The sequence below is a fragment of the Oryx dammah genome, unplaced genomic scaffold, assembly GCF_014754425.2.
Source record: "Oryx dammah isolate SB20612 unplaced genomic scaffold, SCBI_Odam_1.1 HiC_scaffold_20, whole genome shotgun sequence".
NCBI lineage: Eukaryota > Metazoa > Chordata > Mammalia > Artiodactyla > Bovidae > Oryx > Oryx dammah.
In genome coordinates this window covers 12584684-12656772 of record NW_024070204.1, presented here as the reverse complement: position 1 = coordinate 12656772, position 72089 = coordinate 12584684, and positions in this window count along the sequence as shown.

Here is a 72089-nt window from a genome sequence, read left to right as displayed (position 1 = left end):
TGGAGAAGGTTTTCACTGGGAGCACAGGACTTAAACTCTTGTCCATGGTAAGTCGCTACCTCCAGCCAGGCTCCAGCTTGGACTCTGCAGCCTGGGAACTGTTTCCTTTCTCTCTTTCAAGAGTGTGGCTGAACTCCTGGCACCATCTTGCAGTCCTGCTATCAGAGTAGAAGTGTGAAACCTCCAGTGTGTTTTTCTGAAATCCATTTTTTTCTTTCTGCTCCCTTTGCAAAAAGAAAAAGTCCCCAGAGAGATGTTTCTGATTTGAGTTTGCCTCTCTGACTCCTTTCTAGGCTTCATGACAGGAAAAGGACTCATTAGCTCTGGTGGTATCCACAATTTTGGCAATTTGAGCAAAATGATCTGGTTTTGGAGATTTTGTTTGATGCTTGGAAAGATTGAAGATGGCAGGAGAATGGGATGACAGAGGATGAAATAGCTGGATGCCATCACTGATTCAGTGAACATGAGTTTGAGCAAACTCTGGCAGATGATAAAGGACAGGGAAGCCTTGCATGCTGGGTCGGTAAGGGTCGGACACAACTTTGCGACTGAACTGTACCGAAAATATTGAGAAGATCTCCAAAACAGACTGTATTCCTTTGGCTCAAACCTTTCAATGTCCTGATGTGAAGAGACTGTTAAGTCAGGAAAATGATTCCTTCTCCTTCCCTTCTGTCTGGCTGTAAGATTCTACCTCTGACAATTTCCTCAAACATCTTTGCTCCTGTCCCTTCCTGCCAAGACAGCCCGGCTGCAGATTATCACCATCTACAATCTGGGTGGTTTCTATAGTGTCTCAGCGGATCTTCTAGTCTCCCGCATACTGCTTTTTTCTCCTGTCTGCTTATGTTACTCCCATCTCTGTCTCCCTCCCCATGCTTTGTGTCTTGCCACTGCCTGAAAAGTGAAACCTCAGCTGCTGAACTGGGAGATCACAGAAGACACTGTGGATGCTCATCAAATAACCACGTGCCTCCCCACATTTCCCAGCTTCCCTTGCGGTTAAGCGAGAGGCCATGCAGCCAGGAATTGATCAGTGGGAGACGGACGAAAGGGCTAGAAGCCACTTCCAGACCTGGCCCTTAAACACATCCCATTGGATCCTCCAGCGTTCTCCTGTCCTACTGGGATGACTTCATGGCTGTGTGTGTGTTGTGGGTTGTATGGAACTTCCCTGGTGGCTCTAGTGATAAAGAACCCACCTGCCAATGCAGGGAAGAGACACGGGTTCGATCCCTGGGTTGGGAAGCTTCCCTGGAGGAGGAGAATGGCAACCCACTTCAATATTCCTGCCTGAAAAATTCCATGCACAAGAAGAGGCTGGCGGACTTCAGCCCTCGGAGTCGCAAAGAGTTGGACGCAGCTGAGCAACTGAGCAATGTGAGTTGCACTGTTTCCTCTTAAGGGCTGTGTTGAAATTCTAAACCTGAGCACCTTTGACAATGGTCTTATCTGGACTAGAGTCTCTGCAGTTGGAATCAAGTTACAATGAGGTCACTGGAACAAGCCCTAATCCAGTATGACTGGTGTCCTTATAGGAAGAGGGACATTTAGACAGTCACACCCAGAGGAAAGAAGGCCATGTGGAAGGGAAGGTGGGGGGACTTCCCTGGCTGCCCAGTGGGTAAGACTCTGTGCTTCCACTGCAGGGAACTAAGATCTCAGATGCTGTGTATCGTGGCTAAAAAAAAAAAAAAAAAAATAGTTGGAGGCAGGGGATGAGATTATGCTGTCAAAAACCAAGGAACATCTGAGGGTACCAGAATCTGAAAGGGGCAAGGAAGGATTCTTCCCTACAGGCTGAGAAGTGAGTATGGTCCTGCCACACCTCACATCTCCATGTGCATATGTCAACACATCTCTGTGAATTTTCGTGACACGTTTTATTTGATCTCACTGCACAACATGTGGGATCTTAGTTCCCTGACCAGAGATTGAACCTGTGCCGCTGCAGCAGAAGTACAGAGTCTTAACCACTGGACCTCCAGGGAAGCCCCTTGTGATACTTCTTCACCACAATCCTAGCAAGCTAAATGTAGTGTGCTACACAGAGTAGTTGCTGGACGGAGGAGGCTGCCTGGCCTGCTTCAGACTTTGTGTGAATGAGGAATGAACCTTGACTGAGATAATCCATGGAGGTTTAAGACTTTAGTTGCTATCGCAGCATTTCTTGGCTTATCCAGACATTTAAGCACATGAGCAGACCCTGGTTGACCTTTTCAATATCATCTCTTTGTCACCTGATTTTTCAGTGATATATTTTATGCCTTTGGGATTTAAACACATTTTGTCCAAAACGTTCCTCATTTTTTTGGTTTTAATCAGGAGAAATCATATCCTCTTAATGCCCAGCTTTAAAGCCCATCACTTTCTCTGGAGACATGTTAGTTGTATCATTTACCTATTGCCAACATAGTGCTACATAACAAATGACCCTAGAATGCAGTGACATTTACTAACTTACTTCCATGGGTATGTTTGGTATTGGCTGACCTAGTCTAGGCTTGTGTGTGCTTGCCTTTCAGCTGTGACTTAAGTCCAGGCCTGTGTCACATGGTTTTCATCCTCCTTGGACCAGCATCACTTACCCGAGACATGTTTTTCTTATAATGATGGCAGAAGCATGAAACGATAAGCCCATCTGTGTAACCACATTTTAACTTTCTACACATGCCTTATCCACTAACATCCTTTTTTCCAAATTAAGTCCCATGGCCCAAGCCCAACAAATATGGGATGTGGAAAGTATACTTTGCTTGTGGAAGTAGGTGTGCCTGTGTGACTGACGGAGTGGTCCTCCGATCTAACCTATCATTTAATGCTTCTAAATATCTATTTTTCTCACTGGTAAAGTGGGGACAATAGTAATTACCTCACTGTGTTGTGGTCAAAAATTAAATGAGACATTGCAATGTACTGTGCACAGGGCAAGAGGATTTCCTGAGATGGTAGTTATTGTCATCATCAAAGGGAACACTGCAGACTCTCGGCAGGAAGGGATGTTAAGACATCATTTTAACACTTTCAAGTGTAGAGAAGAGTTGCAGAAAGAGTACAAAGAACTTTTATATGTACTTCACTGAAATTCACCAGCCCTTAACATTCTGCCACATTTGCTTTTCCAACATTTCAGACTTAGTTTGCAGATAGCATGCCTCCACATTTTTGTGAAGTTTCTCTTGGCCTGGATTAGGGTGCCACTGATGAAACTCCAGTACTTTGGCTACCTCATGCAAAGAGTTGACTCATTGGAAAAGACCCTGATGCTGGGAGGGATTGGGGGCAGGAGGAGAAGGGGACAACAGAGGATGAGATGGCTGGATGGCATCACAGACACAATGGATGTGAGTTTGAGTGAACTCCAGGAGTTGGTGATGGACAGGGAAGCCTGGCATGCTGTGATTCATAGGGTCGCAAAGAGTTGGACACAACTGAGTGATTGAAATGAACTGAAATGAACTGAACTGAACTGATGGGTCTGTTTTTTTAATTTTTACTTTTTGGCTGTACCACTTGGCATGCAGGATTTTAGCTCCCCAACCAGAGATCAAACTTGCACCTACTGCATTGGAAGCACAGAGTCTTAACCACCAGGGAAGTCCCTATAGCTGGGTCTTTATAGAAGGAACCTACAGTGGGAAGTGACAGTTTCCATTCATCAGCTCAGGAACTGAAATGGGAGAGGCTTCTGTGTGGTGCCTTGGAACACTGCCATCCCCTTGTTTTTTAGACAAAAGCTCAGACATTGACTTAGATCACTTGATGAAAAAAAAAAATCCACTCTCACATAAATATAAATCCAGCAGGCAAAACTAGCCGGCGAGTGTGTCTTTGGTCAGTGGGCTCTGGGCCTCTTGATTTGTTCAAAAGGATCCATGCGGTCACATGTGGATGGGACTTTCCCTAGCAACTTGTTCTAACCCACAGCCCTGATCATGTTGCTCATCTGATGAAATGCTTCAAAGACTTCAAACTCACAGAAATAGACGGAAGAAATGTGGTTGGCAGGAGCTGGGCATGCGGGGAATTGGGGAGAAGTTGGTCAAAGGTTGAAAACTTCCAGTTATAAGAAAAGTCCTGGAGACCCAAAGTACAGCACGGTGACTCTGGTTAATAATACTCCAGGGTCTTCTTGCAATTGGCTAAGAAAGTAGATCTTAAGTGTTCTCACCACACACACACATACTCACACACACACACACTCACCACACACATACACACACCATACATATACCCACCACACACGCTCACACACACCACACAGACACATGCTCACACACACACACACCCAAAGGTAGCTATGTGAGGTGATGGGTGCTTGATTGTGGCAATCATTTCACAATGTATATCATGTTGCATACCTGAAATATATACACTTTCTATTTGTCAATGATACTTCAATAATGCTGATAAAAAAAGCCTTCCCAATAAGGTAGGTATAGATGAACCTATTTGCAAGACAGAAATAGAGACAACAATGTCAGAGCAAAAGTATGGACATGAAGGCGAGAAAGGGAAAAGGGGGTGGGAGGAACTGAGAGACCGGGACTGACACATGTACGTTCTTGATGAGTGAGTGCTCGCTCACTCAGTGGAGTCTGACTCTTTGCGACCCCGTGGACTGTAGCCCACAAAGTTCATCTGTCCATGGGATTCTCTAGGCAAGAATACTGGAGTGGGTTGCCATTTCCTCCTCCAGGGGCTCTTCCCCATCCAGGGATCGAACGTGAGACTCCTGTGTCCTCTGCATTGCAGGCAGATTCTTTACCGCTGAGCCACCTGACTGGGTAAAGCCCATACACTGTTGATACTGTATATAAAGTAGATAACTAATGAGAACCTACTGTATAGCACAGGGAACCTAAATGGAGAGGAAATCCAAAAAAGAAGGGATATACCTATATGTATAGCTGATTCACTTTGTTGTACAGCAGAAACTAATGCGACATTTTAAAGCAGCTGTATGTGTGTGTGTTAGTTGCTTAGTTGTGTCTGACTCTTCGTGACCCCATGGACTACAGCCCACCAGGCTCCTCTTTCCGTGAGATTCTCCAGGCAAGAAAACTGGAGTGGGTTGCCAATTCCTCCTCCAGGGTATCTTCCTGACCCAGGGACCAAACTCACATCTCCTGCATTGCAGGCGGGTTCTTTACCATCTGAGTCATCAGGGAGGCCCTGGAAGCCCCCAGTAAATCAGCTATACTGCAATAATAATAAATTAAAAAGTCTTCCCACTCAGCAAAGGATGGAGGGAAAGTCCCGAAGTGGAGTGCCGCTAGGGGGCTTTCCATGTCGCAGTCCTGTACACCCTGTTCTTCACATATCTTTGTGCTTTGCACAGGCTGGCCTTTGTACGTGGAGTTTCTTTTTCTTCATTTTCCATCTGGGACGCTTGTCCCTTCCCTTCTAGAGTCCACCAAACCATTACTTCCTTTGTGAGACCTTCACCAGCTCCAGGCAGGATCACAGTGACATCTCTATGACCAAGGACTCCCAGTTGATGGGGAACTTGGCTGCCTGCACCGCCTCCCTCTCCAGGGCATAACACTGGCCAAAGACGCCTTCTCATCTTCCCGTCTTCCAAGCTGTACCTGACACAGAGTAGACAGGCCATGCGTTGCAGAAACACTACACGGACAGATGCTGCAAGGTAGACTCTCAAAAATAAAAATCCATGAGTTTTTATGTAGGGAGGGTTTATATTGCTTCCTCAGCTATCAGCTAAGTGATACGGGTGTCAGGAACAGTGATCCGCTGTGGCCATTGCTTCTGGATGGCTAATGAAGAAGTGGGGTTTTCATGTAGGAATTCCTTTCCAGCACTTCTTGGAAAATTTCTAAGTTTTCCCCAAATCCTGAACCCTGAGGATATAATCAGACAAGAAATTGAGAAAAAGGGAAAAAATAATTCTCCTATGAGAATGAAGGGCTTCCCAGGTGGCTCAGTGGTAAAGAATCTGCCTGCCAATGCAGGAGACTTGAGTTCGATTTCTAGGCCAGGAAAATCCCCTGGAGTAGGAAACAGCAACCTGCTCCAGTATTCTTGCCTGGAAAATTCCATGGACAGAGGAACCTGGCGGGCTGCAGTCCATGGGATCCAAAGAGTTGGACAGGACTGAGCAACTGAGCACGCACACATAAGAATGAAAGCTTAATCATCAACCTGGAGACGTGACTGGTTAGGAGTCCACTGATGTCAGGTCAAAAGCAAGAGTAGGAAGCAATGACAAACCTCAGGGTCAGGACATTTCAGGAAACAATGACAAGAGTGCTCAGGACGGAAGCGGTCCCAGGGTACTCAGTCAGTCTTGTTTGTAGCTGTTGTGTGTATGCTTTCTTGGTCCTGTCTCCTGCTAATGGTGAATTGTTCTTGCTAATAAAAGAAATACTAATAAATCCATAAGCATAGTGTATTTTATACAAATGTTGTGAGTGGGGTTATAGGAAATAGCAAGGGACTTCACTGATGGTCCAAACAGTTAAGAATTTGCCTGCCAGTTCAGGGGACATGGATTCAATCCCTTCTCAGGAAGATCCCACGTGCTGAGCAGCAACTAAACCATGTACCACAGCTACTGAAGTCTATGTGCCTTAGAGCTTGTGCTCCCAACTGGAGAGGCCACCGCAGTGAGAAGCCTGAGAACTGGAACAAGAGAAAGCCCTCTTGCAGCAACAAAGACCCAGAGCAGCCAAAAATAATTTTAAAAATTAAGAAAAAAGGAAGAAACTAAGTTTGGAAGTCAAGTAGGCCCTTAGATTGCAACTTTCACATGTAAGAACAGCACTGTTAACTTTTCTGGGAGACTCAAATGTGAAGTTATTTCAGTAATATCTAATAGTATTTGGTGTTTTCCTGAGTTTGATTATCTGCTGTAGGTTACAGTTCTTTGTAAAATGGACAATATTTTCATTGTATAGAGAAAGGAAAGGAGCTTATGTTTCACTGCTTTTTTTTTTTTTTTTTTACTGTAGCCCCTCATTTAAAACCATGTTGTCAAAATATTATAACGTTATATAAATATATATAAACTCAACATTCAAAAAACTAAGATCATGGCATCCGGTCCCTTCACTTCATGGCAAATAGTTGAGGAAACAATGGAAACAGTGACAGATTTTATTTTCTTGGGCTCCAAAATCACTGCAGATAGTGACTGCAGCCATGAAATTAAAAGACACTTGCTCCTTGGAAGAAAAGCTATGACCAATATAGACAGCATATTAAAAAGCAGAGACAGTACTTTGCCAACAAAGGTCTGTCTAGGCAAAGCTATGGTTTTTCCAGTAGTCATGTATGGATGTGAGAGTTGGACTATAAAGTTGAGCACTGAAGAATTGATGCTTTTGAAGTATGGTGTTGGAGAAGACTCTTGAGAGTCCCTTGGACTGCAAGGAGGTCAAATCAATCAGTCTTAAAGGAAATCAGTCCTGAATATTCATTGGAAAGACTGATACTGAAGCTGAAACTCCAATACTTTGGCCACCTGATATGAAGAAAAGACCCTGATGCTGGGGAAGATTGAAGGCAGGAGAAGGGGATGACAGAGGATGAGATGGTTAGATGGCATCACCGACTCAATGGATGTGAGTTTGAGTAAACTCCAGGAGTTGGTGATGGACAGGGAAGCCTGGTGTGCTGCAGTCCATGGGATCACAAATAGTCGGACATGACTGAGCAACTGAACTGAACTGAACAGAACAATTTTAAGAGTTCCTAAGAGTTCTACTTCTCATTCCTGAATCCCAACAATGAATATCTGTTGAGAATTTGGGAACACCAAAGACGATTTGTCAGTTCATGTAGGGACTCTTTGTAGTTGAAAAGCAAACCAAGAAAGAAGCGAATGGTGATTATGTCACAGGAAGTGGGGCCAAAGTCATGGTCAAAGAAGGAGCTGATGGTCTTCACAGGGATCAGGTTGGGAGGTTCTTGAAAGAAAGCTGTTTTGTGCAGGTGACTTATATCTGCCTGAAGGCTCTTTAAGCTTCCCGGGTGGTGCTAGTGGTAAAGAACCCATCTGACAATGCAAGAGACATAAGAGACTAGGGTTGGGTCCCTGGATCAGGGAGTTCCTCCTGAGGAGGCCTTGGCAACCCACTCCAGTATTATTGCCTGGAAAGTCTCATCAACAGGGAAGCCTGGCCAGCTACACTGGTCCCTAGGGTTGCAAAGGGTTGGACTCGACTTAGCATGTATGCACGCAGGTTCTTCAGGAGAAATTTGCCCGCAGCTCTGACAGAGGAGCAGAGGGTCAGATGGAGGAGAGACAGAGCTGGACTGAGTGGAACTGTTTGTGTACCCCCCTATCCACCCCCCACCCCCCACCAGGGAACCCAGGTGCCAGGCCCATGTCTCCTCTCACCAGAGCCAGCAGGAAGCTCCCAGCGTTGTAAGAACTGCCAGGGGAGTGTGTAATTTCCTCAGTTCTGTCTCATCACAACAAAAATTGAAGCGACGGAGGGACCAGCGTTACAGTCCTAGGACAGACCAGTGTTACAGCTCCATTTTAGTTAGAAAGTAACGGAAAATACATCTTCAAGGCGTGAGGGAATGTTGACCTATATGTTTTTTCTCCTCCCTCTGGGCCTGCCCTATGTAAATTGGGCTAGCCAGGAGTGCTGTTTGTTTCACCTGAGGTCCTCACTCCCGTCCTCAGACCTTCCTCTGTTCTATTTTTGGGGGCTTTTCCCTTCCTTGTCTTTTAGCCACCGCCATTTTGGACTCCTTTTTCCTATTCTAACTACCCAACAGACCCATTAAGCGGCTGCGTGACTTTCTTCCTCAGAGGGGAGCGGGCTGTCCTGAAAGGCAGGTTATGATGGGAGGGCTTGAAGGAGAATGCAGTACTGGGGTGCCAGGATGACCCCAGCCCTCCTGGAAATCTAGGCACGGAAGCCTTGTGTTGGCCTTCTGGGGTTTGAGGGGGCAAACAGCCTCTCTATCCTGTTGTAGTGTTAGTTGCTTGGTTGTGTCTGACTCTTTGTGAGCCCATGGAATGTAACCCACCAGTGTCCTCTGTCCATGGGATTTTCCAGGCAAGAATACTAGAGCCAGTAGCCATTCCTTTCTTCAGGGAATCTTCCCAACCCAGGGATCGAACTGGGGTCTCCTGCACTGCGGTGGATTTTCTACCATGTGAGCCACCAGGGACCCAAGTCCCCACCCAGGCTGGAAAACAAATTCAAATGTTTGATGGGGATGGGGCTGCCTTTGGGTTATATTTTTGACTTGGATACTAAGATCTAATTCTTGGTAGAAATAGGGCACAATTTTTAGATGCTTGGAAAATGACTTTAGGGCGACCCCTCCCTCAAACCTCTATGCCCTTCTCAGATTCCCAGAAAAGAGGAAAGACAAAAATACTGTGACCTTAAGGAAGATACAATTCTATTACCCCCTGGGAAAGGAAGAATTTGCTTCAAAGCAAGAACAATGGTGTGTTTGCACAGACCAGGTAGAGTGAGTTTGGCTTTGATGACTAACCCAAAACTCTCATACAGTCTCAACTATTTCCTGTGCACTGGAAACTGTGGTTGCTATCGCAGAGCCCTGGCTCTTTCTCAGGCAGTGTGATGGAGAGCTGAGACCCCGATGTTTGAATCCCAGCTGTGCATTGACTGTCTAACATGGCAGCTCCACCCGTTCTGTCTTCTGTCTGCCTCATGGGTGGAGGGGTGGAATGTCTGAGGTGACAAGCCGATGGCCCTCAAGGCATTTTCTGCTTCCCAGGCCACACTGAATGCCTGTTGGCCTTTACATTTCTGTGAAGAATGGGAGTCAAGGTTTAATCCCTTGCTTTGATTTAATCCAGATCAGTAGGTCACATTTACCCCAGGACCTGCTGACTCTCTCCTCTGCCTCCCTTGTTCTCTATCTCCACCCTCTTCCCCTCTCAGTTTCTCTTCACTTTCCTCATTTGCCTTTTCTTCTCATTTAGGCTGTTTTACTTTCCCCCACCCACCTTTTTTTAACTTCTCCTTATGCATATGTTGACTGAACCTCTGGTCAGCTGTTCATAATCTTGAGAGCATCCGTATTCTCTCTTCTGCAGCCTCTCCTTTTACCAGAAATAGTCAAATGTCGCAGGGATGGGGGGGCTGTTTCCCACGAGATTAATCCTTTATGTAGAGCACAGGAGAAGGCACCCACTAAAGACTGCACACATTTTTCAAATTCCTCTGCATTCCCTGAGGGTCTGAATGAAAGGAAAGGCACAGCCACAGGAAGCAGCTGGTCCTCGGCGAGACAAGGAGGTGTGTTAATGTTTGCCTGTGCCTTTGGCACGCCAGTGACCTTCCAGTGAGGTCCTCTGCCTTCCCTGTGGCCCTGGGTCAGTCCTTGCTGCTCTGTTATCCCTTTCTGGCCCCTGGAGCCCAGGAGTCCCACTTCCTCCTGCTGTTTCCTAATCCCCTCCAGGTGCCTCCTGGCTACCCACTGGCGGGTTTACTGTTCTCCATCCTCTTCCCCAGAGAGCTTGATCATCTAGCTTCTGTCCTGTTTCTTCAAAACTTTGTTCCATGCCCTTCAAGATATCAGTTAGTTTAGTGGTCCCCAATCTTTTTGGCACCGGGGACTGGTTTTGTGGAAGTCACTTTTTTTCCCATGGATTGGGGCTGGCGGTAGGTTTCAGGATGATTCTAGTGCATGACATTTATTGTGCGCTTTGTTTCTGCTTGGACTTCCCTGATAGCTCAGTTGGTAAAGAATCTGCCTGCAATCCAGGAGACCCTGGTTCGATTCCTGGGTCGGGAAGATCTGCTGGAGAAGAGATAGTCTACCCACTCAGTATTCTTGGACTTCCCTGGTGGCTCAGCTGGTAAAGAATCCGCCTGCCGTGTGGGAGACCTGGGTTCAATCCCTGGGTTGGGAAGATCCCCTGGAGAAGGGAAAGGCTACCCACTCCAGTATTCTGGCCTGGAGAATTCCAAGGACTGTATAGTCCATGGGGCCACAGAGTCGGACACAACCGACTTTCACTTTCACTTTCACTTTGTTTCTGTTATTATTACATCAGCTCCACCACAGATGATCAGGCATTAGATCCTGGAGGTTGAGGACCCCAGACTTAGTTAATTTGCTCAACCAGGGTGGGTGTCTTAGAAGCAGAACACCTGCTTTCTGATGTCAATTCGCTTGCCTTCTCTGGGCAGGGCTGCAGCCCTGAGGGGATGAGGGTTATTAGAAAACACCTCCACTTGAAAATGTCTGCCCTCAGCCCATCTGGCTGCCATGTGCCATAAATTGGGAATTTACTTATATTTATAAATTTTCTTTTGAAATGAAATAACTGCCAGGAGGATTGGTCCTAAAACGTTGCTATTGTGTTAGGGTCTATGATTTTTATGATGTGGAGTAGTCTATCAGAACAGATACTCCCAACTACAACATTGCTATTACATGAAAGTTCCATCTCCTTATGGTGTTCTTCATATATGGTTTCTGGAAAAATCTTGTTGGGAAAGGGAAGGCTTATTATTTCTCTAAAATAATCTTCACCTTTCTTTATTCCTATTTTTTTTTTTTTTTTTTTTTTGGTCTTGAGGCATGTGGGGTCTTAGTTCCTCAACCAGGGATCAAACCCCTGCCCCCTGCCTTGGAAGCAAGGAGTCTTAACAACTGGACCAGCAGAGAAGCCCTGATACTCACCTTTCTTAATGACTGGTAATGGCTCCATCATCCCTGAATTTCAAAGTCTTTCCTAGTCCTAGCTATTTTTGTTTAGCCTGCAATCTCACTAGTGTGTGACAAATTTCCTTATCCAGATGCTGGTTTCTGGGCTGGCCATTGTGGCCAGGATAATTTGGTGACCTTCTGGGTCTAATGGCAGCTTTGATAGTGGAGGAGGTACACATGCGGTATTATCTGAGAGGCAACCCAAGCTGCTGCTGCAACTCCATGTGACCTCATAGACGGCAGCCCACCAGTCTCCTCTGTCCCTGGGATTCTCCAGGCAAGAACACTGGAGTGGGTTGCCATTTCCTTCTCCAATGCATGCATGAACGCTAAGTCGCCTCAGTCGTGTCTGACTCTGTGCAACCCTATGGACAGCAGCCCACCAGGTTCCTCCATCCACAGGATTCTCCAGGCAGCCCAAGGGGCCCTCCTAAATTACGCTCTACCACTGACCCTACATGATCCCAGCAATAGCCACAGTGTTCATTCATGGGCTCCGGCCTTTTGGAGAGGACGTGAAAGGGTTTCAGTGGTCATGGAGCTCCACGCCCTTGTTTGTTTTTATAGAGGGGAAATCCGAGGTCCTCCATGGTTGGGGTCTTGGCTACGCTCACCCAGATGCAGTGCTGGGCTAAGCTGCAGTCTCCTAACTGGGGAGTGTTGCGTTTTCCACCCTGCAACGCCTTGGTTTAGTAGATACTATGTGCGGTCAATGGCCAAGTCATCAGACCACTGCCACCTGGGAGGACTGATATCTGAGACTGTTGCTCTCCACCCTTCAGCTGCCTGGAGTTAATGCAAGAAAGGAAAAGGAGAGTCAGAAGTAAGGCCACTCCTTGGAAAGACTTACTGTATCCAGAGCAGCACTGTCCAATAGAAACACACTGTAAGCCGCCTGTGACGTTTGAAATTTTCCAGTAGCCACATTTAAAAAGCAAAATAATTTTTAAAAAAAGTAAAATAAATATCCTTTAATTCTAATTATATATTATTTAATATTAATAAATATATTTTATCTAATCAGTTCAGTTCATTCGCTCAGTCATGTCAGACTCTGCAACCCCATAAACTGCAGCACACCAGGCCTCCCTGTCCATCACCAACACCTGGAGTTCACCCAAACTCATGTCCATTGAGTCGGCGATGCCATCCAGCCATCTCATCCTCTATTGTCCCCTTCTCCTCCTGCCCCCAATCCCTCCCAGCATCAGAGTCTTTTCCAATGAGTCAACTCTTCGCATGAAGTTGTCAAAGTATTGGAGTTTCAGCTTCAGCATCATTCCTTCCAATGAACACCCAGGGCTGATCTCCTTTAGAATGGACTGGTTGGATCTCCTTGCAGTCCAAGGGACTCTCAAGAGTCTTCTCCAACACCACAGTTCAAAAGCATCAATTCTTTGGTGCTCAGCTTTCTTCACAGTCCAACTTTCACATCCATACATGACCACCTGAAAAACCATACCCTGACTAGATGGACCTTTGTTGGCAAAGTAATGTCTCTGCTTTTGAATATGCTATCTAGTTTGGTCATAACTTTCCTTCCAAGGAGTAAGGGTCTTTTAATTTCATGGCTGCAGTCACCATCTGCAGTGATTTTGGAGCCCAAAAAATAAAGTCTGACACTGTTATGAGACACCCAAAATGTTGGGTTGGCCAAAACGTTCATTTGGTTTTAAGTAAAAAGACAAGACTTTTTATTTTCACAAAGAACTCTATTGAACAATGTGTTCACTAACTGAACAAGCTTTTTGGCCAACCCAATACAATATCACTATAAAAATTACTAATGAGCTATATTGCATTTTTTACCCCTGGATGAAGCCTTTGAAATCTGGAGTGTATTTACACATTCAGCACAACCCAACTGGGACTAGCCACCAGTAGCTATTGGTACCATATTGGCCAGTGCAATCCCACTCTACACCAAGTCACTCTATCTGATCTCCTGTGTTTGCTGTACTAGAGGACAAGGCCCTCCAAATGCTGGGAGGTTCAGGGAAATTGCTCTGATTCGTTAAACCCTACAATTTATATGATCTCTAAAGGGGATCATATAGTTAATAAAAGCAAACCAAAATACCATTGAGGGTGAAAGAAGGGGTCTTTCTTAATAGTTGTGCCAGACACCCTGAGGAAACCATAGTTGAAAAAGATACATGTTTCCCGATATTTATGGCAGCACTATTTACAATAGCCAGGACGTGGAAGCAACCTAGATGTCCACTGACAGATGAATGCATAAAGAAGATGTAATACATATATACAATGGAATATTACTCTGCCTTGAAAAGGAACAAAACTGAGCTAGTTCCAGTCAGGTGGACGAATCTAGAGCTTGTTATACAGAACGAAGTAAGTCAGAAAGAGAGAAACAAATATCATATATTAATGCATATATATGGAATCTAGAAAAATGGTACTGATGAACCTATTTGCAGGGCAGAAATAGAGATGCAGACTCAGAGAATGGACTTGTGGACACGGCGGAGGAAGGAGAGGGTGGAATGAATTGGGAGAGGAGCATGGAAACATATATATATTACCATACATAAAATAGCTAGCGGAAAGTTGTTGTGTAACACAGGGAGTTTATCCCAGTACTCTGTGACAACTTAGAGGGCTTGGGTGGGGTGAGGGGTGGGAGGGAGATTCAAGAAGGAGGGGACTTATGTATACTTATGGCTGATTCACGTTGTTGTATGGCAGAAACCAACATAACATTGTAAAGCAATTATCCTCCAATTAAAAATAAATTTAAAATAATAAAATAAATGAATCTTTAAAAAAAAGTTGTGCCAGATACAGGTGTACACTAGCACTGAGCCACAGACCAGGACATGTGGTCTTCTAGTTATTAAGAGACTCCCATGAGAGGAGGCACTGGACGCCAAGATTGCTGTGGGAGTGACTGGGTAGCCCTGGATGGCCAACGGGCAATGTGAGTGACAGAAGACATGTGAATGAAGGCAGTGAAGAAGCATCCACAGACATCTGGGCAAAGCACCTGTGATTTAACTGAGGGTGAAGGAGGAGGTGATCCACTGAGCAAGTACCAAAAAACAGAATTAGTGTTAATGGCACAATGTGAGATTTACGTACAACCCAAGCAGAGTTCCTCAGCACTGAGAAGGCATTTCTGAGACTGGTGATGCTAGTGCCTTCTGGGCACTTTAAAAGCAGCATGCATTTACTCTATTCAAGGCAAAGACCCACCTGCTGCAGAGAAGGAAGATAAACTAATTAGCAGACATCTGAGTCCCTTCAGCTCCAGATCCCAAGATAAGATTAAGCTCCTGGGGCTTCCCTGGTGGCTCAGTGGTGAGGGGTCCACCTGCCAATGCAGGAGACACAGGTTCAGTCCCTGGTCCGGGAAGATCCCACATGCTGCGGGGCAACTAAATCCATGCACCACAACTACTGAGCCTGTGCTCTGTAACAAGAGAAAGCCACCGCAATGAGAAGCCCTTGTACCACAACTAGAGAATAGCCCCTGCTCGCTGCAACTGGAGAAAAGACCCAGCATAGTCAGTAAATAAATAAAATTATAAGAAATATTTAGCTATATGTTATAGGAAATGTCCCAAAGAAGAAAAGAAAGTTTTAGACAAAATTTTGTTGAAAAAATTTGTTAAAGTACAAACCTTGAAGAAAAAAAACAACATATATTTTGATGACAATTGGTGCACTAGAACGAAATGACCCTCAAATTTTATTTATGTAAGGTTTAAGAATTACAGTGAGAAAGAATCTTTTCCAGTAACTTTTACTCACAAATGTTAAAAAAAAAAAAGGAAGCAACACTTTTGTTGGTCTTGATCATCTTTGATTGTCTGAAGTAGATGACATTTCATGTGTTACAATAAACCAAACATTTTCAGCTATAACTTATTAATAATTTCTACTGTAAAATAATACCAAAGCAAGCATTTGTATTATGCATGATCATATTCAACAGATATTATTTTCTTAGCTTTAAGTTGGCTAAGATTTTCTTTTTTTGTTTTGCAACAAAAATGGTATTTTGAGTGGGGTTCAGCTGATATTTATCAAACTGAAGTGGGGTTAAGATAATATCAGCTGATGATTAGCATCAGGTGTGTGAAAGATGAGTGACTGATAGGAGATAGTTCCAATTTTGGTTACACAAACAATGAGCTATAGAGCAAGTCACTTAACCATTGGAGTCCCACATAGTGCTAAGGTATAGTGCTGCAAATGATAGAAACAGGGATCAAGATGGTTTAGGCGAGGGGACTTACATGGAGGTCCAGGGGTTGAGAGTCTGCGTTCAATGCAGGGAAAGGGGGTTCGATCCCTGGTAGGGGAACTAAGATCCTGCAAGCTGCTCAGTGTGGCCAAAAACTGTTTTGTTTTGTTTTGTTTTGTTTTGTTTAAAGATGGCTTAAGCAGTAAGGACAGTTGCCATCTCACATGACAAGGGAAGCTGGAGGCACAATGGCTTTGAGGACAGTTGATTGAAGATCATCCAGGCCAGGTTCTCTCTGCTCTCAGTTCTGCTATTCCGTGTTACTGCCATTCTCGGGCTGATGTGGGGATGAGAAGGCTGTAGCAGTTCTGTTGTCCCATCCACACATGGCAACATCCAGGGGAGGGCAAGAGAGCTTTCCTTCCTGTGGCTTTTCTTAGACCACTCTTCATGTGTCTTTGCTTCTTGTTGGCTAGGTGGAGTCACAGACCCATTTACTGACTGACTTACTGGCCTAAGGAGTGGGATGTTTCTGATGAGCTCAGACAAATCATTTGGGGTGGAATAGATAATGCAGAGTTGACAAGTATCCACTCAATGACAGTCTCTTATGACGGTTGGAAAGCCCAGCAGGGGATGGACGCTTTGTAAATGGTAACACAATCTAACAATTCAAGGAGTAGTTGTTTAAATGTTCTATTTGTAGTTATCAGTTAACTAAGAATCCTATAATGAGAAAATAGAATGCATTAGAATATGTAACATTTGTGCATCAGAAAAATACATCTTTCTAGATTTTCTTTCCTTGAAAAATCTTTCAGTATTTAAAACAGATTTAAGCAGAATTTGCTATCACTCATCACACATAAGAAGGAAATAGAGGGACATCACACCTTATACTCATATTATAAGCTTCAGATTCCCATTAAAAAGTTCTATGCCTTCACAGTCTTCAGATCAGAGATACACAGCTAGTCAGAGCAGCACAGTAACTGCTCAGGTAGACAGATTGGGATTTAAATTCCAGCTTCTCCACTTAATAATCCCAGATCTCCATGCAGACCAATTTATTTAACATTTCTAAGCCTCAGTTTCATCATCTGTAAAATAAAGCTATTAATATTAATTCCACAGGGTTGGGGGGATTTCATGAAATAAATCTAAAAAGCTTTCATTGTAGTGTCTATCAGAAAAACCAATGTGCAATCAATGGTAGTCATATGGAAGATGTTTTCAAATTATTATTTAATATATTCCATATTTGATGTATTACTTAATGATAGGCTATCCAAGAAAAACTCAAGCCTCAACAAATTCAATAAATTCAACTCATTGGATATTTAACAAGCAGCCGCTGTGTGGCAGACACTGTGTACCTTGACAGAACATTATTACTTTATAATAGTGGTTCAAGCCTCCTAATGCCTTTCACATTCTTCTAGCTTCCTCCACGCTGTTCAATCTGGATTCACAGTGTTCCTTAATACATGAAGGCTGGAAGTGGAAATGATGAAAATACCTTTAATTGGCAGGAGTGGAGTAGTGGCAGAGGAAGGAGAGAGGTGAAAATTGAGTCTAAGAGTCAATGAGAGGGGCCAACAACAAAAATATTGAGATGTAGGTCTATGATTCTGTGAACAGGCAGAGACAGGAGTGACTGCGAGTGTGCTTGGGTGTGTATATGTACACATGAGATGTATTTTCAAACCCAAGATATTTTGGCTTTTATCTCGAAGTCAACTTTGTGTGTGTTAACCGCTTAGTCGTGTCCAGCTCTTTGCAACCTCATGGACTATGTAACCCACCAGGCTCCTCCGTCCATGGGATTTTCCAGGCAGGAATACTGGAGTGGGTTGCCATTTCCTTCTCCAGGGATTGAACCTGGGTCTCTTGCATTTCAGGCAGACTCTTTACCATCTGAGCTACCACAAAATACATATAATTTACATACAACAAAATGCACCCATTTTAGACAAATGTATACACAAGTGTTACCACCACCACAGTCACCATTTAGGGAGGTCCCATCATTCCAGAAAGCTCCATAATGCATTTTTCCCCATAGCCTCAGGGTCAGTTCAGTTCAGTCGCTCAGTCGTGTCTGACTGTTTTCGACCTCATGAACTGCAGCATGCCAAGACTCCTTGTCCATCACCAACTCCCAGAGCTTACCCAAACTCATGTCCATTGAGTCAGTGATGCCATCCAGCCATCTCATCCACTGTCGTCCCCTTCTCCTCCTGCCCAGCATCAGGGTCTTTTCAAGTGAGTCAGCTCTTCCCATCAGGTGGCCAAAGTATTGGAGCTTCAGCTTCAACATCAGTCCTTCCAATGAACACCCAGGACTGATGGTTGGATTTCCTTGCAGTCCAGGGGACTCTCAAAAGTCTTCTCCAACTCCACAGTTCAAAAGCATCAATTTTGGGCACTCAGCTTTCTTTATCGTCCAACTCTCACATCCAAACATGACTCTTGGAAAAACCTTAGCCTTTACTAGATGGACATTTATTGACAAAGTAATGTCTCTGCTTTTTAATATGCTGTCTAGGTTGGTCATAACTTTCCTCCCCAGGAGTAAGCATCTTTTAATTTCATGGCTGCAGTCACCATCTACAGTGATTTTGGAGCCCCCAAAATAAAGTCAGCCACTGTTTCCACTGTTTCCCCATCAGGTAACAATTTTTATTTCCCCCACCCAAGTGTATGTCTTTATTTATTTCTGACTTTAATTGGAGTGGGTTTTTTTGAAACGATTTTTCAGAGCCATTTAGGTTTATAGCAAAATTAAGTAGAAGGTGCAGAGATTTCCCATACACATACTGCCTTCACTCATGGCCAATCTCCTGAGCGATCAACGTCCCCACCAAAATAGTGTGTTTCTTACAACTTGTGAGCCTCCACTGGCATATCACTATCACCCAAAGTCCACAGTTTACATTAGAATTCATGCTTGGTGTTATGAAAAAATGTATAATGGCATGTATCCATCATTATAATGTCATATGGGGCATTTTCACTACGCTAGAACTCCTCTGTGCTTCACCTCTCTCCCCTTGCCAACCACCAGTCTTTTTCCTGACTCTGTAGTTTAACCTTTCCCCAAGTGTCATACAATTGGAAACCAATAGTACAGCTGTTAAAGTGCTGCACTCAATACGCCAGCAAATTTGGAAAACTCAGCGGTGGCCACAGGACTGAAAGAGGTCCGTTTTCACGAAAATTGTAAAGGATGGAAATGCCAAAGAATATTCAAAGTACCCCACAATTGCACTCATCTCACATGCCAGCAAAGTAACGCTCAAAATTGTCCAAGTGAGGCTTCAACAGTACCTGAACCGAGAACTTCCAAATGTTCAAGCTGGATTTAGAAAAGGCAGAGGAACCAGAGATCGGATTGTCAACATCCACTGGATCATAAAAAAAGCAAGAGAGTTCCAGAAAAACATCTACTTCTGCTTTATTGACTATCCCAAAGCCTTTGACAGTGGAAGCACGGAAGAACTGATGCTTTTGGACTATGGTGTTGGAGAAGACTCTTGAGAGTCCCTTGGACTGCAAGGATATCAAACCAGTCAATCCTAAAGGACATCAATCCTAAATATTCATTCGAAGGACTGATGCTGAAGCTGAAACTCCAATACTTTGGCCACCTGATTCAAAGAACTGACTCAGTGGAAAAGACCCTGATGCTGGGAAAGATTGAAGGCAGGAGGAGAAGGGGATGACAGAGGATGAGATGGCTGGATGGCATCACCGACTCAATGGACATAAGTTCGAGCAAGCTCCGGAAGATAGTGAAGGACAGGGAAGCCTGGCGTGCTGCAGTCCACGGGGTCACAAAGAGTCAGACATGACTGAGCGACTGAACAGCAACAACAATATGCAGCCTTTTCAGACTGGCTCCTTTTCACTTAGTAATATGCATTTAAGATTCCTCCATGCTTTTTCATTGCTTGATAGCTCATTCCTTTTTAGCATTAACTAATATTCCATTGTCTGGAAGTACTTCAGTGTATTTATCTATTCACGTACTGAAGGATATCTTGGTCGCTTCCAACAGTAACTGTTCTTCCTGCATGGTTCCCAGACGGTGCTGAAGCACCCTGGAACACCACAACAAACTCACCATGGACATTTACAATTTCTGAGAGAAACACAAGACTTCTGTTCAACACTACTATTATGAAGTTGTTTGGCCCTAACCTCTCAATACAGTTAGTTATTTGGTCTTAGCAGGTCTTCCCTGGTGCCTCAGTCAGTAAAAGACCCACTGGAGATGCAGAAGACCCAGGTTTGATCGCTGGGTCAGGAAGATCCCCTGGATAACGGAATGGCAACCCACTCCAGTATTCTTGCCTGGGAAATCCCATGGACAGAGGAGCCTGGTGGGCTACAGTCCATGGGGTCATAAAGAGTCAGACACGACTTAGCGACTAAATCACCACATTTTGGCTTAGGCGCCATGAAAGAATTACTGAGACACTAATAATATTTTCAAGGCTCTTCCATGTTTTCACATGTATCACTGTATCATTCCTTTATACTGCTGTGAAGTATTTTAATGTAACACCATTTATTTAAAGAAAGCTACTGTGAACGTTCATATACAGATCTTTGGAGTACATATGTTTTCATTTTTCTTGGGTAGAAATCTAGAAGCAGAATTTCTGGGTCATATGTTAAGTGTGTGTTTAATTTTTTTAGAAACTGCCAAACTGTTTTCCAAAGCACAATTTTACACCTCCCGTTGCTCTACTTCCTTGCCAACATGGCATAGCCAGTCTTTTAATTTTAGCCATTCTAGTGGGTGTATGGTGTTAACTCATTGTGCTTTTAATTTGCATTTTCCCAGTGACTAATGATGTTGAGAATATTTTCATGTGCTTATTAGCCATTTGTATATACTCTTTAGTGAAAGCATTTGAAATCTTTTGCCCATTAAAAAAATGGATGAGTTTGACTTCTTATGATTAAACTCTAAACATTTTATGTTCTTGAGACGTGTCCAGTGTTTCTCCTGGTCTGCAGTTTGCTTTTGCATTGTCTCAACTATTCCATTCAAAGGACAGAGGCTTTCAATTTTGATGAAGTTCACTTATTAATATGCTGTGCTGTGTGCTTAGTCACTTAGTCGTGTCCGACTCTTTGTGACCCCATGGACTGTAGCCCTCCAGGCTCCTCCATCCGGGAGACTTTCCAGGCCAGAATACTGGAGTAGGTAGACTATCCCTTCTCCAGAAGATCTTCCAGACCCAGAAATTGAACTGGGGTCTCCCGCATTATAGGTGGATTCTTTACCAGCTGAGCTAGCAGGGAAGCCCGTTTATTAATATGTATTTTTAAAATACTTGTGCTTTTCTATGTCCCAAGAGCTTTTTGTCTACCTCAAGACTAAAGAGATTTTCTATTTCTTTCCTAGATATTTTAGTTTTAGCTTTCACTTTTAGGTTTGTGATCCATTTGAGTTTATTTCTGTATATGGTGTGAGGTAAGATTGGAGGTCCATTTTCTCCTCAGTGAATATCTAATTGTTCAAGCAGCATTTCTATAGGGAAGGACTATCTTTTGCCCATTAAAGAACCCTTGACATCTTTGTTAGATATTAATTCACCACACGTATGCTGGTCTATTTCTGGACTCTATTCTTTTCTACTTGTCTTACAACTATCTCTTGAAAATACCATACTGCGGGTTACTATAACTTTATAGTAGCCTTGAAATCTAGGTAATGTATGTCCTTCAACTTTGTTCTTATTTTTCAAAATTGTTTTGGCTGCAGAAAGAAAAACACCAATACAGTATACTAACACATATATATGGAATTTAGAAAGATGGTAATGATAACCCTGTATGCGAGACAGCAAAAGAGACACAGATGTTTGGAACGGATATTTGGACTCTGTGGGAGAGGGAGAGGGTGGGATGATTTGGGAGAATGGCATTGAAACATGTATACTATCATGTAAGAAACGAATTGCTAGTCTATGTTTGATACAGGATACAGGATGCTTGGGGCTGGTGCACGGGGATGATCCAGAGAGATGATATGGGGTGGGAGGTGGGAGGGGGGTTCAGGATTGGGAACTCATGTACACCCGTGGCTGATTCATGTCAATGTATGGCAAAACCAATACAGTATTGTAAAGCAAAATAAAGTAAAAATAAAAATAAAAAAAATTGTTTTGGCTGAATTATAAGTCCTTTGCATTTTTATATAAACTGTAGAACCAATATGACATTTCTACAGAAATCTGCTGGAATTGATAGGCTTTTCCTTGAGGCCGTCAGGCCAATTCATGATGTTGTTAAGCCTCATGAGTATTAAAAAAAGAATTTAAAGTATTAATGATACTGCCCCAACATAGGCAGAGATTAAAAGGACAATAATAAAGTTAGACAGTGTTTGTGAGGTAAAAACCCCACAGCTATGGGAGCCAAAATGTCCTGGATTCACCTTGTCTATTTTTCCCCACTTTCTGATTGTGCAGCATTCGGGCAAGTGATCAGAGATGGATTTTGTAGTTTGCCACAAGGATTAAAGAAGACCTCACCAACTACCTCCTGGATATTGGGGATCCCCACATTCAACACTTCCAAAAAGAAACCCCCTATCTTCCTTCTCAAACCAGCTTTCCTTTGCTGTTTTCTGTCTTAGTGACCTAACCCTTCTGCCTGCTCTCTACTCTAGCACGTAGGCACTCTTCTGGCATCCTAGAATCTATGGAACAGGTTGGTCACATCTTGATTTTCTCCCAACACAGAAGCTGAAGTGAAAGTGTTAGTTGCTCAGTCGTGTCTGACTCTTTGTGACCCCATGGACTGTGGCCCGCCAGGCTCCCCTGTCCATGGAATTCTCCAGGCAAGAATACTGAAGTGGGTAGCCATTCCCTTCTCCAGGGGATTTTCCCAAGTCAGGGATCAAACCCAGGTTTCCTGCAGGTGGATTCTTTACCATCTGAGCCCATCAGTATCTGTAAAACAGCTCAAAAGACATGGATCAGAATATTGTCTATAGCCCTTGAGGAGGTCCTTGACTGCTTAAGGACTATTATTATTTTGTCTTGCTTGACTGTTTTCTTTTCTTTCTGCATTTTCTTGCTTCTCTGATTAACTGTATTCTTTGACTAGAGTTTTTCTACAAACAAAGGGCAGGCAGAGGACGCAGGGGTTGGGAAGGGGCGCGGTGGGGGGTGGGGATTGTTCTGGGAAGGCCCCATGGGGCAGTTGTGGATTTGTGGGATGGTTGCACAACAGCATGAATGCAAACCACACACTGTAAAATGGTAAATTCTATGTTATGTGTATTTTACCACAATGAAAGGAGTCCATAACAAATTTGGACTACAATAGGGAGATAATTTTTCCAGAAATATCAACATCTAGGTCTTCCCAGTGACCTTTTCTTACCCCCCTGCTCACCCTACACTCTTTTTTCTCTTTCATTGGAGAAATACTTAGCTTTCTCCCATGTAATAACTCAGTATACAAACAGCCCACAGGCACCCTTTGCTGACTTGAGAACAAGGGTGTGGCTTATCCCAGTAATGCTTGGCTTTTTCTTGTCTGTCTTGAGTAGATTTGTCGAAGCTTTAGAGAGAAGCAGGCTTTCTGCTGATACCTGAGGCTTTCTTGGAACCACAGGGTTCAGCTTTAAAACGCCCTGTGAGCCTCCTTGCTCACTTTTCCTCAAGGGCAGAATTCTATGAGCTCTTTCTGGAGTCAGCATCAACCTCCACCGCAATCTTTTCTCCAACCTAGAGGGTTTCCTTGGCAACCAAGTGAATAGTCAGTCATTCACTTCTTACTAACGCTTGTTCAGTTTTGAACAGTTTGTCTTACTTGAAAAGAAACTGCAGAAACTGCACTTTTGTTGTTGCTATTAAAAAAAACAACAACAAAAAACCTGGGTTCCTGCCAGGCTTTTAAAGGGTCCATCCAAATTTCGCCTCTGAATGCCTGAACACACACTTAAGAGCCACACCAGTTGTACCAGCCTTTATATTTGTTGCTGTTGTTCAGTGGCTAAGTCCTGTCCAATTCTTTGTGACTCCATGGACTGCAGCATGCTAGGGTCGCCTGTCCTTCACCATCTCCCAGATTTTACATAGAATCGCTCACTTCATCTGTGTGACAATCCAGGACAGAGCTATAATTATTATTCTGATTTTACAGATGAGGAAATGGAAGCACGAGGTCAAGTACTTTGCCAGAGGTCAACAGGCAGTACCATTTTTAGACTACATTGTAGAGTAATTTCTTCAAGCCTGTATGGGATCCTTGTATTTTACCAGAAGAGCCTCAGTGCAGAGGGTGGACTCTTAGTGATGGAGTAGCAGTCACTGTTGGAAAAAATCCCTGATGCTGGGAAAGACAAAAGGGAAAAGGAGAAGAAAGTGGCAGAGGATGAGATGGTTCGATAGCATCATCGACTCAATGGACATGAGCTTGAGCAACCTCCAGGAGACAGTGAGGGAAAGGAGAGCCTGGCGTGCTGCAGTCTATGGGGTCACAGAGTTGGGAGTGATTTAGTGACTTAACAACAACCACAATAGCAGGCAATGTTGCAGGTTCAGTAGTCAGTTCAGTTGCTCAGGCACGTCTGACGCTCTGTGACCACGTGGACTACAGCACGCCAGGCCTCCCTGTCCATCACCAACTTCCAGACCGTGCTCAAACTCATGTCCATTGAGTCAGTGATGCCATCTAACCATCTCATCCTCTGCTGCCCCCTTCTCCTTCTGCCTTTAATCTTTCCCAGCATCAGGGTCTTTTCCAATGAGTCAGTTCTTTGCATCAGGTGGTCAAAGTATTGCAGCTTCAGCTTCAGCATCAGTCCTTTCACAAAATATTCAGGACTGATTTCTTTTAGGATTGACTGGTTTGATCTCCTTGCAGTCCAAGGGACTCTAAAGAGTCTTCTCCAACACCACCGTTCGAAAGCCTCAATTCTTTGGCACTCAACCTTCTTTATGGTCCAACTCTCACATCCATATGTGACTACTGGAAAAACCATAGCTTTGACTAGATGGACCTTTGTTGGCAAAGTAATGTCTCTGCTTTTTAATATGCTGTGTAGGTTGGTCATAGCTTTTCTTTCAAGGAGCAAGCGTCTTTTAATCTCATGGCCGCAGTCACCATCTGCAGTGATTTTGGAGCCCAAGAAAATAAGTTTCTCACTGTTTCTATTGTTTCCCCATCTATTTGCCATGAAGTGATGGGACCAGATGCCATAAACTTTGTCTTTTGAATGTTGAGTTTTAAGCCAGCTTTTTCACTCTCCTCTTTCACTTTCATCAACAGGCTCTTTAGTTCCTCTTTGCTTTCTGCCGTAAGGGTGGTGTCATCAGTTTATCTGAGGTTATTATTTCTCCCGGCAATCTTGATTCCAGCTGTGCTTGTTCTAGTGTTGCAGGTTAGGGGAGAAATTTGGGGGAAGAGACCCCTTCAGCAAAACTCCTCAGAGCCTGCCATCTGGGCACACGGAAAACCACAAGTAGAATGTCCCTGTTTTGACTGGCCTTGGCATATGACAGAGGGGTTTAAAAAGCACAGACTCTAGACTTGCCTGGTGGTCCAGTGGTGAAGACTCCACTCTTCAATGCAGGAAGCATGGGTTCCATCCCTGATAGGGGAACTAAAATCCCATATACTGTGCAGAGTAGCCAGTAAAATTAAAAATTAAAAATAAACAGCAGACTCTGGGGTCAGGGAGAGCTGGGAACAGATCCTGCTTCAATCACTGAGTCACCGGGCGAATGACCACAGAGGTCCTTAGGCTGAGGTTGCCTGGGCCAAGAGGGAGTTTTTCTGAGGACACGCCTGCCTGGACAGAATTTTGGATCTGACGAGGGTTTCTCAACCTTGGCCCTGTTGACAGAACTCTCTGTGGTAAAGGGCTGTCCCGCACGCTGTAGGGTATGGACGAGTACACCTGTCCTGCACTAGAGGCCGATTGTGACAAGCAACAGTTGTCTGTAGCCGAGGCCAGCTGTCCCCTAGGGAGGTGGGCGAGGTCATCTCCCCTCTAGATCAGATGACCTAAAGCTTCTTCCCGTTCAGATAATATTTTGGGATTTTATCTCAGGCTGCTCCCCCAAGGTGGCGCTAGTGGTAAAGAATCCGCCTGCCAATGCAGGAGATGAGAGACAGAGGTTCGATCCCTGGGTCAGGAAGATCCCCTGGAGAAGGAAATGACAACCCTACTCCAGTATTCTTGCCTGGAGAATCCCACGGACTGCAGCCGGTTGCAAAGAGTTGGACATGATGGAATCGACTTAGCATGTACACGCACACACACACAGGTTATCAACACATAGAGCTGTTTTGTAAAACATCACCCCATTCACACAGTGGGATCAGAATTCAGACTTATCAGCCAACCAGATTGCTGGAATTTGTCTTTTGTTCTCCGTGGGAACAACCTGCAGGACAGGCTTGTTCCTTTTCAGGCCACTCAAACTAATTCTGGTTTTTTTTTTTTTTTTTCTGGTTAAAAACAAAAGCTTATTTTGAGTAACTTTCTCAGTTACCCCAAAGTTCACAGTTCCCACCAGGCTTCTCCCTGCCTCCGTGGTTTCTCCCCTCACCCTCCTCCCCTCTGAGAAATCCTCAAGGCAGGGAAAAGCTTCTAGAACACTGGGGCATCTATGGCAGATGGCTGGTCCTCTGAGCTGGCCTGGGGAGATATGTGTCTTGGGGGGGACCTCATGGTATTTTTGTGTGTGTGCTGATGGCTCCCTCTCTGTGGCCTGGGCACCTGGTCACAGGCTCCTCTTGTCTCTTAGCTCTGGGCTGTCACCCCTGGCCTTCTGCATCCCCTTGTTCCAGTCCAGATGACCCCTGGCAGGCGCGATGATGGAATTTTCAGTTACCGCCTGGCCTCTTCAGGGCTATGGGAATGTCTCTGGCTGGCACTGTGCCAGGCGCAGTGTGGATGGCTGCCTCAGGCCATTCTCGCTCCAGCCCTGCCCTCACCGTTCCTTGACCACAGCCCATTCCCTTCCCACCTCCTTCTTCCTACTCTGAGGCTGCCTCTTGCCTGGACTCCAGGAGAGGCGTATGTTATAGTCCACCAGGCCTTTGGGGCCTCAATCTTGCAAGTATTCTTCCAGAGAAAAATGGAAACACAGCCATCTCAGTATTCATCTTGCGCAATGATAATCTGGAAGTATTTCGAGTTGGCTTTATAACTCCCTCTAATGCCCCGCTCCAATCAATCCTGTGAGCCCACAGGGACCGCAATCCCCTAACTTTGCACCACTTACTGATCTCATTCCTTTCGAGCCCTCACTGTCCTCCATATCCAGCTAAACATCCACCCTCATTTTGTTGTAAACACCCCAGCCCCCTCTCCTCTCCCATTTCATTGTACTTGGTTGATGTATGAGTCACGGTTCTCTAGAGAAGCAGAACCAACAGGCTGTGTATTTATATAGAAAGAGGTTTATTTTAAGCAATTCACTCACATGATTGTAGAGACTGGCAGGTCCCAAATCGGCAGGGTGGCCTGGCTGGTATTTCAGTTTAAGTCCACAGGTAGTCTGCGGGCAGAAATTCCTTCTTGCTTGCTTGGAAGAGGCCCATCTTCATGCTATTAAGGCTTTCAGCTGATTAGATGAGGCCCACCTCTTTATGGAGGACAATCTGCTTTACCAAAGTCCACCAAATTAAATGGAAATCTCCGTCCCCCCCCCCCCCCCGCCCAATACTCTCTCAGAGACATTCAGAATGATGTTTGACCAAAAATCTGGGCACTGGAGCCCAGTCACACTGACACATATAACTCCCTGTCACAGCGGACACATATATCTCCCTGTCACAGTTGGCTAAATCACAGTCCTGGTGAAGCCCACTTGCTCTGTATTCTGAGCCTGTGCCCACACAGCTGGAAGCAGCAGGGGCAGGAGATGGTCTCACTGGAAATGGGTGATCAGTAACTCTCAGAGAAGTGTGGGCAGTGGACCGTATTTCCCTGATTCAGTCACTCCCCCTACTCGTAAAGGACTATTCATATCTGTTCCCCATTCTCAGTCTCTGTCTCAGAGAGAGGCCTCGGTGGATCCTCACCACTCCATCTGTCCACCGACAGGCTGCATCTGTGCTCTCACATGCTCCGTCCCCCATCCTCCTGTGGGTGAAATGCCCCGGCTTCTGGCCAAGGCCAACCCCTGCCTCCTGTGATGGATGTCCTCTTTCTCCTCTGCTTGAGGTCATTCTCCAACAGTGTCTTCCTCTCTCTCCCGAGTCATCAGTTTTGTCTTTCTTCATTCATTCTCACTGGTACACATGCTTTTCTTGACCTTGTTTGGAGCCCCACTCTATTTCTCTCCTTTTTTTACAGTACAATTTCCATTTGTGCTGTCTGTAATCTTACTCCCCCATTCTCTTCATTTTTTTTTTTAATTGTGGTAAAACACACACAAATGTACCACTGTAGCCATGTGAAATTGTATGATGCAGTGACATGAAGTGTGTTCACAGTGTGGTGTGACTGTCACTGGTCTAGTTCCAAAATGTTTCATCATTTCAAATGCAAATCTCGTACCCATGAAGCAGTCACTCCCCTTTCCCCTGCTTCCCCCAGCTTCCCCCAGTCTCTGGTAACCACTAATATGCTTTCTGTCTCTATAGATTGTTCATGCTGGATAGTTCATATAACTGGAATCGTACATGTGTTCGCTCGTGACTGGTTTCTTTCAGTCATTGTGATGCTTTGAAGATTCATCTATGTCGGAGCATGTATCAGCCTGTCCTTCCTTTTTATGAGGGAATAGTACTCCACTCTGCAGATGCATCATGCTTTCTTTATCCACTTGTCTGTTGAAGGACTCTTGTGTTGCTTCCTCCCACTCTTTGGAAGCCCTTTCTAACAGGCTCTCACCCCCACCAGTCCACCCAAACTGCTCTCATCGAGATCACCGATGATCCCCGTGCTGCCATCTCTCATGGTTGATCTCAGTTGTCTTTGGACTTGAACTACCAGCAGCACTTGGGCTGCCAATTGCTCTCTCTCCTCAAATCACTTCTTAATTCTGTTGGCAGCACATGCTTTTTCCAGATTTTCCTTCTTCCTCTCTGGAATGTTCTCTCCTGTCTCCTCTACTATCTCTCTCCTCTGTTCTATCCTCTTGATATTGGAATATGGTACCTGGAGCTCTTTTCTGTCAACTCTCACCAGCCCCATGGTTCTCAGTACCATTTGCATATGGATACTATTTGCATACCTCATTTTACTGCACTCTGAGGACACTAGAGTTCTTTACAAATTCAAGGTTTATGGCAACACTGCATTGAGCAAGTCTATTGGCTCCATTTTTCCAACAGCATTTGCTCACTTCATGTCCCTGTGTTACGTATTGGTAATTCTCGAGATATTTCAAAATTTTCATAATTATTGTCTTTGTTATGGTGATTGTGATCAGTTATCTCTGATGTTACTTTTGCAAATATACTATGACTTGATGAACGCTCAGATGATGGTCAGCAGTTTTTAGCAATAAAATCTTTTAAAAAATTTAATTAATTTAATTTATTTTTTTATTTTTGTTTATTGGGCTGCATCAGGTTTAATTGCCCTGCCTTATGGGATCTTAGTTTCCTGACCAGGGATTGAATCCACGTCCCCTCTGTTGGAAGGCAGATTCTTAAATCACTGGACCACCAGGGAAGTCCATAAAGTACTTTTTTCTTTCTTTCTCTTTAATTCCTTTTCGGCTCCTTTTTTCTTCTATATTGTCTGGAAGTTAGGAGTCCTTTTTTTCTGTTCTTTTAGTGATTACCCCAGAGGTTATAACATGTTCTTTACTTATTAAAATTTCATACTACTTGTATGCTCTTTCCCAGTAACACAACTTAAAATACTTAGAATACCATGTATTATTATATTTAAAACACTTCCTGACTTACATTGTTTAGTGTTTAGTATTAAGCAATAAAATATTTTTAATTAAGATACGTACTTTTTTTGATGTAATGTAGCTGCACACTTAATGCACACTTATGTATAGTATAAACATAACTTTTATATGCACTGGAAGCCATAAAAATTCATGACTCACTTTGTCACAATATTGCAGTGGTCTGGAACCAAACTGAAATGTTTCCAAGTATGTCTATATTGATATGTGCCGAATTTTCTACTCTTATTTCTGTGTCCTATTTCCTGCTCATTATCCCTCTTGGGATGCCTAATAAGTATTTCAAACTTTAAAAATTTGTCTTAAGTATCAAAATAACTGAGGTATTGGAACCACCCTTGATGTTACATTTCCTCTCCTGCTCTGTAATTAATCCATCGGCAAGTATCACTGGGTTCATCTTCATTTGCATCCAGAATCCAAGCACTTATACCCACGGCCTACTGCTCCCTCTCCAACCCAAAGCGCAAGCATCTGTTCCTCTGATTACTGTATAGTCTTCCTCCTGGACTGTCTGATTCCACTTGTTTTCTCTAGTCTAGTGCGAGTCACTTTGTTTGTTTTTGTTAACACTTAAGTCATATCTGTCTCTCTTCTACTCCAAATGCTTCAATAGGTCCTAATCTTACTCAAGAGTAAATGCCAACTCTTCATTTCGAGCCCTCTCCAAGTCCAGGCCAAGACAACGAATATCCTTGCCATCTTCGTGGGCCAACAGGCAGATTTTTTTTTTTTCTTGGATCATCCCAGGTACCTCAGATCCAACTCATCACCTGGTCAGACCTAAGGCCTCCTCTCCGGTCTAGGTGTGGCATTAAAACATAAGTTTCTGGACTTCCTCGGTGGTCCAGTGGTTCAGACTTTGCTCTTCCACTGCAGGGGGACAAGGGTTCAATCTCTGGTCAGGGAACTAAGAGCCCACAGTGCAGCCAACAAATGGAGAGAAAAAACCACATAAATTCCTTAGTTACCAAAACTTGTCACCTCTCTCACCTATGTAGAGCAACCTCAGCATTGGTTCATGTTCACTATGCTGATTTTTGTTTCATTTTTGTCTTTTTTTTTTTTCAGCCCCAAGGCTACCTATCCCTTACTTGCTTAGGAATTAGGCTATGAATTTAGAAAGTTATTTGTCATATTTTGTTCAGCACTTTTTGGTGCCTGGTGGTGGGAGGATATTTAGGTGCTGCTGTTTGCCCTGTTGCTGGAAACAGAAGACCAGCATTGGAGGAAGAAATGGCAACCCACTTCAGTATTCTTGCCTGGAGAAACCCATGGATAGAGGAGCCTGGCGGGCTACGGTCCTTGAGGTCACAAAGAGTTGGACACGGCTGAGTGACAGGACACACGCATGCATGTGTTATAGAATTCCATTTTTAAAGGCCAAACAATATCCCATTGTGTATATAGACCACATTCGGTTTATTCACTCACCTGTCAGTGGACTCTTGAATTGCTTCCACCTTTCGGCTCTTCTGAATAAAGCCTCAGTGAATACATGTGTACAAGTAACCCCAGTTCCTGTCTTTAATGTGTGGCTTTGTTGGTTAGGAAGCAAGCTGGGAAAGGATGGTGCAAACCTGACCTAGGACCACAGTCTCGTATTCGAAAACATGAGGTCAGATGTTCAGAATTTTTCTTTTGAGTTTAGAAGGATAATTCAATTTACACATGGTACACTATGTCATACCCACAGTATTATTCTAAACAGATTACAAATGGCCCCACATCACTTTCAGGTTTGGTTTTGTAACCAAATGTATTTGCCACAAATTTATTTCCAATTTCTTTTTTTAGAGCTTTTTAGATTTCAGAATTGTGGATAAAGAATTGTGGACATGTAGCAAAGGTTATCAGTTTGTAGAGATTAAAAAAAAAATAAATGTCTTCACTTCTAACCGGCAGTGTCCCCTGCATGTCATTTTACTTCTGGAAGCATTTTGGGAGAATTAATTGGTCAATTGAAGGAAGAAAAGTGATTGAATTGAAAGAACCACTTAAGTATTTGGTAACTCAGTGGGGCTGGTCAAAGGATTTTTTGGGTCCTCAGTGCTCAAGTCAACGGGAGCTGTGGAGAGGAGGATGTTTTGATGAGACTGATTGGGGCAGGGGGACTTCCCTGGCAGTACAGCACATAGGAATCTGCCTACCAACGCAGGGAACATGGGTTTGATCCCTGGTCTGGGAAGATGCCACATGCTGTGAAACAACTAAGCCCAAGCAGCATAACTACTGAGCTTGTGCTCTGAACCCATGGAGCCAAAACAAGAGAAGCCCCTACTCACACAACTGGAGAAAGTCCCTGAGCAGCAATGACAACAAAGTGCAACCGAGAATAAATTGATAATATTAAAAAAAAAAAAAAACTGGGAGGAATGAAGCACATCATGTTAATTATTTGAAAATTAAGATTCAAAGTTGAGGCCAGAAATGTACTCACAGCTGTTTTTAAAGAAAGTTAAGCAGAATGTCAGACGGTAAAGTGTCTGTCTACAATGCGGGAAACCTGGTTTCCATCCCTGGGTCAGCAAGATCCGCTGGAGAAGGAAATGGCAATCCACTCCAGTACTATTGCCTGGAAAATCCCATGGACAGAAGAGCCTGGTAGGCTACAGTCCATGGGGTCGCAAAGAGTCGGACACGACTGAGCGACTTCACTTTTCCAAGCAGAATGTAATGAATGGTCCTTAGATTAGATGGGTTAGGAGGCTTTCAGAAAATACTGATCCATTCATTTTGGATTTAACTACTGAGCTGGGATGGTTATACCAGTTTTGAGAACTTATCCTATGTGAAGCTTCTATGTACTTTTTTAAAAGATCATTTAAAAATGTATTTATTTAGTTTTGGCTGTGCTGGGTCTTCACTGCTGCTGGGGCTTTTCCCTAGTTGCGGCGAGTGGGGGCCGCTCTCCAGCTGCGGCACTTGGGGCTCCCACTGCAGTGGCTTTTCTTGCTGTGGAGCACTGGCTCTCGGGCACATGGCCTTCAGGAGCTGTGACATGGGCACAGTAGTCACGGCTCCTGGGCTCTAGAGCACAGTCTCAATAGTTGTGACCCATGGGCTTATTTGCTCCGCAGCATGTGGGATCCTCCTGGATCAGGGATCGAACCCATGTCTCCTGCATTGGCAGATAGATTCTTTATCACTGAGCCACCAGGGAAGCTATGTATTTTAAATACATTCCCTTATTTAATTCTTATAAATCTCTACACTGTATATTTTCCTGTCCCCAAGATGGGCTGTGCAATATGTGGGGCCCAGTGAAAAATGAAAATGTGGGACCCTTTGTTCAAAAAGTATTAAGAATTTCAAGATAGCAAGAGCACTGTATTAAAGCAAGCTCAGGTCCTTGTCAGAGTGAAGTCTTATGTACCAGCACTGGCTGGAAGCTGGGTGTTACTGTCCCCATTTTTCATATGGGGACACTGAGACGTGGAGAGGCCATGCCTTGCTCCTGGTAGGACAGCTCTGACCCTAAATGCTAAAAGACAAGGGGACTTACTGGTTATTGTATCCGCATTTCAGCTCAGGGTAGATGCTCAGTGAGTATTATGGGATGGCAATCAAGACAACTCAGCAAATACTAAGGAGCGCCTAGAACTTTTGGAGGTGTTGTTAAGAGCACGAGAGAATGAGCTAAAATCTGATAACATGCACTAATTGTTCACACTGTCTGTGCTTAGTCCCTCAGTTGTGTCCAGCTTTTTGTGACCCTGTGGTCTGTAGCTTGCCATGCTCTTCTGTCCATGGGGATTCTCCAGGCAAGAATACCGGAGTGGGTTGCCATGCCCTCCACCAGGGGATCTTCCCCACCAGGGATCAGAACCCAGGTTTCCCGCACTGCAGGCGGATTCTTTACTGTCTGAGCCACCAGGGAAGCCCAATTGTTCATGCTAGCAAATGCCTATAAATATATAGGAAACACTTGTACTGACTACCCCCACTCCCCCACCAGGCTTTGTGGGGGGTCTGTTTAATTCCTCTGCGAGGGTAATGTGAACCATCTTACTTGTGAAGATTTCTCATTAAACAACTATTTGCCTAATTGGGGTAAATCAGCTAAATGCTAATTAGTATCTTCCAAAGAGTTAAAAATAGATCTCTAATCACTCACATTATCGCTGAGCACAGAGAGCACCAGGGAAGCGTGCTTTCAGAGCCTCTGTCTTATTTAATGTTTTACAGACTCCACGCAAAACCCCACATGCCAGTTGCATGGCAGTGGCTGACGCATAGCTGAGATGCTTGAACGCGGTGGCTTTCCAGAGGCTGTTGTCATGAGAAACTCAGTCATTAGCGGCTATAATTGTGCTTGTGCGACTCTGACAAAGAATTTCCTCCACAATTATGTGGCTAGAATCACGCTAGGGAAACTCAAGTGACAGCTGAAGACAACAAGATTGGAAAGAGAATGGCCAAAGTTATGACAAATAGTTATGCTCATGACAAACTGTGACCCAGGGACGGGCTTTGGCAGACGGCACATTTGGACTCCTGGGCTCTTCTTCTGCAAGATTCCCAAGAGGATGTTTCTGTGACAGCTGACACGTCCAGCTGATCTTCCATCTGAGACTGTGGCTTCTCTGGTCTAAAATTAAAGCCATTCTTTTGCTTGCTACTGACACAGATGTTCTGCAACATCTTAAAGATTACTTAGTGGCCTAAATGATGGAATAGGGAGTCTAAATGATGGACTGGGGGGGTTACATCATCTCCTTCTAACAATAGGTAGGGAAGGAGCTGGTTGGGGTCAGCACCTAAGTGATGTCACCAGGGGTCCCCAACTCTTCTCATATTTCGACTCTGCCATCCTGAGCATGTTGGCTTTCATCCTCACCTTTGTTCTCTCAAAGTACAAGACATCATTTCTTGATGAAACGGTGTCCAGGTACAAGTAAATATATTATTCTGGGTATTCCTCATAGCTTCAGTTGTGTCCACCTCTTTGTAAACCTATGGACCATGGCCTGCCAGGCTCTTCTGTCCTTAGGATTCTCTAGGCAAGAATACTAGAGTGGGTTGCCATGCCCTCCTCCAGGGGATCTTTTCCATCCAGGGATCAAACCTGTGTCTCTTTATTCTGGGTTCTCCCAAAAGCACAGCCTGATACCACTTATCTGGGGGAGGATTGAAAGACTGGGGACACGAGGCAGGGAAGGAGGAGAAACCAATACAAGAGCATGTTGTTGAGCTGCTAATTTCCAGTGAGATCTACTGGGAGGTAGGCAGAGAGTGGCCAGGATTGCTCACCTAGAAGCTGAGGCTCTTGGAGCCTTTATCCAGTGCTCTTGGTTTCCAGTGGCTGGGAGGGCTGTGAAAGGAGGGATGTGTGGTGGCAGGAGAGGCAAAGGAGAAGACTCAAAGGCCAGGAGGTAAAGCCGCTCAGTGTGTGGGCTTGCTGTGGCATGCTGTCAACTCGGGGTGAGTAGGAGTTCCTAAGGATGCTTGCCTAGCACCCTGTGGTGCCTGGGCTGAAATTAAAGCTCAATAGTTGAGAGTCCCTTGGACTGCAAGGAGAGCTAACCAGTCCATCCTAAAGGAAATCAGTCCTGAATATGCACTGGAAGGACTGATGTTGAAGTTGAAACTCCAATACTTTGGCCACCTGATGCAAAGAACTGACTCACTGGAAAAGACCCTGATGCTAGGAAAGCTTGAAGGCGAGAGAAGAGGGGGACAACAGAGGATGAGATGGTTGGATGGCATCACTGACTCAATGAACATGAGTTTGAGTATACTCTGGGAGTTGTTGATGGACAGGGAGGCCTGGCGTGCTGTAGTCCATGAGGTCGCAAAGAGTCGGACACAACACAGCGACTGAACTGAGTATGTGCTGCTTTGTTATCTGAAGCTGGGAGGGCTAGTTCCCCTCCCTTCTTCCTATCCTGCTTCCATAGATAAGGTTGACTAGCCAAAAACACCTCACTGTCCCAGGACCAGGCCCTGGTGCTGCTTATCCCTGAGACAGGGCTTCAGTTTCCTGCCAGATCACAGACTTATCCAAACAAGCCTATCCTATCCTCCCGGGAGAACCATGGGGCATCCCAGCCTTTTGCTACTACAAAGCCTGCCTCCCACGCCGCTGCTTATTCACTCCATTCCTAAGCGCAGCCCTTTGTGCCCTGCATGCTATGCTGTTTCCTACCCCCTCCCCAGGCCTGAGTACATGTGAGTATAAGCTGCTGTTGATCTCATCTGTCAGATGTTGGGTGTTCGGCCATCCCCAGAACCCTAGAGTAGGAATCCCTTCCTCACCACTGCTGTGCAAATGAGGAGCTTAAACAGCCGTGACTAAGAACATCCACCACTGGGACGTCCCCGGTGGTCCAGTGGTTGAGACTCTGTCTTCCAAAATGCAGGGGACTTGGGTTTGATCTCTGTTTGGGGAACTAAGATCCCACAGGTTTCAGGGCAACTAAGCCCATGCACCGCAACTAGAGAGCCTATGAGGTCTAGAGCCCGTGATCCACAAGAGAAGTCCATGAGCCACACCTAGAGAGAAGTCCTCACGTGCCCCATCTCTCCAAGCCAGGCTTCAACAGTACATGAAGTGAAAAATTCCAGATGTTCAAGCTGGATTTAGAAAAGCCAGAGGAACCAGAGATCAAATTGCCAACATAAGTTGGGTCACTGAAAAAGCAAGAGAGTTCCAGAAAAACTTTATTGTCTACACCAAAGTCTTTGACTGTGTGGGTCAGAACAAACTGTGGAAAATTCTGAGAGTTGGGAATACCAGACCACCTTACCTGCCTCCTGAGAAATCTGTAGGCAGGTCAAAAAGCAACAGTTAGAACTGGACGTGGAACAATAGACTGGCTCCAAATCCGGAAAGGAGTACGTCAAGTCTGTATATTGTCACCCTGCTTATTTAACTTATATGCAGAGTACATCATGCGAAATGCCAGGCTAGATGAAGGACAAGCTGGAATCAAGATTGCAGGGAGAAATATCAATAACCTCAGATACACAGAGATACCACCCTTACGGCAGAAAGTGCAAAACTAAAGAGCCTCTTGATGAAAGCGAAAGAGGAGAGTGAAAAAGTTGGCTTAAAACTCAACATTCAGAAATTGAAGATCATGGCATTCGATCCCATCACTTCATGGCAAATAGATGGGGAAACTATGGAAACAGTGACAGACTTTAGTTTTTTGGGCTCCACAGTCACTGTAGATGGTGACTGAAGCCATGAAATCAAAAGATGCTTGCTCCTTGGAAGAACAGCTATGACCAACCTAGGCAGCATATTAAAAAGCAGAGACATTTCTTTGCCAACAAAGGTCCATCTAGCCAAAGCTATGGTTTTTCCAGTAGCCATATATGAATGTGAGAGTTGGATGATAAAGAAAGCTGAGCACCGAAGAACTGATGCTTTTGAAGTGTGGTGTTGGAGAAGACTCTTGAGAGTCCCTTGGACTGCAAGGAGATCCAGTCACTCCTAAAGGAAATCAGTCCTGAATATTCATTGGAAGGACTGATGTTGAAGCTTAAGCTCCAGTCCTTTGGCCACCTGATGTGAAGAACTGACTCATTGGAAAAGACTCTGATGCTGGGAAAGATTGAAAGTAGGAAGAGAAGGGGATGACAGAGAATGAGGTGGTTGGATGGCATCATTGACTCAACAGACATGAGTTTGAGCAAGCTCCTGGAGTTGGTGATGGACAGGGAGCCTGGCATGCTGCAGTCTGTGGGGTCACAAAGAGTCAGACACGACTGAGCAACTGAACTGAACTGAACTGAACTGCCAAAACTAGAGAAAGCCTGTGTGCTGCAGCAAAGGGCCTGCATGCTGCAATGAAGACCCAATGCAGACAACCCCCCCAAACCACCATCCTTCCAAAAAAATGGAGCAGGCTCCAGTAGTGTCTCACTGGACAGAACTGGGTCACTTAGCTCTCTCTGAACCAATCCCTGGCAAATGGCAATGATATTAGGACGACTGGTTGGAGACCCATCAGAGTTAGTCCTCTGTGGTGGGTGGGGTAGGACCCACTTTCCATGGGCACATTTTCACTCAGTGCCTGAATGAAATCAGGGTTCTGTTGGGTTCTCTTAGAACAAAATGAGGGAGAAATGGCTGTTAGGTAGGCAATCAGCTGTCTCTACTCTCTAGATGGTGGAGGAATCATTCAAGGGTATAGGAGCCAGAAATGGTGCCATCTCTACTAGGCTTCCCCTGGTGGCTCAGACAGTAAAGAATTTGCCTGCAATGCAGGAGACTAGGGTTCAATCCCTGGGTCAGGAAGATCTCCTGGAGAAGGGAAAGGCTACCCACTCTGGTATTCTTGCCTGGAGAATTCCATGGACAGAGAAGACTGGCAGACTACAGTCCATGGGGTCACAGAGAATCAGACACGACTGAGTGACAACACTTTCACTTTTCTTTACTAGCTTTTAACTCTGGTGACAGTGTGGGGAAAAAAAAAAAAAAGAAAGGCCAGAAACTGGGGCAGGGGCATTGGTTCTCCCTAGAGTGAGGACAACGGTTGTACAAATGGCAGTCATGTGGGCTGCTGACAGTTGAGGAGCGGAAAGCCCCAGGAGTGACCGTTGCAAGAGACCAAGAGGCTCACTGGGTCTCTAACGTCAGGGTTCCCAGCAGTCACCCATAGCCCTCCCAGGGATTCTAATTGGGAAGGTCTGGGGTGAGGCCCCAAAATGTGCACTTTTAACTCATATCTGCAGGTGTCAAAGCAGGGGGTTGGTACCCACATGCTGAGTGTCTCTCCCCCCAGCGAGTGAAAACCCTTAGGCTGGAATTACTGCACACACCGCAGAAGGAGTGGTAGGTTGTCTTCACTCTTCCCAAAGTTTCTTTGTCCAGCCACCACTGGAGACCAGGATTTTGTGTCCCTGAGCTGGTGGGTCAGGAAGCTATATCAGCACAGGCTTGTGGTCTCAATAACAAACCTCTTAGTTGGACTGGAGCTCTCTTCATTTTCCCTGATGGCTCCTCTATGGAGACCTTCATCTCTGAAATCTACCTGATATTCATAGCTGACTTTCACATACCAGGTTGCTATCACGTACCTTCCTATTGGCTGACTTGGCTTGAGCCAACATCATGCCGTGTACAAGATGCCTCCTTCACTGATTCTGTGAATATTTATTGAGGAACTGTGTGCCAGACATTGTTCTAGGCTTTGGGGATCTGACTAGGAAAGAAGTGGGCAGAGTCCTCACTCTCATGAGACTTCACAACATGAGTCACACAGTAAACAAAAAGTGCATAGTCTCATGGGTTGAACTGTGGCCCTCACTGAAAAAAAGTTATGTCCAAATCCTAAACCCTGGGGCCTGCAAATGAGACCTTACTTGGAAATAAGCTCTTTACAGTTTTAATTAAGTGAAGGATCTCAAGATGGCATCATCCAGCACTAAATCCAATGAGGGCTTCCTAGGTGGCACAGCGGTAACAACCTGCCTGCCAGTGCAGGAGATGCAAGAGACACGGGTTTGATCCCTGGGTCAGGAAGTTCCCCTGGAGGAGGAAATGGCAACCTGCCTGCTCTCGGGAAATCCATGGACAGGGGAGCCTGATGAGCTACAGTGCCTGGGGTCACAAAGAGTCAGACATGACTGAGCACACAGGAAATCCATGGACAGGGGAGCCTGATGAGCTACAATGCCTGGGGTTGCAAAGAGTCGGACATGACTGAGCACACAGGCATGCATGCTAAATCCAATGACCGATGTCTTCATAAGGGAAAGGAGAGTTTGGAGAAGAAGAAACAGGTGGAAGGAAGCAATGTGAACACAGAGGCAGAGACTGGAGTGATGCTGTTGCAAGTCAAGGAATATACCTGGACCCACCAGAAGCTGGAAGAGGCAGGAAGGATTCTCCCCTAGAGACTTTGGAAGGAGTGCAGCCCTGCCAACACCTTGATTTGGGACTTTTGGCCACCAGAATTGTGACAGCATAAAAACCTCTGTCCTTTAAGCCAGCCAACTTGTGGTTGAATGTTACAACAGCCCTAGGAAACGAATACCCATAGTAAGTCAGGTAGTAGTGAGAGCTGGGGAGGAAAATCTGTTCAGTTCAGTTCAGTCACTCAGTTGTGTCCAACTCTTTGTGACCCCATGGATGGCAGCATGCCAGGCCTTCCTGTCCATCACCAACTCCTGGAGTTTGCTCAAACTCATGTCCATCGAGTCGGTGATGCCATCCAACCATCTCATCCTCTGTTCCCTTCTCCTTCCGCCTTCAATCTTTCCCAGCATCAGGGTCTTTTCCAATGAGTCAGTTCTTTGGATTAGGTGGCCAAAGTATTAGAGCTTCAGCTTCAACATCAGAGGAAAATAGAGCAGGGTAAAGGGATGGAGAGGCTGGGAGGGTGGAGGAGATGCTGCTCTGGGCAGAGTGATCATCAACACACTGGTCCTCGCTTGTCCTTGTGTCTGTTTCTCTGATCACCACCTCCTGGCCTCTCCCTGTTTTTCTCCCAGCTGTGTTCTCAGACCTTGGCTTCTGATCTCACCTTGCACTCATCTGAAGATGGCAGCTCAGTGGGGACTCTGTTTACTCCCTGCAGAAAATCAGTAGCTTCGTTGTGGGTAGGGGCAGGGTCACACCCTCAGATGAGGGTGAAGGACCATGCAAAGGCAGGGGCCCCTTCCCCCATCTTGGAGCTGCTGCCCTGCATCCACTGATTGGGGCCACGAGGGGATGGGGTTAGCGGTGCCAGATCTTCTGGTTTCTTAAATGAAGTGGTTTCTTTCTTAACAGAACTCTCTCTTTTTGGGGGGGTATTTACTAAAAAAAAATTTCAACTGTGGGGACTTACCTGATAGTCCAGTGGCTTAAGAGTATATGCTCCCAAGGCAGGGCGCCTGGGTTCGATACCTGGTCAGAGAACTAGATCCCACATGTTGCAACTAAAGATCCCAGGTGCCGCAATTAAGACCTGGAGCAGTCAAAAAAAAATTTTTTTTTCAGGTGAAATCAACATAGCACAAGTTAAATATGTGGAAGTGGACAATTCAGTGGCCTTCAGTTCCTTTACAATATTGTGTAACCACCACCTCTTTCTAGTTCCCAATGTTCGTCTCCTGGAAATGAAATCCCATACCCACTGGGAAGTCAGTCCCTGTCCCCCCCACCCCCAGCTCCCACCAATCTGAGTTCCATTTCTATGGACTTACCTGTTCTGGACTGTTCATGTAAATAGGATTGCACAATTAAATGTCAACAACAAACAGCAACAATGACAGATACCTTGCGGATGGTTGGCCTGGCCCTTAGACATTCCGTTTCTGACTTCTGGCTGTGACAGGTGATCCTCTTCTCAAAATGAGGAGTTCCTTTGGCAGCTGTCTTGGTGGCCTTTTAGGATGTGGATAACACCAGGCTGGGGAGTGGTCCAGAAGCCCTGGGTAGTTGTGGATCGGTGGTCCTGGGTCAGTGTTTTTGGGGGATGTGCTCTGATTCCACTGTGGTCCACAAGAGGAAGGGTGGCTGTGACCAGTGGCACTGGGAAGGCAGCCCTTGCCTTCTAAGAGAGTTCTAAGGGCTTAGAAAGGATGCTCCCCTCTTCTCGATGGCTCTAACATGCTGTTTGGTGAGGGAGTTGGTCCTGAAATGATGCCCAAACAGGAGGCGTGTGGAGGGAAAATGGGCTCAGGTCCCATGGCCACAAGGGTCCCTGTGTTCAAGAATTTCCCTTGCCAACTTGGAATTCTGCTCCCGAGGACAAACTATGGACTGGCTGGTCGTTTTCCCTCAGGGGAGGTGAGGTCATACTCTTCAGTTAGAGCGAGGAAAAAATGAGATGCGCGTGTTGGAGGGCTGGGTTCATTCTTTCCCAGAGTCATTCATTCCTTTAGGGCAGGGTACCCAGGGAGATGAAGATATGTCACCTGTCAGCCCTCGGATTTATTAGGTGTCAGATTAAAAAAAAAAAATAGTGTTACCAAGTGTTAGCAACAGGAACCATGGGGATCAAAGTAGAAAGAGATAGATTTTAACCAGGCAAAGGGGAAGTGGGAGGTATAAAAGGTTGAATGTACTTTCCAGGTTACTCACTACCCATGGTCCTTGGGACTCATCTCTGCTCAGAGCGAAGATGGGCAGTTGGGTGTGGAGGGTGGGGTGAATCCATTCTCTCCAGTTCTGGCAGTTTCTGCCCCAACGGGGATGAGAGGTGGGGGGGCGGTGGACGGGGCGGGGTGGGGGGGGAGGAGGGGTGGGCTTTATCGTCCTTCGCCCCCAGGGACTACTTTTTCTCATTTGCACAAAAGCGTGGTCTGAACCAGGCTCCCTGCTTTGCCTAATTCTTTCATTTCTGCTTTGGGTTCAACTTTGCAGTGCCTTGTTGTGGTTGGAACATGAGTATACACAGGAACGCGGCTTATTATGGTTGGAAATGATCCTTCTCCAACCAGCTTATTAAAAACACAGCTCCTTCTCTCCTGGCTGGAGTGGTCTAGGCGTGGTGCTGCCCCCTCAGAGCAAGGGATGAGATGGTGACTCACTTCGGCGCTTTTCCAACGTCTAATTCAATGAATTCGGTTTGCTTCAGAGCCCCGTGAATCATTTTCCCTGCTCAGTGACTTGCATCACAGCGGGTGGCGGGGTGGGGGCTGAGATAACCAAGAACGCGGGGAGCCAATGGGTAGGTTTTCTTGGAAAGAAACTTCATGACTTTCACCGAACTGGGGGAGATCCAGACTGTGGAAAAACATAGGCATTTAAGAATACGGTTCTTGGAACAAGGCGAAATATCCTCCAACAGTGCTGTAATTTTTCACTTTCTCACATTTCACTTTTGTTTAAGAAAGACGTCTGACATCACCCGGAGGATCTGCAGTGTCAGAAACACTGCGGATGACTCTGTGAACAGCTGCAGCCTTTGTGCTGGGCTCATTGCTCCGTGTGGGCAGCTGTCGTGTCCACCGAGTCATTCCCCACCCCGCCCCGTCCACTCGGCTCTTCTGCATTCCTCGCCCTGGATCATGCGATGTATCTTTAGAAGGGGCCACATGCATCTTAGTTAACAGCAGAAGGTAAATTGGAATAACGTGAGAAAAGACCTTGCGTCTCTGGGTGTGACTAAATGTGTGTAAAGACAGAGGAGAAAGCAGATGTTATCTCTTGTTTCTTTTTTCAAACTGGAGTTGAACCCTCACAAAGCTGCTGGGTGTCAGAAATGGAAACGGTGAAATTATGAAAAGAACGTCCCAGCTGTGCTTTCACAGGCAGCTTCTTTTTAACAGTGTTTGATAACTTCCAAAGGAAAAATTATTTTAATGGGTGACATTTCAAATCAATCTGTTGAAAGGCTATTTGTCTGAAATACAAATTTGCCACGATCTTCTGTGTGTGTGTGTGTGTGTGTGTGTGTGTGTGTGTGTATGAACTGCTGAAGGAAAGACTGGAGGGCTGGTTTGTTTCACTATGAATATTTCTTAGCCTGGTCCTTGGCTGTTGATTCGCTTGGGCTTCCCAGGTGGCGCTAGAGATAAAGAATCAGCCTGCCGATGCAGGAGACATATGAGACGAGGGTTTCGATTCTTGGGTGGGGAAGATCCCCTGGAGGAGGGCATGATAACCCACTCCAGTACTCTTGCCTGGAGAATCCCACGGACAGAGGAGCCTGGCGGGCTACAGTCCATAGGGTAGCAAAAAGTCAGACAAGACTGAGGCAACTTCACAGGCTCATGAAGAAAGGAAGCGACAAAATGAACTTGAGGCATACTCTGGTTATCTTTTGCTGTGTATCAAACTGTCCCCAAACTTGCTGTTTTAAAATGATTTGTGGGTGAGGAATTTGGGCAGCGCTTAGCTGTGCAATTATTCTGTTCCAAGTGGCATTCCTCGAGGCTGCTTGGGGGTGTTCCTCTAGCACATGGGCTTCAGGGGTTCAAGACAGCTTCACTGACCAGTCTGGCACCTCAGTGGGGGTGCCTGGAAGACTGGACCCTGCTGGGCCCGTCAACTGGGGTGCCAGCACTAGATCCCCCAGCAGGGCGTCTCAGGGCACCCCGAGACCAAGCTCACACGCCAAGCTTCCCACAGCCTATGCTGGGAAATCAGGAAGCATCACTTTGCTCTCCTAGTGCCTGAACCCAGATCACAGGCCAGCCGGATTCAAGAGAAGTGGCAATAGTTCCCGCCTCTCAGGAGGAGGACACCCCGAGAATTTTTGGCTTTCTTTAATGCACTGTATGACATGAGAGAAACTTTTCAGCCAGGCTTTCAGGAATGCTTGAACATTCTTAGGCTTTACCTGGATTAGCTCCTCTGGTGCCCCGCATAGCAGCTGTTGAAAACCTTTTCCAATTCCTTTCTCTGAAGCTTTTAAAACCCAGCAGGATCCTTTGGGGCCTTCCTGGGACAGACCAGCCCCACTGCGCGCGCGTGCGCGCACAAACACACACACACACACACACACACACACACAGTGTCCTCTGTCTGCTTCTAACCTGTAGAAACACTTTAGCCAAATAATAAATTTAATCAGGAAAAAAGAACAAGAGAATGCAGAAGCAAAGGAAAACAGTCAAACCGGACCAAATAATGGGGCTTCCCTGGTGCCTCAGACGGTAAAGAATCTGCTTGCCTGCCAATGCAGGAGACCTGGGTTCAGTCCCTGGGTTGAGAAGATCTCCTGGAGAAGAGAATGGCAACCTGCTCCAGTATTCTTGCCTGGAGAGCTCCATGGACAGAGGAGCTTGGTAGGCTATAGTCCATGGTGTCCCAGAGAGTCAGACACGACTGAGCACCTGACACATACAAGACCAAATAATAATAGTTTAGCCATTAAGCAAAGTCAAGGATCTGTAGTGTCTCCTCGAGGGCTATAGATAATATCCGGAGCCATATCCTTTGAGCTGTTGTGCAGATACAGCCCAGCACCTCCTGAATAAAAAGATGTTTTTATTACTACTTTCCTGATAAAACATGGACCATGGTGTGTGTGTGCCCAGTCACTCAGTCATGTCTGACTCTGCGATCCCATGAACCATATATAGCCCACCAGGTTCCTCTGTCCATGGGATTTCCCAGGCAAGAGTACTGGATTCGGTTGCCATTTCCTTCTCCAGGGGATCTTTCTGACCCAAGGATCAAATCTGCATCTCCTGTGTCTCCTGCACTGCAGGCAGATTCTTTACCCGCTGACCTACTGCTTTCCTGATAAAACATGGACCCTCAGAGTGGATAAAAGCCTGGCTTCCAAAATCATTGTTTACCATCCTTAGGACTTTGAGCAAGTTACTCAACCACTCTGACCCTCCATGGCCTTATCTGTAAAAAGGTGATAATAATACCGAAATCACTTTGGTATTGTAGATAGATGTGTATGAAAATGCTTAATATAAACCTTGGTAAATATAATTTAAAATGTAGCTATCTTTGAGCCCCATTCTTTCCAAACTTGTCTTAATGTGGGCTATTTTCCTAACACTGACACTTATTAGAACAAATCACTAAAACTTTGAGAATTTTAATTATTTACAGAGTTGAAGAGATGATTAAATAAAATGATGCTGGTGAAACTCTTTGTGGCTGTTAAGTGCATTATAAAGATGAGTAACATAGCAACACCATCAGCATCACAGCCAGCTCATAACTGCTGTGTATTCTGCATGGTCAAAAGCCGTCACCCATTTCTCTTCTCATCATTTATTTTCATGGTGCCCCGAAGTTGCAGATACTATGGAGTGAGCACTAGAAGAAAGAAACTTTATTAAGGGTGGAAACAGGCAACCAGCTACATTCACAATAATTTATGGAGTCTAAGCATTTGTGCATAATTCACTATTATAATGAAATAAAACCCAACCAAGTTGATCTGACACATCTAATGATATACATAATCCTTGCTCTTGCTGCATGGTAATTAGGCATAAAAAGTAAGATTTCACATAAATAACTGTAATTAGTATCACTTGGAAGCCACCAAAGCAAAATTTTAATCTATCTTTTATTTTTTTTTTCTGGTACCCATGATTAGCAACAAGGCTCACAGTTTCCCCCGACAACCTGTACTGTTTGATCCTTTTCATTCATTCATTCATTCATTCTTTAATTCGTCAAACGTTTATTAGGGATTCCCAGGTGGTGCTAGTGGTAAAGAACCTGCGCGCCAATGCCAGAGACATAAGAGACTCAGGTTCGAACCTTGGGTCAGAAGATCCCGTGGAGAAAGAAATGGCAAACCACTCCGCTATTCGTACTTGGAGAATCCATGACAGAGGAGCCTGGCAGGCTACGTCCATGGGGTCGCATCCTCAGACACGACTGATGTGACTTAGCTCGCACACATACACCATATGCCAGGCAGGGTGCTAAGTCATGTAAAAATAGCCAGTCATGGATGGACAGATGAGACAAAGGGGTGATTTCAATAGTGTTAACCCTCCTGCAGTAGGAGTTGAGCACTATGAGAGCACAAAAGGGACACAGAATCTAGTTTTGGGGTTCCACTGAGGACTCTCTGGAGATGGTGGCTAAAGGAGTTGGGAGGGGCTGGATCAGGAAAAGAGCATGTTTAGCTGTGTGGTCCGAGCAGTGGAAATAGTCAGGGAATAGACCTGGTGTCTCATTGCATATGGGGGCCAAGGGAGCAGGGGAGCCAAGGAGGATACCCATGATTTGGGGTGAAAGAGGTGTCCCCTCTGAGACAGGACGGAGGAGGAGCAGCTTTGTTGGGTAGACATTGGTCATGAGCAGGTTAAGTGAGTTTGGGTTTGTTGTGGGATGTCTAAGAGGAGTTGCCCTGCAGGTAGCTGATATGTGGGTCTACAGCTGCCGAGCTGTCCAAGATGGTAGCCGCCAGTCCCATGTTCCTACTTAATTAAAAGGAAATACAATTATAAATGCAGCTCTTTACTTGTTGTTGTTGTTCAGTTGCTAAGTCATGTCAAACTCTTTGTGACCCCATGGACTGCAGCACGCCAAGCTTCCCTGTCCTTCACCATCTCCCAGAGTCTGCCCAAACTCTTGTCCACTGAATCAGTGATGCCATCCAACCATCTCATCCATCTCTGCCACGCTCGTCTCCTTTTGCCTTCCATTTTTCCCAGCATCGAGGTATTTTCCCATGAGTCGGCTCTTCACAGCAGGTGGCCAAAGTATTGGAGCTTCAGTTTCAGCAACAGTTTCATGAGCTCTGTAGCCACGTGTGGCTAGTGGATGCCATGTTGGACACTGCAGATAGAAAACGTTTCCATCAATGTTATATAAGACTGTCATAACAAATTACCACACACTGGGTGGCTGAAAACAACAGAAATTCATCCTCTTAGTTCTGGAGGGTATACAAGTCTGAAATCACAGTGTCAGTTGGCCATGCTTCCTCTAGAGACTCTGGGAGAGACTCTGCTCCATCACTGTCTTTCAGCTTCTGGCGTTGGCAGCAGTCCTTGGCGTTCTTAGTTGTACACGCATCACGCCAGTCTGGGCTTCATATGGAATTCTCTCTTGTGAATGTGTCTCCAAATCTTTCTCTCCTTATAACAGCACCAGCCATTGGATTTGAGTGCCCACCTTAATCTGGTGTGACTTCATCTTAACTTGATGACATGTGCAAAGATCCTGTTTCCAAACAAAGATGACTTCAAGCCAACTGGAGCATATCATTTTGGGGAACACAATTCAGCCCATAACAATGACCAAGTTGGACAGCACTGCTCTAGAGCCTAGAGGAGAAAAAGGATATTGAAGCCATGGGCCTTCATGTTGCTGTTGTTGTTTAGTTGCTCAGCTGTGTCCAGTTCTTTGTGACCCCATGGACTGCAGCCTGCCAGGCTCCTTTGTCTGTGGGATTTTCCAGGCAAGAATACTGGAGTGAGTTGGCATTTCCTTCTCCAGGGGAATCTTCCCAATCCAGGGATCAAACTCGTTTGAGTCCTGCATTGCAGGCAGATTCTTTACCACTGAGCCATCGGGAAGTCCTTGGGTCTCCTAGATGAGATTATCCAGAGAGTAGATGTAGAGAGGGAAGAGAGCAGTCTTACTACCATTTAGGGATGGACAGAGGGAAAGAAGCTCACCAGGGGATTGAGAAGGGAAACCAGAGGGGTGGAAGGAACACTGGCGCATATAGATGCTAGGAAGTGGTGGGAACCATTTTAAGGTGATGAATGTGGTCAGTGGTGTTAACAGCTACTGAGAGGACTAGTAGAAAAAGAAGTGAAAAAAACCCAGCAGATTTAGCAACAAGGAGGTTGTTGGCAAAGACTCGGGAGAATGGAAGGGCGGCAGTCAGGCTGGGCTAGGAGCTCATGACGCAGATGGAGGTAGAGATGGCCCTGGTGGAAAAGAAGAAGAAAACACAAGTTCAAGGGACGCAGGTGGACTGCAGGGTGTGTCACAGGATGCTGCGATAAGAGTTGAGGAGCTGTGGCCTTGGGCGTGGGTGACTGAATATTGGGGGATGTTGGGCTCTAGTTTGGCACAAATGGAAGAGTTTCGTTCTTGGGATCATCTTGGATGAGCGCTGGAGCTGGAACCCTGGGTGCCCAGGTACCAGCTACTCATCTCCTTCCCTGGACCTGCTGTGTTGATAACGAGCGACTTCTAGTTCCTTCAGCACATTTGCTGCAACGTCCTAATCGGCCCTTTGGGGCTCCTTCCTTCCTGTCCCCTCTGACTCTCGCGGGAAGTGACTTTGATTTGGCACTTCTCCTGTCCCCAGAGACCATATCTCTCCCTCCTGGCGTCTCTAGGACATGGCCTCTGAAGACTGCCCCCTGCTCTGTATCTTCCAGGTTCACACGTCTCATCTCAGTTTCTAAAAACGGCCACACTCAAGGTTCTACCTGGAAAGCTTTTTACCATCACCGCTCATGGCCTACCCCTGCTGTAGGTGTCCCCTTAAATGTCACTTTCTCAAGGAAGTGTCCCTGGTATTAAATCAGGTCCTCCTGTTCTAATAGTCACCACACCCCTTCCTTTTTCATCACAGCCCCTGCCTTGATTCAGAACTACATATTTACTTGTGTGATTAACATGTGGTCCTGCCTCCTCGACTAGACTGTAAACTCCATGAGGGCAGGCAACCTGTTTCCTGTTCACCCCGATGCCTTGGTGATTAGCATATTAGATACTCAAGAAGTGGTTATTATATTCATTATTTAAGGAGTGATATTTCTTGATGCATTCCCCCCTTCTCCAGCATTTTATTACAAGCAATTTTACACATACAGCAAAGCTAAAAGAACTTGATATTGAGTTCAGTCCAGTTCAGTTGCTCAGTTGTGTCCGACTCTTCACAACCCCATGAACCGCAGCACGCCAGGCCTCCCTGTCCGTCACAAACTCCCGGAGTCCACCCAAACCCATGTCCATTGAGTCAGTGATGCTATCCAACCATCTCATCCTCTGTCGTCCCCTTCTCCTCCTGCCCCCAATCCCTCCCAGCATCAGAGTCTTTTCAAATGGGTCAGCTCTTCACATCAGGTGGCCAAAGTATTGGAGTTTCAGCTTCAATATCAGTCCTTTCAATGAACACCCAGGACTGATCTCCTTTAGGAGGGACTGGTTAGATCTTTTTGCAGTCCAAGGGACTCTCAAGAGTCTTCTCCAATACCACAGTTCAAAGGCATCAGTTCTTCTGTGCTCAGCTTTCTTTATAGTCCAACTCTCACATCCATACATGACCACTGGAAAAACCATAGCCTCGACTAGATGGACCTTTGTTGACAAATTAATGTCTCTGCTTTTTAATATGCTGTTTAGGTTGAGTACCCATATATTATCATCAACATTTAATCACATATCTATTCCTTTGTTCATCTCTCTATCCTCCATCAATCCATCTTATTTCCTTGATTGAGCCACTCTCTTCAATACTTCTTCAGCCTTTCAGTTTCTGGATTCCAAGTTGCTGAAAGAAGACTCTGGCAAACCAAGGAAAAGGCCACATGGAATACTTATGGGTTGGCTCCCTTTAGATTTGGTAGCCATGTCCTTGATCTGAGCAGTTGTGTTGAATCCCGTAGGGTCCTTTGGTCCAAAGGATCCCTGTTATCTCATTAGCAGGCTTGTGGGTGTGGCCATCTCCCTTTGATGGTGGTTTGAGTGGTGTGGGCCCTGTGATATTGCTGCGATAAGCTGCAAACAGGTATAGGAACCAGAGGAAGATCAAGCTAGAGAGATAATAAGAACTTCAGTTTTGTATTGTCCACTGGGGACTTAGAAATGCTATGTCTTAGACTGAAAGTAAGGGTAGAGGTAGGGCATGGACATATGGATTAGGAGTTAGAGTGTCTTCAGTGGCTGTTCCAAGATGTCTATATAGGAGGAGGAGCCAGTTGGCTGGGAACAGGGCAAGGGGACCACATTGTGAAGCTTCTTATATGAGATGAAGAAAATGTCAATGACCTGTGATTGTGGACAGTCCTCAGTGCTCTTGGCCACCATCACTGTTGCCTAGAGAGGATGATTGAAGCTTTGAAAAGGGTGAAATCTCTTATATGTGGGACTGAACATGAGACACTTTGGAGACTGATAGGGGATCAGCAGGTGTAGACCAGACTCTTGGGAGCACCGGTCTGGAAGGTCACTGGACCCATGGCGGGGAGTAGACAAAAGTGAGGGGTAGTGATCAGCAACAGAGCAGCAGTTCCATTTCCGAGTTGGGTGGAATAGATAAGCTGGTGAAGGAGACTGCATGCTGAGAGAGGTGAAGAGGAGGAGAATAATGCCTGAAGGTCATGGTAGAAGGGGGTTTAAAGAAGCAATGATGAATGGGGCCAAGTTTGCAGTGGTAAACTGCGGAAAGAACCAGACAAGGTCTGTGGGTTTGCTCTTCAGGGGTTCCTCTGAGAGAGGTGACCTTCACAGGACAGGGGTAAAGAGAGCCATGAGCAGGAGGAAGGAGCTGGTCTCCACACCACTATGGAAGGAGCTTGGTGAAGGGCCAGTGAGAAACAAGACATTAATTGCAGTGCATGCGTGCAGTCAGACTCTGTCCTGAGGAACTGTTCCTAGGTATTCCTGGACAACAGAAATTGGGCAGCAGCTAATTGATATTCATCCCCCTTTGGAAGACTCACAAATGTTAGTAATAATTGGCTATTTTTTCCCCAGTAGTCATGTACAGATGTGGGAGTTGGACCATAAAGTAGGCTGAGTGCTGAAGAACTGATGCTTTCGAATTGTGGTGTTGCAGAAGACTCTTGAGTGTCCCTTGGACTGCAAGGAGATCCAACCAGTCAGTCCTGAAGGAAATCAGCCCTAAATATTCATTGGAAAGATTGACGCTGAAGCAGAAGCTCCAGTCCTTTGGCCACCTGATGCAAAGAGCTGACTCATTGGCAAAGACCCTGATGCTGGGGAAGATAGAAGGCAAAAGGAGAAGGGAGTGGCAGAGGATGAGATGGTTAGATGGCATCACTGACTCAATGGACATGAATTTGAGCAAACTCCTGGAGATATCGAAGGACAGGGGAATCTGGTATGCTGCAGTCCATGGGTTTGCAGAGTCAGTCTTAGCAACTGTATAACAACAAAAATTATTGATATTAACATACAGCAGTTACTACACATTAGTTTATGTATATCATATACATAATATAATACACATTCATATTAATACACCATGATAATAGTGAACATTGAGGGTATATTATGTGCCAGGCATGGTCTTATATTCTTTCAGATAAATTAAAATGGATTGAATCCTTACCATTGCCATATAAGTTAGGTAGTACTCTTATCTCCATTTTATAGGAACTGAAGCAAGCTCAGAGAGCTTAACATCTGCCCATGGCTGTGAATCTGGTAAGGGTGGTGTCAGGAGGCAAATCCCCATTTGTGAATTGATCTATCTTATAAGTGGTAGAGACGGTGTTTAGGACTTCTTCCTGAGAGAGACCAGAAGAAAGGGTGACCCAAGTAAGGGATTTTGAGCCGAAGGAAGGGATGCTGTTGGAGGTCACAGCCCATAGTGTCTCCTTTTTTTCTGAAGGCAAAATCCACTGCAGGGAGGGTGGAGGGTTAGGGTGGTGGTGGGGAGCTGAGGGAGGTGATGAAGGCTCGTGACAGCTGCAGAGAGGGATGGAAAGGAATCATGTGCTGATTAGGAACATGATTGTCAAGAAGCATTCAGAACCAGCTGTGGGATGGAAAACAGATTTTTACTGGAACTACTCAGCTCAGTTTAAAATTTTTGCCGTCAGCATTTAGGCAGTAACAGAGCAGAGTCTGTTGACTTGACCCTAACTCTTGAATCTACTTAGGTGCTGAGGGTGTTAAGCATTACGGTCCTAGTAGGTCCTCTGACTTCGACTCTCCTTCCCTTCCTTCTGACTTACAAGACTGTCCAGTATTCTGGTCTTGTCCCAAAGACTTGAAGCAAAATTCAGGGTGTGAATTCCCGGGGCAATTGGCGGCTCCGGAGAACCAGGATCCCAGAAAGTACAGTATCTGGGAGAAACAGAGGGTGGGAGAAGGAGAAAAAGAGGAAGCCCCTACAGAAACCCAGTTGTCCCCTCTATTCCAAGCGCTGGAGGGCAACCTAAGCAATTACTACCCAGGGTCAGCTTCTCTGTTAGCGTCTTTCCAGGGACATCTGAAAGGAGACCCCAGTCATGGCTTCCAAGGCAGTGTGAGTGAGATCACTCTTCTTGCCCCAAGTGGAGGAACATTACAGGCTTCAACGTGTGGGTAGAAGGCAGGACCTAGGAGGACAGAAGGACTTCTGGGCAAGCCGATGATCCAGCATGTGCCAGAGAGATAAACCATTTCAGGGGCTGCTGCTGCTGCTGCTAAGTCACTTCAGTCGTGTCTGACTCTGTGTGACCCCATAGATGGCAGCCCACCAGGCTTCCCCGTCCCTGGGATTCTCCAGGCAAGAACACTGGAGTGGGTTGCCATTTCCTTCTCCAGTGCATGAAAGTGAAAAGTGAAACTGTAGTCGCTCAGTCGTGTCCGACTCTTCGAGATCCCATGGACTGCAGCCTACCAGTCTTCTCCATCCGTGGGATTTTCCAGGCAAGAGTACTGTAGTGGGGTGCCATTGCCTTGGGCAGTAAGGAATTATTGGTAGATCATTTTGGGGTCTATGTTATTTCAGGCATGCCACTGATCAAGTCTTAGAGAATTAAGTATAGAAGAGAATTAAGTATAGATTGAGCAGAGGTTAAGAAATTTCTGCAAATAATAGAGGTTCTGCAGTGAGATAGTGACATCTGAGAATTGACCAGATCAAGGCAAGAGCACCATGGGATTCACAGAAACACCCACTAGGACCAGCATAGATAGGGGTCAGGACAGAAAATATTTTCTTAGCCTCACATTGCTCCAAGTAGGGGAAGTCAGAAATTACTAACTCGAAGTTCATTTCCTCCTACTCTATATCATTACTGTTTACTGTAACATATAATTATGCTTTAAGTCAAGAATATTGTAAACTACATTTAGTTTTTACTCCATGGACTGAATTTAGTCATTTTCTCCAAATCCATGTGTGTTGTGATGAATACTTTTATGAACTTAGTAGCTCCTTTGGATCTATCAAATTCAAGATTCTATTAATAATTCTCATAGTGGATGAAACATGGAAACTTGCTACCTTTAGAAAATGCTGCTCTTTATGAAGTTATTATGGGGAGTAGTATTCCTCATGTGACTTCTGTAGTCACATGAAGTGTTTCCTTTTCTCTCTTTATAGCTTTATTGGTATCTATATTTCATATAATATGAAATTCACCCATATAAAGTATACAGTTAAAAAAATAAAGTATACAGTTCAGTGATTTTTAGTATATTCATGAATCGTGGCCATCACCACGATCTAATTTTAGACTATTTTCAACACCCCAGAAAGAAACCTCTCCCTGTTAGGAATCTTACACCATTTCCCTACTCTTCCCCTCCCCAAGGTAACCACTAAGCTACTCTCTATCTCTGTGGTATGGATTTGCCTATTTTGGACATTTCACATGAATGGAATTGTACAGTATGTGATCTTCTTATGTCTATAATATGTGACTGCCTTCTTGCACTACCATTATATTTTTAGGGCTCATCCATGTTCTAGCATGTATCAGCACCTCATTCCCTTTTATTGTCAAATAATATTTCATTGTATAGATATCTCACATTTTGTTCATTCATCAGTTGGATGAATAATGTGGTATTTCTAGGTAATAGAATAATATTATTCAGCAATTTAGTTTATTTCCATTTTTGGCTATTTTGGATAATGCTTTTATGAATATTTGTGTCCAAGTTTTTGTTTAAACATACATTTTCATTCTCTTGGGTCTGTACATAGGAGTAGAGTAGTTGAGTTGTATGATAAGTCTGTGTTTAGCATTTTGAGGAACTATCAGACATGAGTATCCTATGTGTTTGCCAAAGTGGCTGGACCATTTGACATTCCTACGAGCAATGAATGGGAGTTTGAAAACCTCCACATCCTTACCAACACTTGTTATTGTCTGTCTTTTTAATTTTAGCCATCCTAGTGTGAAGCGCTACCTCACTGTGGTTTTGATTTGTATTTCACTAATGACTTATTGATGTTGAGCATCTTTTCATGTGTTGCCTTTGTCTCTTTATCTTCTTACCTCTTCACATTTCCAAAGAGATATCAATATAAAACATGAAGTCAAAACATCATGGTCTCCTTGATTTTATAGTCTTGTTAAGGAGACCAGAAAGTGGCCAAACCCCAGGCAGTAAAGGGTTAGAAGTTCAGAAATTGGTGACGTACAGAAAGCAAAGAATGATGGGTACACTACTCAGGGACAGGGAGGATCTGGATAGGCACAGAACGAAATGGTTCCCCTTATTTTAATTCAAGTAAAGTAATTTCTGTTTACCTTTTGATGACACTGGAAACCAAAATCTCTGTGCCTTTTGATGACACTGGAAACCAAAATCTCTGTGCCTAGGTCACCTTTGTCTATGTTCTTATTCATTTATCACATAATTATTTAATGCCATGTGATTTCAAGTCATTTTAGCAAGAAATAGAGTTAAAGAAAAATCAGACCCATAGATTCAACTTGTACACTGTGTACTGCTCACCCATCTACACTAATTTACACCCTCCTCCATAGACATATTCAATCATGTTTACCCCTGGTTACTTAGACCTGTTCAGAACTACTTACCATTCTTCTCTTATTACTTTCCCTTAATGTCTATACATTGCACATATGTGCTTCTATTTAAGGGTTTCACTATATATTTATGGTTGGAGGGTTTTTGAGAATATGGGCCATATTTATCTTATTTGTCTTGTATTTCATTGTCTCCATATTTTAGTTCCTGCTGTATGATAAGTGTCAAAAATACTGAACTATATCAAAGAGGAGTTGGGGAGTAACAGACATTATCCTGTTTAGAAGAGAGGCATCTCCCAGAAACCAGGAAACAGAAGAAAGAATTTTAACAGTAAATTCTTTTTTTCTTACGTCCATAGGCTCACACACATACCTGCAAACTGATGTGTGGTTCCAAGTTTATTCCATGTCAATGTATAGGGGCCCAGGTCCTGAAGTGCCTGAAGGAGCAAGGGAGGATCCGTGTCTCTGTTGGGGAGAGAATTCACAAAACAAGGCACTCAGTGGAGTAGAGGAAAAGCCCAGTGTCTAGAACAAGAGTCAAGCCCAGGTAGCCCTGATGTTACGTTTCAGCCTGGGACTCCCTCTAGTCTTTCTTTTAATGATTTCAAGGTCTGGGAAGGGTCAAACCCTCTTGCGGGTTATAACTATTTTCACTTTCAGAGAGTGTAACAGACAAGATATAGAAAGGAAGTTGAATGTCCAGAAATCAGACAAGGTAACTCGGAAACCCACTGCAAGTGCTGGCTAAGGCTTAAATAGTTGACTAATTATCATATTAGCAGAGCTGAATATGAAAGGGACTATGGATTCTGACTCCAGTTCCCATCAGTAAGCAGTTCTCTGACATCAGCTAGATGTCCTACAATTCAACTCAACTATGGCAACCCACTCCAGTATTCTTGCCTGGGGAATCTCCATGGACAGAGGAGCCTGGCAGGCTGCAGTCCACGGTGTCGCAAAGAGTTGGACACAATTGAGTGACTAAGCATGCACACGCATGTGACACTCTACCTGGAGATAGTGTCAGATCCCACAAGTTAAGGGCTTGGTCCACAAGTCTGCCTCCTCCCCTCGCTTGAGATGACACTGGAAAATCAAGGTTGTCACTGGTGCTATAGACCCATGGGTTATAGACTACAGATTGGAAGTTCCACTGACTCCCCTCCTGGGATTCAATTAATTTGCTAGAGCAGCTCACAGAACTGGAGAAACATTTTACTTACTAGATCACCAGCTTATTATAAAAGGCTGTAACTCAGGACTAGCTAGATGGAAGTGATGCCTAGGGCAGGTACAGGGAAAGGGCAAGGAGTTTCACATTCTCTGGGAGGCTCCCCACTCTCCAAATCTCTGTGTGTTCACCAATCAGAAGCTCTCTGAACCCTGTCCTTTTGGGGTTTTAGGGAGGCTTCAGCGTATAGGCATGATTGATTAAAACACTGGCTGTTGGTATTGAGCTAAGCCTCCAGCCCCTCTCCCACCCTGGAGGTCAGTGGGGATGGGAGTGGAAATTCCACTCCTCTAGTCAGTTAATTAATTCTCTTAGCAACCAACCCTCATCCTTAGGTGTTTTCCAAAAGTCACCTTGTTAACATAACAAAAGACACCTTTATCTCTTTCAGAACAGGGAATATAAAGAATGTTAGGACTGAAAAGCAAATATACATGTCTTATTACAAAGATCTTATTGTATTTTTATATATTATATATTATAAAGTTATAAAAATAATATCTTTATAATTGTATTTTATAAAGATCTTATTATATTCTTATTATAAAGATCTTATTGTAAACACAGTAGCAGAAAAGATCTTGGAAAGATCCTCTAGAACAGGGGTCCCCAAGCTCCCGGATCTAATGCCCGATGATCTGAGGTGGAGCTGATGTGATAATAATAAAAATAAAGTGCACGATAAATGTAACGCATTTGAATCATCCCCAAGCAACCCCCTGACAGTCCCCAGACTGTGGAAAAATTGTCTTCCACAAAACCGGTCCCTGATGCCAAAAACACTAGGGATTGCTGCTCTAGAGTGAGTGGGGAGATGCTACTCAACTTCTCACACCCTTTGCTATTAAATTCTGCCAAAAGATGGAGAAGATGACTCTTTCACAAAATAGACTGATGTCTGGTTGAACTGTAATGTCATCATCCATTAACTTCTTGTTGGAGGAAAACCAAAACAACATGATAGTGAACGCTAATCCAAGGGATATTTGATGTTTATAATTGGGCTCAGCACTCACATGTGATCTTCCATCCATCACAGTTCTTGCGCTCGACCAACCATCTGTGCTCTCAGAATTTTAAATCACATCTTGTTAAAATATGCACACTCAAAACAGCTTGAACATTAACCCTCATTGTTATATCCTCTATTAACAGTTGTGCCACAGCCTTTTAAGCCAACTGGAACCGTGCTCTAGTAAATTGAGACCCATATATATATTCTAGTACCTTCTGCCCACAGAATTCAGGAAATAGGTCTTGCCAGAGTTTAAGGGATATGTGCCATTTGGTATTAATGAAATTGTTATTGGTGGACACAAATCATGTTTCTTAGAACTGAAAGCTCTTGAAAAATCCATTTAATGAAAGCTAATTTTGAAAAGAACTATTTATTTCAATAATGATGCATTTCTAGAATGACTCTAAGGATGGATGATCTTTTATTGAACTTGAAGCAGGTCTATACATTTCCCAGGATTTTGACTCTCACTATTTATGATTCATGTTGTAAAATATACACAACCACCTCTATAATGATTTAGAGAAAATTAAATGAATGTTTTTGAAAAATGAAAACTAGAAAGGGCATTGTGTGTTTACTCTCTGGCAATGAATTTTTCCCCCCAAATTGGCTTCATTCGATAAATAGATACTTGGAAAAAATTTTAAAGTGAAAATGTACTTAGGACAGCAAAGAATAAAAACAAAATGAATAAGGATAAATTTAAAAAGAAAAAAAAATTCGCCACCTTCTTCAAACAGCAGCAAGGAAAGATGGGTGAGGAGGAAACAGAATGGAGTTTCCTGCATTTCCTACTGTTTGCCTCGCCCATTTTTTCTTTCAGCTGCTTAAACTGAGAATGTCACCTGCCTTATGAAGCCTCCTAGAAGCCTAACCAAGGTCTTGAAATTGAACTTTCTGAAATCTGTCCTAACGGCAAGGTAGGAGTTAGCAAGCGGAAAGTATTTTATTGTATTTTGGGGGTGGTTCTGTCATATAGAGAATTTCTATTGAAACATTCATTCATTTTCATTGCTTTTGAGATATCTTGTAAAAAAAAAATTTTTCCCCTACTCTTTTGGTTCTTTTGGCTAGCCTAATAATTAAATTGACACAAGACCTAATAACAGAAGGAAAAAAGAAAACTAATTACTTATGTACAGAGCTCTTATAGTTTAGGACTCAAAGAAATGAACAAAGCAGGCAGCTTTTATACTTTTTAAACAAAGAATAAATTTATGAAGAGCTGACAAGACAAAGACACCCAGGTTTGCTTAATTAGTGAAGAAATTAAGCAGAATTTGTTTACACAGCTTTGTCGGCCCTGAGCTCCCCCCTCTCTGGTGGTAAGAAGGCCTCCCCATCTCTTGGTACGGGGAGGGGACTTTCACATGGCAGATTAACTTCCTGCTTTCATGGGGACAGAGAGGAAGGTCAGCGTGTCCTTGGACCAGCTGTTTCTCAAGTAATTTTAATTCAAAATAATCAATATTCCACTTTGGCATATTTGGGAACAGCCTGTCCTGGGCCCCATCCATATAGCGTTTATTACTTTTAAATATACACAGCAATTAGGCCCAAGATAGCAAAACATTCCCTAAGTAATCAGATTTGATGAATATATAAAAATGATTTCCAATTAATGTATCAATGATTTATAAACAAGCAGTTCCCTGGAACACTTCCAAATATTTGAAAACTGGAATTACTTACAGAAGGATTCAACAGGCAATATTTTGTCTCCCTCAAATAAATTTCATATACACCATTTACTCAGCAAAGCCCTTCTTTACAAATAATGAAAAGACGCACAAGTGCAGCCCTTGCGTGTGTTATCACAAATGTCCAATTTTGTGAAGTCTGAGTTATGAGAGTTTGTACGTTTAGAGGCTTGAAGTGGTCTATTCTCATGTTTCCCTAAACCCGTTGGATCTGTAGGGTCCCCTGAGAAGGAACAGGGATTCCTCAAGATCTTATCACATCGTTCTTGTCCTGGTAAGTACAATTGAAAAGAACAAACAGTGGTTGTCTCAATGGTAGTAATATTAAGTGGCATAAAATGAGTCATTTGAGCTTTAAAAATTACATTAAGGTAAAATATCAAGAATTTAAGTCTTTATCTCCTACTTAAGCCTTTCTCTGGCTTCCCTGGCGACTCAGATGATAAAGAATACACCTACAATGTGGGAGACCCCTCCCGGGGTTGGGAAGATCCCCTGGAGAAGGGAATGGCTACCCACCCCAGTATTCTTGCCTGGAGAATCCCATAGATGGAGGAGCCTGGTAGGCTACAGTCCATGGACTTCCCTGGTGGCTCAGAGGTAAAAGTGTCTGCCTCCAATGCGGGAGACCTGGGTTCAATCCCTGGGTCGGGAAGATCCCCTGGAGAAGGAAATGGCAACCCACTCCAGTATTCTTGCCTGGAGAATCCCATGGACGGAGGAGCCTGGTAGGCCACAGTCCATGGGGTCGCAAAGAGTCGGACACAACTGAGCGACTTCACCTCACCTCATGGACAGAAGAGACTGGCAGGCTACAGTCCATGGGGTGGCAAAGAGTCAGACATGACTGAGTGACTTCCACTTCACTAAGCCTTTCTCACTCTCTTTTTTTAAGAAATATTTATTTATAGTTACTTTTTAATTTGTCTTGGTTGCAGCACGCAGGATTTTCAGTTGTAGCACGTAGGATCTAGTACCCTGACCAGGGATCGAACCCAGGCCCCCTACATTGGGAGCTTGGAGTCTTAGTCACAGGACCATCAGGGAAGTCCCTTGAGCCCTTCTCTTAAAGCCCAATTCTGAAATTAAATTACTTGAAAAAAGTTTTTCTATCCAGACTGACCTTAATTATCTTCATCTAGGCGTCCTGGTACAAAGAAGGGGATGACAGCCTAACTGTGGGTCAGTCTGCACTGGCCACATCCAAGATCCTTGAGAGACCTCGCAAGTTTCAGTATGTTTGGTTGTTAAAGAGAACAGACATATTTCTTGAACTGAAATGTTTTTTATTTGTTCAAGAAATATAATGGACTTTCGTTGGCTATAAAAACAGAGTAGAGATTGTATCTTATTCTTCTGTTGCTAGCAAAGCTCCTGGCACATGGCTAGTATTCACAACACGTTTGATTAATGAGTGAATGAAGAAATAAATGGAATGGTATGGTATGAGATTGATGCCAACCAGAGTTCTTGGCCTTCCTCAATCAATAGCAATTGATCAGAGGCCAGACAAGAAATTCAGGCAAGGGCTTCCCTGGTGGCTTAATGGTAAAGAATATGCCTGCCAATGCAGGAGACATGGGTTAGATCCCTGGTCCGGGAGGATCCCACAAAGCACGGAGCAAATAAGCTATACCACAACTATTGACTCTGTGCTCTAGGGAGCTGCAGCTACTGAGCCTGAGCATCATGGAGCCCATGCTTCAGAACAAGAGAAGCCCCACCTCCAAATGAGAAACCTCCGCACTGCAATAAAGAGTAGCCCTTGCTCCCTCAAACTAGAGAAAAGCCCACACAGCAATGAAGACCCACCACAGCTAAAAAGAAGCAAATAAATGATTAAAAGAAATTCAGGCAAGGCTTTATTGGGGCCCCTGGGAGCGAGAACAAATAGGTTCCCTTGCTTGCTTGTTCCCACAGAAGGGGAACGGGGTGGGGAGGCCAAGCTTGTTCCTTTTATGGGGTGAGGGTAGGGGTGTGTCCAGGGGTCGGGCCAGAAGGGTGGCTTAGGTGGTTTGTCCACCCCTCTGGTGGTGGTGATCCATCCTAAAGGAAATCAGTCCTGAATATTCCATGGAAGGACTGATGCTGAAGCTGCAACTCCAATCCTTTGACCACTTGATTCGAAGAACTGACTCATTGGAAAAGACTCTGATGCTGGGAAAGACTGAAGGCAGGAGAAGGGGATGACGGAGGATGAGATGGTTGGATGACATCACTGACTCGATGGACGTGAGTTTGAGTAAGTTCCGGCAGTTGGTGATGGACAGGGAGGCCTGGTGCGCTGCAGTCCATGGGGTTGCAAAGAGTCGGACACGCCTGAGCGACGGAACTGAGCTGAACTGGTGGTGGGGAGCGCAGGCTCAGTACCCTGCTTTTGCTCCCAACACCCAGTTTTTGCTGCATGCTCCGTCAGAAGTGGCAGTTGGGTTTTTCAGTCTTTTTGTATCTGTTGTCCAAAATTTGCCCCCACTGCACAGGCACGCAGTTATTTTTAGTCCCATATAGTTTCTTTGTATTTTGTTGCTGGAGGAGAGGTGAGTCCAGGGGCAAGCATTGCAGCACTGGGCTAGTTCCTAGGTTCTAGCCTGTCTCATCCCCAGGCTCTTCTTCCTTCAGATCTCTAGTCTTGTCAGCTCTACCAGCCAGAGCTGATTGGATCAGAGTGGGGATTAGAGCCAAGATCTCCAGGAGCTGGTGATGGACAGGGAGTCCCGGCGTGGGTCCATGGGGTCCCAAAGAGTCGGATACGACTGATCGACTGAACGGCACTCTCTCCAGGAGTCAGGGTTAAAGCGTGCTTGTCTCTCTTGTCGCTGCTGGGTGCTTGAAGTAAGGACTTGTAAACTGGGGTATCTTGGGGGGGGTAACCTCCTGCTGTGTACATGGAGAGGCAAAGCTTTAATTTAGGCAGAGCCACTGAGAGAGGCAGGAGCTGGGGAGCAGGTCCCACTAAGGGGATGCAGTTGCCTGCTAGCTGCTTCCATCCTGCTCTGGGCTACTGAGATACCCCTGTGCTGCCCAGTACCTCCTGTTGTTTTACAGTCACTCAGTTGTGTTCGACTCTTTGTGACCCCATGGACAGCAGCACGCCAGGGTCCTCTGTCCCTTACTAGCTCCTGGAGTTTGCTTAAACTCATGTCCGTTGAGTTGGTGATGCTATCTGACAATCTCATCTTCTATTGCCCCGGTCTCCTTTTGCCTTCCTCCTCTTTGCTTAAACCCATGTGAATGGGTTTCTGTTACTTTCATCAAAGCAACTTGACAAAGATGAGACATTTTGAATTGCACTTTCCCTTTCTGGCTGGAGTTTTCAGAAAGGAGAATACAGACTATGAAGTATATCAAAGGCATGTGATCAAGTCTCCTCTTTACTGGCAGGAAAAATTTCTTAGGTGCCCAGTTCTAAGAACTCGCCAGCATTTTTCTTCCTGATATTCCTCTCCCAGTATAATCCTGTGAAGGAATGTAATTCTATTGTTATTTCTGTTTTCCAAATTAAAAATGGCAACTGAGAAAGAAAACTGTCCCAAACAAGATCTGGTACACACAATTTTTTTTTTTTTTTGCAAACAATTTGGAACTCCTGGGAGATAATTAACATTTCTGAGCAATTTTCTGATTTTGAAAAGTTATATACCTACATCCCCACCCAACTGACTATCTGTGTTTTTAAAAGTCTGAGGTCACCAGGCATATTTTATATTGTATCATATCGAAGTATAATTACAAGCATCTAAAAGCATGATTCTTATATAAGTATAAATATGACACATGCTTATATTTGACAAATGTGTCAAAAGTTTTATTTAACACATTAATGAGAGATCCAGGTAGCTTAAAAATTATGGGAAATACTGAATACCATCAATGGAAGGATGCTCACTTAAGAATGCAAGACTAGCTAATGTCCTTGTGTGCCTGCTTAATCGCTCAGTTGTGTCCAACTCTTTGCAACCCCATGGACTGTAGCCTGTCAGGCTCCTCTGTTCATCGGGATTCTCCAGGCAAGAATACTGGAGTGTGTTGCCATTCCTTCCTCCAGGGGATCTTCCCAACCCAGGAATCGAACTGGGGTCTCCTGAGTTGTAGGCAGATTCTTTACCAGCTGAGCTACCAGGGAAGCCCAGTTAATGTCCTATATGACAATGAAGGGGCTTCTCAGGTTGTGCTAGTGGTAAAGGACCCCCCTGCCAATTCAGAAGACATAAGAGACTCAGGTTTGATTGCTGGTTCAGAAAGAGCCTCTGGAGGAGGGCATGGCAACCCACTCCGGTATTCTTGCCTGGAAAATCCCATGGACTGAGGAGCTTGGCAGGCTACAATCCATAGGGTCGCAAGAGTTGGAGATGACTGAAGCGTCTTAGCACACATAACAATAAAATGGTATTATAACTTTTGTGATTTTTTTTTTCACAGAAATCATTTCATTTTTACAGGATAGGAACCTACTAGTTAACTTTCAGCTTCAGTCTGCTCTCTAATTAATGGTAATAATTCTGAAATAGGTGCATTCTTCTGAAGGATTAAATAAACTTTAGGGGGGTGCAGGTATTAAACGATTTTCCACTCTAACACTGAAAAGTCACACAAGCTTCTTTCTTATTTCCAAGTTTTGAAAGATTTTTCTTAACAGCCACTTTTTTTTTTTTCCTTTTCCATAAATATCTCTAACAGAAGGGATATCTTTGAATTGGCTGGCTCTTCTCTCGTGGAAAATTTGAAATAAAACTTTGACACATGCTCTTTTCAATCTGGCTAAGAAATTGCTTTAACCCTTCAATATTAAAAATTGTCAATGAGGTCATCCAAATACCAGAATGCAACTGTTTCTTTGATAGGTTATTTCACTTATTTTGATAATCTGAAGCCATGCCCAAAGGCTCAAACTAAAATACACAATTTAAAGGCAATTTTGGGCTTTCCAGGTGGCACTAGTGGTAAAGAACCCACCTGCCGATGCAGGAGGCATAAGAGATGAGGGTTTGATCCCTGGGTCAGGAAGATCCCCCGGATAAGGGAATGGCACCCCACTCCAGTATTCTTGCCTGGAGAGCCCCACGAACAAAGGAGCCTGGCGGGCTGTAGTCTGTGGGGTCGCAAAGAGTCAAACATGAATGAAGCGACTTAGCACGCACGCAAAGGCAATTTAAATAACAAGGAATTCTTCATGCATTTATACCATTTTTATTTTTCATTATTATTGTTTTAGACATTTAAGTGACAAATTCGCTATATTCAGATGTAGGTGGAAAATATTGTTTTGGTTAAAATGTAAAACCTTTATATAAAGTGCTATTATTTTATTAGAACATTGCACCTTGGCAAGAAATAAAAGTAGCTTTCAGTTCAGCTCAGTTCAGTCACTCAGTCATGTCCAACTCTTTGCAACCCCATGGACTACAGCATGCAACACTGTAGCTTTATTATATACATTTGATTTATATTAGCATTTAACACATCATAATGGCACACTCCAACTTACTTGTTACATTTCACCATTAGATATTGAGGTCTGTCTACTGGTTTTGTGGGTAAAACTTTCTCCCTCTTTAGACAGAAATATTTTGGTAAACCATGGTTCTATAAATATAAAATACAATGGAAAATTCTTTTCTGTTTCTTTTTCATTGCTTACCTTTTTAGTTGAATTCTTCTGTGGCAATTTTATATTTTCTTGGGTTAAAAAAAAAAAAAAAAAGCACTCAGCCCTGTGTGTTTAGCTTTCCCTGTTACAAGATTTTATTTTTAGTAGAAAGTCTAAGTTTTAATTATAAAAGCATTTGTATCACTCACATTTTGCAAATAATGCACAGCAAAATACCTCTCTCTCATGTTTGTTTTGTATGGGAGTGCTGTTGAGCAACTGGCAATTGTTGAAAGGTCTTTAGAGAAAGCTGAGGTTTCCCTAAGGAAGGAGGAATTTTGCCCGTGGGCTGCCATTTCATCTCCTTCCCCAGCCCCCAACCCCAACTCCAGCCTCTGTTTCCAGTCTGATCTTGCTGATAGTCTGCCCTAAGATCTTAGGCCTGCCAGACCGCACAACTGTGGAAACCAAGTCCTTGAAATAGCTCTCTTTCTATGTACAGTGTATGTACACAGTGTATGTAGTTTGCATGTATGTGTGCATGTGCGTGGGTGTATGTATGTGTTTATAAAGGTGTGCATTCTACCGGTTCAGTTTCTCTGGTTGGAACTCTGACTGCTACCTTTGAAACTGGTAAAGAAGGTTAGGAAGTTGCAAACTGTCCCCCTCGTCCCCCCATTCCCTAGGAAGAAACTCCCTTTGAAGAACTTAACTCTTTTTTTTTTCTGTAAATTACTTAATTTATTTTAGTTGGAGGCTAATTACTTTACAATATTGTAGTGGTTTTTGCCATTAAAATTAGCTCCCCCCACCAAATCTGAGACCATTATGTTTTCTAGGCTACTTTTAAGTCTCCCCCTTCTTTCCTATCTTCCTTCCATTATTCTTCTTAGTATTTCCAGATTTGAATACCGTTCATCAAACACACAATAACCTCGGGTTCATGTTGTTAAGTGGAGAATGGCGCCCCACTCCAGTACTCTTGCCCGGAAACTCCCATGGATGGAGGAGCCTGGTAGGCTGCCGTCCACGGGGTCGCTAGGAGTCGGACACGACTGAGCGACTTCACTTTCACTTTTCACTTTCCTGCGTTGGAGAGGGAAATGGCAACCCACTCCAGTGTTCTTGCCTGGAGAATCCCAGGGACGGGGGAGCCTGGTGGGCTGCCGTCTCTGGGGTCGCACAGAGTCGGACATGACTGAAGTGACTTAGCAGCAGCAGCAGCAGCATGTTGTTAAGAGGATAGGGCAGTATGGAATGTGTTCCTGTTTAAATCACCATTCTCAATCACAAACAACAGAAATTTACCACAGTGGATTGAAGCAAAAAAAAAAAAAAGAAGAATGTATTAAAAGGGCAATGGGCAGCTCAGATGAGTGGAGAACGCTGTACAGAGATGCTTGGAAAATGGTAGTATCACCCAGCAGCACCCAGGAACCAGTCAGACACCTGCCACAAAGCAGCCTGTTGAGGATCTAGCAAGCCTCCTGACTGCTGGCTGCTCTGCCTAGGGCCCCCCCAACACCCCCCTGCTCAGCCTCCACGGCTGCCTAGGAAATTCAAGCAGTGTTGTTGCTGACACTCTCTCCACCAGAATGCATTCTCCATTGTCCCACATTTTTAGGTCATCAGCTCCTGGTTCAGGTCCAAGGTCAGTGCAATCCATCAGCCGTGCCTGGATCACATGCTGGTGCCTGCCTGGGTCACACGCTGGTGCCCTAGGGGTAAGGAGCTTGGGGGAATATTTGGTACCTTTGGTTTCTGTATGGGAAGGAGACCTCTACTTGGTGGGAAGTTCTCCAAATACAGGGAAAGGATTTAGATGGGGGTCAAAGAGGACAATCATCCACTACAGTGCCTTCGGGCACCACCCTTCTGTGGAAGTCAGCACGACCAGCCTAGACTCCATAGAGCTGTCATACTGGAGCGCCTGGCTGTTACCAGCAAGGGGAGCAGAACTGGATGAGACTGGGAGGAGCAGGTGGAGCAGCCACGTGGCTGGAGGGCACCTGAAGATGGTACTCTAGAGCCTCATGGAACGTGGAGGGCCAGAGGGGAAAAGGGAGTGTGCAGAGTGACTTGGCCAACACCCATCCTTAAAGGAACATCTCTGAAGGATGCCTGTGGAGAGGAGCCAGGTCTGCAGACCTTCCCGTTACCATCTGATGAGAGCATCCCGAGAATGGCTGATCTCCAGGCACCTGCTCGACTTCCAACAGGACTGATGCCCACCTGTGCCTGGAGGCTTTGCTTGGCTCATCTCACCAAAAGGAGTGACATCGCTGCTTCAGCATACAAAGGCATTTATAAGCCCTCTTTGTCCCTGCCTGCAAAACCTGGAGATGTTGGTGATCTTGGAGAAGAGATGCTGCCTGCCCACCCAGCATCTGTGCTTGGATGCATCTGAATAAAACCAGCCTAGAGATTTTATTCATGGATTGTTTGATGCCTGCCACTCCTCCTTGCCTCCAGCTGGGACAGTGGTGAAAGTTACCTCTAGTTTACCATGTTCCAGCGTATAACACATGTTTGTAAAATCAACCTGCAAAAGATGTAATGATTGGCAGCTGCGATATCACTTAGGAATGCTTTCAGTTGCCGGGAAGAGAAAACACCATCTGCAAAGTTTTAAACAAATACGGGTTTAATGGTCCATCTAACAATGGAAGTTGCCATTGTTGGTTCAGACTCAAAGACACCAATTAAAGCTATCATTTTTATAATTCAAAGGACTTTTCCCTTATGATCATTATAATGAACTGGATATTTGTGTCCCTCCCAATTTCACGTGTTGAAACCCTAATCCAAATAAGGTGAGGCCTTTGGGAGGAAATTAGGCCATGAGAGTGGAGCCCTCATAAATGGAGTTAGCACCCTTATAAGAAGAGGCCAGTGGGTTGACTAGCTCTATTTTTGTCAGACGAGCCTGGCTCCCTTAGTTAGGACTTCCAGTCCCAAGAACTATAAGAAATAAGTTTATGTTGTTTATAAGCTATCCAGTCACTCTATGACACTTCTTTATAGTAGCTCTAACTGATCAAGCTGTCATAATGTTCAGTTCAGTTCAGTTCAGTCACTCAATCGTGTCCGACTATTTGCAACCCCATGAACCACAGCACGCCAGGCCTCCCTATCCATCACCAACTCCCGGAGTCCACCCAAACCCATGTCCATTGAGTCAGTGATGCCAAATGTTATCCCCTTCTCCTCCTGCCCTCTATTTTTCCCAGCATCAGGGTCTTTTCAAATGAGTCAGCTCTTCGCATCAGGTAGCCAAAGTATTATCATAATGTAGCTGATTGTAATAGCTCTAGGCATTGTGGTTGCCTTCTAGCTGCAGGTAGGTGTGAAGGGAACTTCTGAATCTCTTTCCTGAGGAAAGCAGAGGCTTTCCCAGGAACCTGCCATTTCTGGCTTATCAGTTAGAAACATGTCACATAGCCATCTGTAACTACAAGGGATCCTGGGAAATATTTACCATTTTCTGCATATATAGGAGAGGTAGGCACTTCTTTGTCAACCTCATTCTTCTTAATGAGACTGAAAAATGTGTGGGTTAGGCAGCCAACAGTGACTTCTTTCATTGCCAAGTTTTATAATTCCTCTCAATATTGATTCGTGAGCTCATCATTCCTTCACCGGCTAGTGATATTTGCTAATCCACAGTTTGTGACCGGCAACAAAAACTTCCCCTCCAAATTACGGAAGTAAAATGATTAACAAAATTCTACCCAGTAATCAACGTTTTTGAAATTAGATATTACCATTATCTAATTGTAGGCAAATACAATCAATTTTGTGGAATGCTACATTGCTGACAAAGCATTGAGAAACATTGTGATTTTGAAAATCAGATGTGGAGGGGAAAAACTGTATAATTTTTAATTCTTGAAATAGATGATAAAACATAGTACAAAGAAAGAGACTTGCTTTCTAGTCCTGTTTCTATTGATACATAGCTATGTGACTTCTGGCAAGTCCATTTTTGTTTTCTTCTCCATCCAATGATAATCTTTTCCATCAAATGGAATCATAATCTACCTTTGTTATTGTCAGATCAGAAAATTCATGACTCTTTGTAATTAGTATTTGTCTTTGATTCTGTGTGAGTGAACAATAAATAAAGCGTCCTGTGTTCATTCCGTGTGCATGCATGCTCAGTCATGTCCGACTCTTTTGTGACCCCATGGACTGTAGCTCACCAGGCTCCTCTGTCCATGGGATTTTCCAGGCAAGAATCCTGGAGTGGGTTGCCATTTCCTTTGCTAGGGGATCTTCTTGACCCAGGGATTGAACTCATGCCTCTTGCGTCTTCTGCATTGGCAAGAGAATTCTTTAAACTGGTGCCACCTGGGAAGTCCTATGTTCATTCCATGGGTCTTCTTAAATTCAAGAGCTATGTTTTGAGCACCTATGTGTGCTGGGAAACAGAGGTACCAAGGGTGAATCTCTTTGTTATGGTGATAACCAGTGATCTTTGGTATTACTTTTGTAAAAAGATTACAGTTGGCTGAAGGTTCTGATGATGGTTAGCATATTTTATTTTATTTTCTTTTTTTTAGCATATTTTACCAATAAAATATTTTTAAGTGTTCAAGGTATAGCGTTTATTTTTTTCTGGAGTATAGTTGCTTTACAATGTTATGTTAGCTTCTGCTACACACCAAAGTGAATTAGTTATACATATACATATATCCCTTTTGTTTTAGATTTCCTTCCCGTTTAGGTCACCACTAAGCACTGGGTAGAGTTCCCTGTGCTATACAGTAGGTTCAGTTCAGTCACTCAGTAGGTTATCATTAAGTAATAAAATATTTTTAAACTAAACTATGTACATTGTTTGGACATAATGCTATTGCACACTTAATATACTGCAGTATGGCACAGACAAAATTTATATATTAATACACTGGGGAACCAAAAAATTCATGTAACTCACTTTATTGCAGTATTTGCTTTATTGTGGTGGTCTGGAATTGAATCTGCCATATCTCTGAGATCTGCCTGTATAGTCCAGAGGTAAAACACCAGATAGAGCCAAGCTGCCAGGGATCACAAACTCCCTGGTTTTGTGGCCCTGGCTAAGCTACATCATCTCTCTGTCTCGTCTGTAATATGGGACACTAGTGTTAATGGTCTGGGCTTCCCAGGTGGCGCCAGTGGTAAAGAACCCACCTGCCAATGCAGAAGACGGACGAGATGCAGGCAGACCCCCTGGAGAAGGGCACGGCAACCCACTCCAGGATTCTTGCCTGGAGAATCCCATGGACAGAGGAGCCTGGCGGGCTACAGTCCATGGGGTTGCAAAGACTTGGACATGACTAAAGTGACTTACCGTGCACACAGTGTTAACAGTCAAGTTCAGAGAGTTTTTTAAGATATAAAGGTTTAATGAACCCACAGTCATGACCTGGAAGAGTGCTAGCTCTCATTCCCCCTTCTCAGACTACCCTCTTTTCTTGGACTGTCTTTCCTGGCCAAGCTGAATTTTCATTTCACTCAAGAACTTTTCTTGAGGGCTCAGTTTTAAACTCATCAAGGTGATTTATTAAGTACACAATGAAATCTGACAATTTGCGAACAAGAGAAGCAGGGTGTAAACACTCCCTGAGCGAGCAGGGGCAGGTGGAACTCGGCTGCTCTGAGTGCCAGGTCACAATTCTCCTTAGTCTAACACCACAGGGTACCACGTGGCTGAGACTGCCCTTTGTAGGCAAACTTACACAATTTGCCTACAAAGTCAGACAGTTAAAATGTTTCTTTCCATTCAATTTTGCTTTGAACCTAAAACTACTCTAAAAAATTAAAATGTGGTAATTAATAAAAAACAAGATAGAACCCCCAGTCATTTTTAATTTTCTTAGTGTCTGAAGAGTGTTTAAAGTTTATATTTACTTAATGATTTATTTTCCAAGTAAAAATTTGGAAAATTGTTAGTTAAGAGCTAATTAGTATTTAGTAGCCCTTTTGGGCAGATTCAGGGCTTCCCTGCTGACTCAGATGGTAAGGAATCTGCCTACAATGGGAGAGACCTGGGTTCAATCCTGGGGTGGGAAGAGCCTCTGAAGAAGAGAACGGCTACCCACTCCATTTCCATGGACAGAAGAGCCTGGTGAGCTACAGTCCATGAGACCACTGAGCGACTACCACCGCCACCACTGCCGCTACCATGAACATATGCAATCTTCTTCTTCCCATGGAGGTTCAGAGTGGGTCTTCCTAGAGTTTACAGCCTAGGAAACAGTGTCAGACTTTATTCTGGGGGGCTCCAAAATCACTGCAGATGGTGATTGCAGCCATGAAATTAAAAGACGCTTACTCCTGGGAAGGAAAGTTATGACCAACCTAGACAGCATATTAAAAAGCAGAGACATTACTTTGCCAACAAAGGTCCGTCTAGTCAAGGCTATGGTTTTTCCAGTGGTCATGTATGAATGTGAGAGTTGCACTGTGAAGAAAGCTGAGTGCCAAAGAATTGATGCTTTTGAACTGTGGTGTTGGAGAAGACTCTTGAGAGCCCCATAAACTGCAAGGAGATCCAAGCAGTCTATCCTAAAGGAGATCAGTCCTGGGTGTTCATTGGAAGGACTGATGCTGAAGCTGAAACTCCAATACTTTGGCCACCTGATGTGAAGAGTTGACTCATTGGAAAAGACCATGATGCTGGGAGGGATTGAGGGCAGGAGGAGAAGGGGATGACAGAGGATGAGATGGCTGGATGGCCTCACTGACTTGATGGACATGAGTTTGGGTGAACTCCGAGAGTTGGTGATGGACAGGGAGGCCCAGTGGGCTGCAGTCCATGGGGTCGCGAAGAGTTGGACATGACCGAGTGACTGAACTGAACTGAACTGAACTGAGAGCTGAACTATTTAATACAGTAGCCACCAGTTACATTAGCTAGTGAGCATTGGAAATGAGACTGGTCTGATTTGAAACATACTGTTTGTGTAAAAGTGAAAGTGTTAGTCGATCTGTCATGTCTGACTCTTTGAGATTCCCCTGGACTGTAGCCCGTCAGGCTCTTCTGTCCATGGAATTCTTCAGACAAGAATACTGCAGTGGGTTGCCATTCCCTTCTTCAGGGGATCTTTCTGACCCAGGGATTGAACCTGGGTCTCCTGCATTGCAGGCAGATTTTTTACATTTGAGTCACTGGGGAAGCCCCAATGTTTGTATAAAATACACGTAAAAATTTGAGAATGGGGGTTTCTCTGGTAGTCCAATGATTAAGAATCCACCTTGCAGTGCACGGGACACCAGTTCAATCCCTGGTCTGGGAAGATCCCACATGCAGTTGGGCAACGAAGCCCTTGCACCACAAGTACTGAGGCCATGAGCTGCAGCTAGTGAAATCCAAACAGCCTAAAGCCCATGCTCTGAAACAAGAGAAGCCGCTGCAATGAGGAGCCTGAGCAGCACAACCAGAGTAACCTCAGCTCTTCACAACTAGGGAAAGAGCAACCAAGACCGGTGCGGCCAATTAAAAATAAATTGAGGCTACAGGATGATAAAAAGAATGTAAAATATCTCATGAATAACTTAGGTTGATAATATGTTGAAATATTTTGGATGTTATTGTTGAGTTGCTAAGTCATGTCCAACCCTTTGTGACCTCATGGATTGTAGCATGTCAGGATCCTCTATCTTTCACCATCTCCTGGACTTTGCTCATATTCATGTCCATTGAGTCAGTGATGCCGTTGCAGAGAGACGTCAATCCTG